Source organism: Rana temporaria, chromosome 7 (assembly GCF_905171775.1).
Source record: "Rana temporaria chromosome 7, aRanTem1.1, whole genome shotgun sequence".
Classification (NCBI taxonomy): domain Eukaryota; kingdom Metazoa; phylum Chordata; class Amphibia; order Anura; family Ranidae; genus Rana; species Rana temporaria.
The window spans coordinates 48,896,024-48,968,112 of NC_053495.1; the positions used below are offsets into that span (position 1 = coordinate 48,896,024).

Genomic DNA, 72,089 nt, shown 5'->3' on the forward strand with positions numbered 1-72,089 from the left:
TCTGTCAAGTTATTTGACAGAATATCAGATTGTAGAGTCAGTGTGATAAAGTACAAAAATAAAGAAATAACACACAACACTGGTAAACTTGTAAATATCTGAATAAGTACAATAAGGAGAGTATTCCATCTGTATACCACTAGGTGTCAGTGTTGATTAATGTTCATGTATATACAGTGTATTAGCATCACATCCAGTCAATAGGTGTTCCTGGGTAGGATGTGTCCATCAGTAATTTAGTATTTTTAGCAAACGGTTGTGGATTTCATGGCTGCCTCTTAATGTCTTTTTGTTGTGTCTTTTTATTAACATTATAAGGCTTCATGTACACAGGACGTTTGAAAACCTCTTCTGAACGCTGGAAACTTGACAGCTAGTAACCGATGGTTAAAACTAGGGTTGTCCCGATACTGATACTAGTATCGGTATCGGGACGGATACCAAGCATTTGCCCGAGTAATTGTACTCAGGCAAATGCTCCCTATGCTTCACCCGATACTTGTACTGTCGGCGGTAATCAGTGCGTGGGGAAGTTACAAGCACCGATCACCGATGTATAGATTTAAAAGTATTTTATCCGCTTCTCTCTACACCCCTCCCCCGCGCGGCTTTCAGCTGCTTTAAAATCAGCGGTGATCGGTGCTTGTAACTCCCCCACACACGATTACCGCTGACTGTCCCGTGTCCTCCTCCAGCCCCTCTCCGTTTTGCTGCAGTCTGTCTCCCTCCCTCCATGTCCCCCACCGTGTTTCTCTCTCTCTCCATGTCCCCCGTGTTTCTCTCTCCCTCCGTGTATCCCTCCGTGTATCCCGCTGTGTATCCCGCTGTGTATCCCTCCGTGTATCCCGCTGTGTATCCCTCCGTGTATCCCGCTTTGTATCCCGCCGTGTATCCCGCTGTGTATCCCTTCGTGTATCCCGCTGTGTATCCCTCCGTGTATCCCTTTGTGTATCCCTCTGTGTATCCCTCCGTGTATCCCTCTGTGTATCCCGCCGTGTATCCCGCTGTGTATCCCGCCGTGTATCTCTCCCCTTCCGTGCTCCTCCTCCACCCCCTGGAATTGTCAATGGTAAATCCAGGTCCTTACTGCTCTGAATGGTGATCACTGACTCTGTCCATTCACATAACTGAAACATCGTAAACTGTGTTTACAATGTTTCAGTTTATGAATGAAGAAAAGATGCTGTCTTCTCTCCTTTCATTTTCAGCGCAGCTGATGCTGCTGAGAAAGGGACTGGGGGACATGTGTCCCTAGTCCCTTTCCCTGTCTCAAAGGGGAGATGTCAGAGGTTTGTTACGACCCCTGATATCTCACCAAAGCCCCCCAACAGGGCTGAAAAAAAATAAAAAAAATAAAGAATAAAAAAACAAAAGAATAAAAAAAATTATCGTAGAAAATAAAAAAATAAAAAACACACTGACACGGTCCACTCCCCCCCCCCCCTTAAAAAAAAGAAAGCATTATAAATAAAAAAAAATGTAAAAAAAAATTGTAAAAAATTAAAAACAAATTGTTAAAGATAAAAAAAAAAACTACTGACACATGTGCCGCTGTCACATGAGATTAAAAAAAAGTATCGGTATTCGGTATCGGCGAGTACTTGAAAAAAAGTATCGTACTTGTACTCGGTTTAAAAAAAGTGGTATCGGGACAACCCTAGTTAAAACCGTCAGTTTTGACGCTTTTACATACTGCGTTTATGCACGTTTAGCGGTGGTTCTGAACGTTTGCCTTTAGAAGCATTTTTTACAGATAACCTCAGGAGACCCTCCCAAATGCCCACAATGCATGAAAAAAAAAGTAATAACTATTTCAGCCATTCTGTGAGAGAAGAGAGAGCAGCGTGCTTGTAGATAGCTTTTTGTTTTTATTTCTCTCTCTCCCTCCTAAAATCTTGTATATAGTCCCTTATCATCCCCTCCAAGAGCTTGCAGACTATTGATGTTAGGCTAACTGGTCTGTAGTTCCACAAGATATATCTTGGCCCTTTTTTAAAAATTGGTGCCACGTTGGCTTTTCTCCAATCAGCTGGTGCCATTCCAGTCAGTGAATTGTTTGTCTGTGATTCCTGGATTGGGTAACTATTTCCAATTCCTCAGGGGGATGGTAGATTTGAAGGAGTCTCTTGATCTGTCTCACCATCCTACTATGATTATGTATGAGTTATTTGCACAGTCATTTTGACATTTTGTTTATTTTGATATATTGCTCATTTTGCACAGTAGATATTTGCATATGATTTATTAGTCAGTTTAGCACATACATGTGATTTTTTTTATATTAAAGAGTTGCGCTGATCACTTTTTTCTTCATTGGGTGACAGGTGCAATGTTTGTGGTGCTAGGTGACAGGGGAGCCAGTGTAGGGGGTGCTTAAGCCCTGTACACATGATCGGATATCTGATGGAATCTAATCTGATGTATTTTTTCGTCAGATATCCGATGAAGCTGACTTTCATCAGTCTTGCCTACACACATCAGTCAATCCGACCGTGTCCAATCGCGGTGACGTAAAACACTACAACGTGCTGAGAAAAATGAAGTTCAATGCTTCCGAGCATGCGTCGACTTGATTCTGAGCATGCATGGATTTTTGACCGATGGACTTCCACACAGATGATCGTTTTTTTCTATCAGTTTTTTATCCATAGGAAAAATTTAAAACATGTTCTATTTTTTTTCACTGATGGAAAATAAACCGATGGGGCCCACAGTCCATTGGTCTGTTTTCATTGGACAAACCGATCGCGTGTACAGGGCTTAAGAGCTGCAGTGTCAGGAATGAATAAAGGTGAAGTGGGAAGGCTCCCAGGTGACCAGGAAGGGAGGGAAGTGGATTGGGGTGGCAGTGGTTGGGTGGCAGGGAGGTGAAATAATCAGGCGTGCAGGGAAAGTGCAGTATAAGGGGTGCAGTGGCAAGGCTTCTGAGTGACAAGGTGCAGTGTTTGGGGTTCAGTGGCAAGGGGGCTGTGTGGCAGCACGGTGCAAACCAGAAACATAAAAGATCTGGTAAACTTCTTTAAAAAACAAAAACAAATGGCCAGCACATAATCATAGTAGGATAGTGAAACAGATCAAGAGACTCCTCCAAATCCACCATCCCTCTGAGGAATTGGAAATAGTTACCCAATCCAGGAATCACAGACAAACAAATCACTGACTGGAATGGCACCAGCTGATTGGAGAAAAGCCAACGTGGCACCGATATTTAAAAAAGGGCCAAGATATATCTTGGGGAACTACAGATCAGTTAGCCTAACATCAATAGTCTGCAAGCTCTTGGAGGGGATGATAAGGGACTATATACCGTATTTAGCGGCGTATACTGCGCACATTTTTCCCCTTAAAATAAGGGGAAAATCGTGGGTGCGCGATATACGCCGATACCCGCTTCCCGCGCTCAGTTTGAAGCCTCCGCCGACATATACCGAGCGCAGTACAGTCGGGTACATACGGCCAGGCTCGGCTTCGCTCGTGGTCACGCTCTGTGACGTTAATGCGTGAGAAGCCGAGCGTGGCTGAACGTGCCCGAGTGTACTGCGCTCCGTATATGTCAGAGGAGGCAACAAACTGAGCGCTGGAAGCGGGGATTCGACTCGGAGACAGCGCGGGAGAAGCCGGGCGCACACCACCGAGGCCGCGGACGGACGCCGGACCGGACAAGGACGCCGGGCAAGACACCAAAACTGTAAGTAATTAAAAAATGTTTTACAGGTTGTCCAGTCAACATTAGGGGTGCGCGCTATACGCCGGAGCGCGCAATACCCCGATAAATACGGTACATGATTTTAGGGGGGAGGGAGAGAGCGGACAAGACAGGGAGGGAGGGAGAGAGAGAGAGAAATAAACGTCACTGCGTTCTAGACAGAGAAAAGTTCCGAGAACTTTTGTGTGTATGCAAACCAAGCTTGAGCGAAATTTAGTCTGAAAATCCGATCATGTGTACGTGGCATTATTGTCCGAATGTCCGCCGCAATAACGCAGTCCCGCTATAAGTTGCTGATCGTCGCCATTACTAGTAAAAAATATGTATGAACCAAAACCTTGTACCCTCCTCTCTATGTATGAATTAGCACCCTGTACCCTCCTCTCTATGTATGAACCAGCACCCTGTACCCTCCTCTCTATGTATGAACCAGCACCCTGTACCCTCCTCTCTATGTATGAACCAGCACCCTGTACCCTCCTCTCTATGTATGAACCAGCACCCTGTACCCTCCTCTCTATGTATGAACCAGAACCCTGTACCCTCCTCTCTATGTATGAACCAGCACCCTGTACCCTCCTCTCTATGTATGAACCAGCACCCTGTACCCTCCTCTCTATGTATGAACCAGAACCCTGTACCCTCCTCTCTATGAACCAGCACCATGTACCCTCCTCTCTATTTGTACACCGACAAGGGAAAGTCGAAACTTCCACCTAGATATTCTAAGGGGGCGGTGTCTACGTGTAAGTTCCGCCCTTCCCTTCACCTTCTTTGACGTGCATTGCGCAGTCCGACCAATGACACCGGTGTTGTAAAAAAAAAAGACCGGAAGCCAATAACTAAGGTCGTCAGACCTAACCTATCAAGCCATGCGTTCCACGGGACCCGGAAGTGGCATGTAGGTCAGAAAGAATATGCGGTGATGGTCGGTGAGGGGAATTAGCGGTGCTGTGTACACAGGCGGTGTGTGATGAATACACGGTGACAGGAGTCGGTGATGTGTGTGTTGTAGCAGGCTGTGTAATGAAGGATGGCACTGCCAGCCATACAGGGCACCGGCTACCAGCTCCGGAGGATGCTCACCTATTTCCCCCAGGATATCAGCCTCGCCTTCGCCTATGGATCGGCGGTGTTCAGACAGACGGGGGCCTCTCACAGCCTTACCAATGTAAGATGGGGAATGGCAGACAACTCTCAGGAGGACTTGGAGATGACATTGTTATTAGGAGAACTAAGGGCAAAACTTTTTTATTTGTATTTTGGATAGAGCAAGGGAGGGATAAAACATCTGTATATCTGAATAAATAATCTGTCCTATGGGGGAGATGTACCCTCACTTCCTGTCTCATAGCCCAAACAGGAAGTGAGAGGAAATCTCTCCAAACTGAGTGAATCCTGGGATATCACCAGAACCAGCATCCCCATTGGAAGATTTCTTCTCTATTTTTGTTCTGGTGTCAACCCAAAGTTTGTGATTTTCTTCTACTTTTGGTGATAAAAAGGACAAATAGAGGGATGACTCTCCCTAATGGGAGCTACCGACAGCAATATAAATCTGACAGGAGTGCTAATCCCTCTCCACTCTGTCCAAAACTTAAAAAAAAGTTTTGCCTTTAGTTACACTTTAACAAGTGAGTGTAAACAAAATGACATTTAATTTTTAGGTGGAGTCTGATCGCTATTTTTATATCTGTTCGGGAGTCAAATAATGAGATCTCTCCGTAGATCCTCCTATTCCCTTTTCACATTGGCGATGAGCTCAAGTGTCCTCCAATCTTCTCTCTATCTCGGCATCAATATCACAATGTTTATTTTCCTCCAATCAGAAGGTTGTTCCTCCTTCCCGCAACACACATAAACAAAGATGTGGGATGCTGATGACATCAGTGGCCTTCTTTGGACACCTGCTCATATTTAGCCAGTGACATTGGCATTCCCCACCCCATGTAAAAGGTTAGGAAATGATCCATCCTTGCTTTCCTTTATCTGGCAATTGGGGCACTTTTTTTCCCAATGAGAATACACTATTCCCTTCACTGACGCCAACAATAGGGTATCATGTTTGCACAACAAGGCCCTATCTCTCACATCGATACCAATAATTAGGCACTGTTCCTCCCGCTGACAGCCCAACGACGGGGCGCTGTTCCTCCCGCTGACAGCCCAACGACGGGGCGCTGTTCCTCCCGCTGACGGCCCAACGACGGGGCGCTGTTCCTCCCGCTGACGGCCCAACGACGGGGCGCTGTTCCTCCCGCTGACGGCCCAACGACGGGGCGCTGTTCCTCCCGCTGACGGCCCAACGACGGGGCGCTGTTCCTCCCGCTGACGGCCCAACGACGGGGCGCTGTTCCTCCCGCTGACGGCCCAACGACGGGGCGCTGTTCCTCCCGCTGACGGCCCAACGACGGGGCGCTGTTCCTCCCGCTGCCGGCCCAACGACGGGGCGCTGTTCCTCCCGCTGCCGGCCCAACGACGGGGCGCTGTTCCTCCCGCTGACGGCCCAACGACGGGGCGCTGTTCCTCCCGCTGACGGCCCAACGACGGGGCGCTGTTCCTCCCGCTGCCGGCCCAACGACGGGGCGCTGTTCCTCCCGCTGACGGCCCAACGACGGGGCGCTGTTCCTCCCGCTGCCGGCCCAACGACGGGGCGCTGTTCCTCCCGCTGCCGGCCCAACGATGGGGCGCTGTTCCTCCCGCTGCCGGCCCAACGATGGGGCGCTGTTCCTCCCGCTGCCGGCCCAACGATGGGGCGCTGTTCCTCCCGCTGCCGGCCCAACGATGGGGCGCTGTTCCTCCCGCTGCCGCCCCACCTGACACCCCCCGACACTCAGCGATGGGGCCCAGCAATGCGTGTCAGTGGAAAGAATTCCTCCCCCTAATGCCACTGATGTACTGTTTACTCCCACTATTGCCAAGACAATTTCTACTCCCAAGGGCCACAGTCTGGCACCTCTCCAGTCTGAAGTACAGTAAACTGGCCCTTTGTTTAGAAAGCTTGAAGACCCATGATAAAGTCACCCAGGAGGAAAAAGTGGGATCTAAGCATGCATTCATTTTGTGAAAATAGTGCAGCGCTGCGTATCTATAAATCTAATATAAACTAATATTTATACATTTCATAAAATTTATGAAAAAAGAAAATAAATAAATGATAAAAAAACAGTTCATGTTTAGGTTTCCAGAGTTGTCACCGCTGTGAAAAATCCTATTTAAATGGATCCGATATTCAGTGCACACCACCACCTGCTAAAATGCCTGCTCGCCTCAAGGATGAGTATACAACTCATAGACAGATCACTCCTTGTGTCCACCACGATCAATCCACTTTACCAATGGTAGTAATTCCTACAGTCTCCAAACACCACCTTCCTCCATTCGCTTTTTAATAATCAATTCCACTTATATATCCAGGGGTTAAAGGGTTTGTAAAGGATTTTTTTATCTTAATAGCTTCTTTTACCTTAATGCATTGCTGTTTTCATGTCCTCATTGTTCGTTTTTGCTTTCAAGTTGCTGTAATTCTTCTCTGATCTCCACACTTCCTGGTTGTCTGTTTCCCGATAACCACAGTACTGGGAGCTTTCTCTCTGTGGTCACTAATCAAGGAGGTGTGATTACTTGGGGCCAGATTCTCATCCAGCAGCATAATTTTGTGCGGGTGTAATGTATCCGCTTTACATTACGCCTCCGCAACTTAGACGGGCAAGTGCTGTATTCTCAAAGCACCGTAAGTTGCGGCGGCGTAGCGTAAATCGACCGGCGTAAGCCCGCCTAATTCAAATTTGGATCAGGGGGGCGTGTTTTATGTAAATGTACTGTGACCCGACGTGATTGACGTTTTTCCCGAATGACGCATGCGCCGTCCAAGGAAAATTCCCAGTGTGCATTGCGCCAAAGTACGCCGCAAGGACGTCATTGGTTTCGATGTGAACGTAAATGACGTCCAGCCCCATTCACGGACGACTTACGCAAACAACGTTACTTTTTCAAATTTCGATGCGGGAATGACGGCCATACTTAACATTGTTACGCCGCACTTATGCCACCATATAGCAGGGGCAACTATACGCCGGGAAAAGCCTAACGTAAACGGCGTAACTTTACTGCATCAGCCGGGCGTATGTTCGGGAATTTGCGTATCTAGCTCATTTGCATACTCAACGCAGAATTCGACGGAAGCGCCACCTAGCGGCCAGCGTAAAAATGCAGTTACGATCCGACGGCGTAAGACATATCTATGCGTAACTGATTCTAAGAATCAGGCGCATAGTTACGACGGCGCAACGCAGAGATACGACGGCATATCTGGAGATACGCCATCGTGTCTCTTCTGAGAATTTGGGCCTGTGTGTCTAAAACCCCACAGCACCAATCGGTTTAGTTTTCCAAACCATCACTGCTCTGTACATCACAGAAGCAGGAAACAACATGCAAAAACGAAACTAGAAACTGCAGGTACAATTATATGATTGATTTTTATCTATTTTTAATCATTTTTAAAAGGAATCAGTTAACTATTATGTCTCTATACCCTGTAAACAGTCATTTCAGCAAAAAACTTTTTTTTCCTTTACAACTCCTTTTTAAGGACATGAAACAAAAACACAAGTACCATAGTGTTCTCTGCTTTTGAATTTATTAAAAGAAGCCCCCCTAAAAAGTTACTTACAAGAAATAACAATAAAAACAGCATGTATCAAATCGCCAGCACATTAACCACAGATCTAGACTCGCGGTGCTTCGCCTGACATCAGATACGACTCCTCCCCTCTAAACGCGTGTCAGCCTCTCATTTGGCCTTCATCAGTATGACTCCAGATCTTTAATATTATATTTGTGTTGTGATGTTCAAAATATTGTTTGATTAAAAAATGTTTCTTCTTCTTTTCTGTTTACCCGATTACATTTTTGCCTTCCAGAACAACATGCTGGACTTTGTGTTTGCAGTTGATGACCCTGTCACATGGCATACCATGAATCTAATGCAGAACCGGAGTCACTACTCATTCCTGAAATATCTGGGGCCCAAACAAATCGCTAATGTCCAAAATAAGTATGGAGCCGGAGTTTATTATAACACGCTGGTTCCATGTGAAGGCAAGGTATGTCCATCCTCTGGGTACTGCACTCTATGATTATACAATAGAAGCTAAAGCAAAAAAAAACGTTTACGCTACCCATATATGAATCAGAATTCAACTGGCTGAATTTCAATCTATGTATGGTAGGGCCGAAACAACTAATCGATTATGAAATTAAACTATTACAATTTTCATAATCGATTAATCGGCGGCCAGTAACATAATGGGGTTAAAGGAACACTTTTAAATAACAGACATGTTATACTTGCCTCCACTGTGCAGCTTGTTTTGCACAGAGTGTCCCAAATCCGGTCTTCTGGGGTCCCTCGTCGGCTGTCTCGGCTCCTCCTTGCAAAAGCTTTCCACCTTCATGCGAGCAAGCTCGCATGGTGGAAAGCTTTTGCGGGCGCACTCCCGTGATACAGCGGCGGGCATAGCCGCCGACTGTATCACTCGGCCCCGCCCCCGGCACGCCGCATCATCGGATGTGATTGACAGCTATCAATCTGTCCAGCGTAGACAATCAATGGCCAGGCTGGGAACCGAAGAGGATCACGAGGACGCGCGTGGGACTGTCGAGGGGTGAGGTAAGTAAAACGGGGGTTCGGGGGGGGGGGGGCGGTACCGTCGAATGTTTTTTTCACCTAAATGCATAGGATGCATTAAGATGAAAAAACATTTACCTTTACAACCCCTTTAAAAAAAACTAAAATTAGCCCTTTATAGTACAAAAAGCAAATCGCTACAGTAAATATTACTTTCACTGTCCAACAGTAAAAAAAATGAACCCCTTACAGTTGCGATTATTTGCTCTTTTTGTACTTATTTTTGTTTTTTTAACCCCATTATGTTACTAAACATCTCCGGCCGGGGTCACACCTCTGTTTTTTTTTTTGGTGCTTTTTGCAAAAAGATGTGGTTTTTTTTGTTTTTTTTTGTTTTTTTTGCAGAAGTTCCATTTTTTGGTGGAACTTCGCTTTACCATAACAGGTTCTCTTTAAAGATAGTAAGCAAAACCATACAAATCATTTCTTTGTAACCCTGTGGCCAACTATTTATCCCCTACAGGCAGCATTTTATACTGTTATTAAACTTTGATACAGCAGTTTCAAGCACATTAGTCGTCATTAGCACGTGATATAGAAACCATTAGGTCTTGGCTTTGGGGAGTAACAAGATAGTACAGCTATTCAGATTAAAATGAGATGGGCCTAATGCTGTTTACACGCGATCAGAATTTCTGATAGAAGAAGTCAGACGGACTGTGTATGCCCCATCGGAGAAATTCCGATTAATTCCACCGGAGTTTAAATATAGAACATGTTCTATTTTACTCCAATGGAATTCCGTCGGAGTTCCGATGTGCTTTTGGCCGGGCAAAAGCCCGATCGTGTGTACGCGGCATAAGGGAACCAAAAGTCCCTTTTCTAAAATACTGTGACTTCTGCTAACCAAAAACAAGGAATAGGTCTTGTGTTTGAATGCTGTACTGATCGGAGTGTAAATCATATGCATCATACCTGTTTGAGCAGTACAGTGTTTTCATAGGTTCAGATGTGTTTTACAGCCGCTTTTTCCTCCATCTTGTAGCATTTTAATCGATTAATTTTGTATAAATAGAGAGAAGAGTTTGAATATCTACTGACTTTGTATTTGGAAAGTAGCAATTTCCAGATGAACTCGCACTGTATATATATGGGACTTCCTTGTATTAACTTCATGTCTTATTTTCCCCAGGTCATCAAATATGGGGTTGTCAGTACCGATACTCTTATTGAAGACTTACTTTACTGGAAGACTTTGTACATTGCTGGTCGTTTACATAAACCGGTAAGATGGGGAGTGTGAAAGCTGGAGAAGGGACCATGAAGGGAAAGGGTTTCTCTCATTGCAGATGCAAATCTAAAGGGCACATGTACATGGGCATTGTTTTCCTGCGCTTGACATATGTTTAAAACATGTCAGTCAAAGGTCAGCAAATTCCCTTTCACTTTAAAAAGGCAGTACACACGTCTGTGCAGAGAGTGCATTTTCATTGTGCTGTGTGTTCTTTTTTTTTTTTTTTTTGGACACTGCATGTTCTTTTCAGGTGAGTTTGAACTGCAGGCAAAGGCTTTTTTTGTCAAACACTGCTTTTTTTTTCTTTCAAACATGACTGCATTTGACAGCTATGTTTAAATCTAAGGACCCTTTCACACTGGGGCGGGAGCTGCAGTGGCGGTATAGCGGCGCTATACTGCCAGATTTGCTGCGGGAATTCGGCCGTTAGCGGTGCGGTATTAACCCCCGCTAGCGGCCGATAAAGGGTTAATACCGCCCACAATGCGCCTCTGCAGAGGCGTATTGCCGCGGTTTCCCATTGTTTTAAATGGGAAGGTGCGGTATACATACCGCTCCTCTCACCGCTCCCAAGATGCTGCTGACAGGAGATTTTTTTCTCTCCTGCCAGCGCATCGCCTCAGTGTGAAAGCCCTCCGGCTTTCACATTGAGGTTGCTGGGCAGGAGCTTTTCAGGTGGTATAGCAGCGCTATTTTTAGTGCTGTACCGCCTGAAAAACTCCTCAGTGTGAAAGGGGTCTAAATGTATTTTGAATAGGATCTAGTGTGCTGCCTGTTATTTCTAGAAAGGTAGACAGAGGCACAGAACTAGAAGGTCATGGGCACCTTGGTAACAAGTTTTTCTGGCCACTTCTACCCAAAAGCACTGCAACTGTCTGCACCATTTAGCCTGTCTGCCGGGTGCTGCTCAGACTGCAAGTTGTTGTATGGTTCTTGATGGAAAATAAGATATTTAGATAAATTTCATTGTCCAATCCTATTTTTAAACCTGAAGAACATGGCTAGATCAAGCACCCCTCTGAAGAACCTTTAAAACTCATTATTAAAATCTGTAGTGTGTGTTTTTTTTTTTTGTTTTTTTTTTTGTATTCGCGATCACCAGTAAGGAATTGCAAGCATTACTGTTCACACATTATGCCAGTTCTCTATACTGGTTACGGCTTGCTACTAAAACAGGAAAAAATGTTTTTAGATGTGTCTGCTGGCATTTAAAGGAAACATATGCTGATGAAATAAAAGGGCTGCCATTGCTGAATTTAAATTCTAATTCCCGGTATTGTGTCTAAATGCAGGTTATGATACCAGACGCAAAGTCTGAAATCCTAATCTGTAGACTTGTTTCAGGTCGGGGACTCAACATATTGAAGCTTTTGGTTTAACGTAACAAATAGTATTTCATAATGGTTGCTCTGTGTTTCCTCAGTACAGGTTTCCTTTAACCACTTGCTTACTGGGCACATATACGAGGCGAAATTTCATCTTTCAGCACTGTCACACTTTAAATGACAATTGCGCGGTTGTGCGACGTGGCTTCCAAACAAAATTTACGTCCTTTTTTTCCCCCACAAATAGAGCTTTCTTTTGGTGGTATTTGATCATCTCTGCGGTTTTAATTTTTTGTGCTATAAACAAAAAAAGAGTGACAATTTAGAAAAAACAAATTTTTAACTTTTTGCTATACTAAATATCCCAATTAAAAATAAATTATTTATTTATTTATATATATATATATATATATATATATATATATATATATATAAACTTTTTTTTTTTTTTTTTAGTTTAGGCCGATACGTAACCTTCTACATATTTTTGGTAAAAAAAAAATCGCAATAAGCGTATAGTGATTGGTTTGCCAAAGGTTATAGCACCTACAAAGTAGGGGATAGAACTATGACTTTTTTTTATTTAATTTTTTTACTAGTAATGGCGGTTATCTGCAATTTGTCAGAATTGCGATATTACGGCGGACCCATCGGACACATTTTTGGGACCATTCACGTTTATACAGCAAACAGTCCTATAAATATGCACTGATTACTGTATAAATGTGACTGTCAGGGAAGGGGTTAACACTAGGGGGCGATCAAGGGGTTAAATGTGTTCCCTGGGGTTGATTTTTACTGTGGGGGGGGGGGGGACCGACTTGGGGAGGTGACCGATGGTTGTCCCCATGTACAAGGGACACACCATCAGTCTCCTCTCTCTGACAGGACAGGATCTCTTTGTTTACACACAGAGCTCCACATCCATGGCTCTGTGACTGCCGATCGCGGGTGGCTGGCGGACATAGACGGCCTCCCATCATTGTAGAGCCACCTTGTGGCCGTCAAACTACAATGGCCCGCATACCAAGTGGTTAAAGCACCTTAGGCTCCTCATGTCAAGGACTAATGAGGCTGTGGGGTTGGTTTACTAAATGGGTTGTTCACTTTGCAAGGGAACTTGTACTTTGAGTAGGAATTTCCCCAAAGTTTTGTAAATTTGGTGAAATTTCACTTGGCAAAAAATATCCAAGTACGTGAAAGGAAAAAATATATATTTTTTTGCTTGCAGGTGATTGAACGATGGAAGTCGGCAGAACTTCAGTTCATTCGCTAAGTAAATTCCCTTTCAATGTACAACTTCCTATGCGCAGCTTGTTTTGCCTTTAGTAAACCAATCCATATTTACTGTGTACAGTATATAAAATGCTATGCAAATATTTTAGGCATGAAGAAATGCTGTAAAGGAAGAACGCTTAAAAAAAAAAAACATTTTAATTGTTTGTTTTATCACTAAATAAAATGAAAAGTGAGTGAACAGAAGAAAAGTTTAAATCAAATCAATATTAGGTGTGGCTACCCTTTGCCTTCAAAACAGCATTAAAGGGGTTGTAAAGGTTTGTTTTTTATTTTCTAAATAGGTTCCTTTAAGCTAGTGCATTGTTGGTTCACTTACCTTTTCCTTTCGATTTCCCTTCTAAATTTTTTTTTTTCTTTGTCTGAATTTCTCACTTCCTGATGCTGTTCTGGCTGACTAACCAGTCTAACTTAGGATGATGGTGGAAAGCTTACTGAGGAGAAACAGGAAGTGAGAAATTCAGACAAAGGAAAAAAAACATTTAGAAGGGAAATGGAAGGAAAAGGTAAGTGAACCAACAATGCACTAGCTTAAAGGAACCTATTTAGAAAAAAAAATGAACCTTTACAACCCCTTTAATCTTCTAGGTACACTTGCACACAGTTTTTGAAGGAACTTAGCAGGTTGATTTATCCAAACATCTAACCATAGATCTTATGTGGGTATAGGCTTCCTCAGATCCTTCTGTCTCTTCATATAATCACAGATAGACTCTATGGTGTTGAGATCAGGGCTTTGTGGGGGGCCAAACTATTACTTCTAGGGCTCCTTTTTCTTCTTTACTCTGAAGTTAGTGCTTAATGACATTGGCTGTATGTTTGGGGTCCATCAGGGAGGCATGTGATTGGCCCCAAATTTATTCTGCAGCAGGACAATGACCCCAAACATTTAGCCAAAGTCATTAAGAACTATGGGCCAGATTCACAGAATAGATACGACGGCGTATCTCCTGAAACGCCGTCGTATCTCTTGTCGTATCTATGCGGCTGATTCATAAAATCAGTTCCGCACAGATAGCCCTAAGATCCGACGGTGTAATTGACTTACACCGTCGGATCTTAGGATGCAGTACCTCGGCCGCCGCTGGGTGGAGTTTGTGTCGTTTTCCAGCGTCGGGTATGCAAATTAGCCGTTACGGCGATCCACGAAGGTTTTCGCATTCGTTACGTCGGCGCAAGTCTTTTTTTTCCCGTCGCAAAGTTAGGTGTGCTATTAACATGGTGTAAAATTACTCCACCATGTTAAAGTATGGACGTCGTTCCCGTGTCGATTTTGATTTTTATTTTTCGGCATAAGTACGTTACGCACGTCGCGATTCACAAACACGTTGCGCCGCCGTAATTTTGCGCAAAGCACGTCGGGAAAATTGCGACCGGAGCATGCGCAGAACGTCCGGCGCGGGAGTGCGCCTAATTTAAATGGTACACGCCCCATTTGAATTGGGCAGGCTTGCGCCGGACGTGTTTACGATACACCGCCGCAAGTTTACAGGTAAGTGCTTTGTGGATCAGGCACTTACACTGAAAACTTGCGGCGGTGTAACGTAAACGGGTTACGTTGCGCCACCGCAATTGTACCTGAATCTGGCCCTATATCCAGTGTAAAGAAGAACAAGGAGTCCTGGGAGTGATGGTTCAACATTGAGACTGTCTGGGATTACATGAAGAGACAGAAGGATTTGAGTCAGCCTACATCCACAGAAAATCTGAGGTTAGTTCTCCAAGATGTTTGGAGCAACCTACCTGCTGAGTTGTTTCAGAAACTGTATGCAAGTGTACCTAGAAGAACTGGTGCTGATTTGAAGGCAAAGGCGGTCACACCAAATATTGATTTCTCTTCTGTTCATTTACTTTCCATTTTGTTATTTTTATTTTTTTTTATCAATTAACACTTCTATTTCTGAAGTTGGTCTTCATTTACAGCGTTTTTTCACACCTGTCTAAAACTTTTGTAGAGTATTGTGTATTTAAAACTCGTCTCCTCCTTGCTTTTACCAGGCTGTACCTGAAATTGTATGGAACATTACTTTTTTATGCTTTGCTACAACACTGGAGAGCTCGGTCTCCATTTCAGTCTGGAATGGCTCTTCCCTGGATATATTTCACAAGACTATACAAACTCGTTTATTCAAGTCTATAGCTTTCTTTATCCATTGCCTTTACAACTGTCTCTTACTTTTTACGTGTTTGTGTTTTGTTTTTTTGTTTTTTTGTACAGTGTATTGATTTTTTAGGGTGTAAAGTGCTATAAAATATTGTTATCATCTTTGCCTTCGCCTAGCTACCTTGTGTGGCGTTTTAAGGATGATCACGTCAAGGCATTGGAGTCCATCCACATAGTTATTATTTATTGCAATAAAAAGTCAATCTAGAATTTACAGTCAACCCATTTCAAGAGTTATAAAAAGTCCCCCTTCATTAGAGCTACACTATAACACAAACAGGTTTCGTATGGTAGTTTAGTGTTTCTAACCAATAAAAACTGTTCATCGTAGAAAAATAAAAATACTTTGTTTAAAATCATGTAAACTTCTAAGATCATTCTTAAATGAATTGTATAACTATACGTATAATATGCTGTATGTCTATAAGATTTATTCTATTAACACCTAAATGGATATGTTTAATAGTTTATACATTTTATTTATACCTATTAGGTGTTCCTCCTATCAAATTCAACTCTCCTTAAGCCACACTAGGCTTTTATATAGGGACCCAAAATCCACCTCCTCGACAGAGGCAAGCCAAGGGCCACCTACTACTACTGTAGAGACACTGGGCCAGATTCAGGTACCGCTGCGCACTTCTTACGGAGGCTCAGCGTCCCGTTTTTGCCCTGCGCCCCCGCAAATTATCTGCGCTACGCTTCATTCACGAAACAGTAGCCACGTAATTTGCGTGGGCGCTCCTCAAAAATGCCCGGCGTAAGGGCGCGTAATGTAGGGGGGCGTGGATCATTTAAATTAGGCGCGTTCCTGCGCCGAACGTAGTGCGCATGCTCCGTCGGGAAACTTTCCCGACGTGCATTGCGGCAAATGACGTTGCAAGGACGTCATTTGCTTCAAAGTGAACGTAAATGGCGTCCAGCGCCATTCACGATTCACTTACGCAAACTACGTTAAATTTAAACTTTGCAACGCGGGAACGACGGGTATACGTAGCATTGGCTGCCCCTGCTAATGGCAGGAGCAGCCTTACACAAAACCCGACGAACGGAAACGACGTAAACTGCGTACGCAGGGCTCGCGTAGGGTAGTGAATCGGCGTTCGTATGCAATTTGCATACTATACCCTGACCACTACGGGAACGCCCCCTAGCGGCCATCGTAAGAATGCAGCCTACGATATGACTGGCATAAGAGCCTTATGCTAGTCATATATTAGGCTGCAGTCGGCATAACAAGGTTCTTGAATCGGGAGCATTCGAAACGCCGGCGCAAGTAAGCAATTGCGCTGCGTAACTATGGTTACGCAGACGCAATTGCTACCTGAATCTGGGCCACTGGGTTCTAATAAGCAACCTATTCAATTCATGCCCCTATAACTTAACCACTTCCGAACTGCCTTTTGCCCATTTACCGCGGCCTGGCTGCGCAAAACAACGTACCTGTACAACGATTTGTGCAGTAGCCTCTGGGGGCGCGCGCTGATTGGACATAGGGGGAGCCAATCGCGTCCACCAGCCACCAGCGATCGATTTACCCAGAGAGGCAGAACGGTGATCTGCCTGACAGAGGATCTCTGTGTTCTCCCAGTCAGAGCAATCCCAGCACAGTTAGTTAGCACCCCCTAACACCTATTGATTGCCCCTGGTGTCAACCCCTTCCCTTCCAGTTTCATTAGTACAGTAAAGCCGCGTAACACACGATGGACCGTTTTCATCGGACAAACCGATCGTGTGTGGGCCCCATCGGTTTTGTTTCCATCGGTATAAAAAAAATAGAACATGTTTTAAATCCGATCGTCTGTATGGAACTCCATCGGACAAAAATCCACGCATGCTCAGAATCAAGTCGACGCATGCTTGGAAGCATTGAACTTTGTTTTTTTTTCGGCTCGTCGTAGTGTTGTACGTCACCGTGTTTTGGACTGATGGTGTGTAGGCACGACTGATGAAAGTCAGCTTCATTGGATATCCGATGAAAAAATCCATCGGATCGGATTCCATCAGATATCCGATCGTGTGTACGAGGCTTAACCGTGCATATTTTTAGCACTGATCACTAAAAGTGTTAAAAGTGTCCGTTTTAAAAATCGCTGATTACTATGACTAGTAAAAAAAAAAAATCTATAAAAATATCCCATCATTTGTAGACTTATTAAGATTTTTTTTTTTTTTTAACCAAAAATATGTAGCAGAATACATATTGTCCTAAATTAATGAAAAAAACTTTATTAAAAAAACATATTAAAGCAGAAATTAAAAAAAATATATATATACATTTTTTTTTTATTTTTTTTTTAAACAATTGCCGCTCCTTTTTTTTTTTGTTTACTGCGCAAAAAATAAAAACCGCAGAGGTGAGTAAATACCACCAAAAGAAAGCTTTATTTGTGGGAAAAAAGTGACATCAACTTTATTTGGGTACAGCGCAGCACCACCGCGCAATTGTCGGTTAAATTAACACAGTGGTGTATTGGCCTGGTCGTGAAGGGGGCAATGATGGCAAACAGAATAATAGTAAAAGCAAACAAGATGGATTGGTATGAGAATGGTACGGAAATGTAACTGTTTGTTTTGTTTTTTGTTTTGTTTTTTTAACCTTTTAAAACAGTGGTTTTAGTTCGGCTTTATTTTTAAACCAATTTCCTTTTGTATAATAAGTTGCCTTTCTATTGAAATGGAAGGATCCCACAATAGCTGTAATATTTGTGCAATCGTTCAAATACCAATCATACACAAGTTTGAATTATTTATTGTTCTGAAATGCAATCCAGTGACCACTTTTATCAGTAATTCCCAAAACTTCCACTAGAGGGCAGCAAATGCTTTTGTTACGCTTCATTTATACTCCTAAGTGGCAAAGGCTAAAGTTTGCTACAGGGTTTACGTCTTTACTTTGCTAAATACTATAATGTTTAATAGACCATCTATTCCACCCACTCATGTTTTGTATGCCCCAGGGGACCATAATTTTAAAGTAAAACCTTTGCATGCAAGAGCTAATACTGTACAGCTGTATGTGAGAAACGTGTCTTAACTTCTCTGGTGTAAAGGGCTATTGGTAAATCCTATAATCGGAGCTCAGATCAGTTTTATATTTGTCAGATGTAACTTCTTTTCCCGGAATTACTGTCAGATTGCATCAGTTTATGAATTGGGTTGTATGATTGACAATGCTATGTCCGTCTTGTTCCTCTGTGCAGGTGAAGATCCTAGTACAGAAGGAGAATAATCAGCTGCGCACTGCGCTGAACGCCAACCTGAAGAGTGCGGTCATTGCCGCTTTCCTTATGTTACCCGAAAGTTTTTCTGAAGAGGAGCTCTACCTGCAGATCGCTGGCCTCTCTTATTCAGGTGAGCTTTAGTTTTAAGATCACCTATAATCATATGTAGGACTTAGAGCATGAGTCTTCAATCTACGGCCCTCCAGTTATTCAGGAACTACAATTCCCATCATGCCTAGTCATGTCTGTGTATGTCAGTGTGTTACAATGCCTCATGGGATGTGTAGTTCTACAACAGCTGGAGGGCCGTAGTTTGAGGATCCCTGACTTGGAGCTTTAATACTCTGTTTTGACAAGTGATGCAAAACAAGCCTCATTTGTGCTACTGTGACAGCTTAAGGATGCTGTTTTAAGTAACGCGCAAGCAGGGGCATGAGAATGTACAGTATTTCCTAACATGTCGCATCTGTGAGACCAAAGACCAATCGAGCTCTTTTTTTTATGGAAGAGGAAATAAGCACTTCACTGTATGTGCACAGGTACCGATGCACCGCCTACGCTAAAGCACAAGGTGGGGGGAGGGGGGGAAATTATCAGGATAATTAGCAGAACAATTGGTCTCAATTTAGGTTGCCGCTTCTTCAGAAAAGTCTGCAACTGGTTAACAGACCTGTGTGTTTAGGTAGGTGGTACATGTCAAAGTACAACCTCCATTCCAAAAAAGTTGGGATTCTGTTTAAAACCTACATAAAAACTGAATGCAATGATTTGCAAATCTCATAATCCCGTATTTTATTCACAATATGAAATAGAAAACATACCAAGCTGAGAAATTATACAATTTTAAGAAGGAAGAAAAAAGTAGTTTGAAATTTAATGGCAGCAACATGTCTCAAAAAAGTTGGGACAGGGCCATGTTTATTTACCATCTTCTTTTAACAACACTCTCCAATTGCTGTAGTTTTTGGGGAGAAATTTTGTCCCATTCTTGCCTGATAATAGGATTCTAATAGCTTAAAGTGGAGGTCCACCTTAAAAAAATTATATATATATATTAATGCCGGCAGCTACTAATAGTGCAGCTGCTGACTTTTAATAATTGGACACTTACCTGTCCAGGGTGCAAAAAAAGAGAGGATATGTGGCGCATGATCCAATAGAGCAAACACAATGGGCTGAGGTATATAAGAGTCTAATAAGAAAGTCCAAAAATAATGTCCATGAAAGTCCTGGATTAAAATAATATGACTGGCTGTAAGGGACACTTGGCGGCAGCACCTAAAGCAGAAGCGATGCTCTGAAAGATTCAAAGAGAAAGGGACAAGATGCGCCAATCTAAGTGCAATAAGCCCAAATTTAATGGAGAATACAAATAAAATAGGTATACATGTGCAATGCCTACTCACAAACAGAGGTAGATAGTAGGCACAGAACCGGAATGATTGTTCCGGTTCTGTGCCTACTATCTACCTCTGTTTGTGAGTAGGCATTGCACATGTATACCTATTTTATTTGTATTCTCCATTAAATTTGGGCTTATTGCACTTAGATTGGCGCATCTTGTCCCTTTCTTTTTTTACCTGTCCAGGGTGTCCGCGATATCAGCAGCCGAAGCCAAGCAATCGCTCGTCTCTCAGCTGCCCCCGCCACCATCCTCTGTGAGGGAATCGGGAAGTGAAGAGTTGCGGCTTCACTGCTCAGTTCCCTACTGCACATGCACGAGTCACGTGGCGCGTCCTCACTGGTCCCCACTGTGTTCTGGGACCAGTGTGTTTTCTAGAAGACAGCAGGGGGGGACGGGAAGGGGCGTGACTCCCGCAGAGTCTATTCCCGGAAGTGGGTGCAAATACCTGTATTTTACAAATAAAAAAAAAACACTATTTTAAACATGCTTTTACACAAAATTAGCATAAACACCATTTTACATTATAGCATACAGAAACTCTTAGGCCCCATACACACCATAGAATCTATCCGCAGATAAATCCCATCAAATGGGTTTCTGCGGATAGATCCTATGGTGTGTACACTCCGTCGGATATTTATCCGCGGATAAATCTCCCCTGGGATGGATTTCCAGCAGATGGATATTTGCTGACATGCTCAACAAATCCATCTGCTGGAATCCATTCCAACGGATGGATCCGCTCGTCTGTACAGACTCACCGGATCCATCCGTCCAAAGGGATTCCCCGCACGCGTCGTAATGATTTGACGCATGCGTGGAATTCCTTATATGACAGCGTCGCGCCCGTCGCCGCGTCATAATCGCGACGGCGCGACGCGTCATCGCCAGAGGATTTCCGCGGAATTTAATGCGATGGTGAGTACACGCCATCGCATAGAAATCTGCTGAAATCCTCGAGAGGATTTATCCGCGGATACGGTCCGCTGGACCGTATCCGCGGATAAATCCTCTCGTGTGTATGGGGCCTGACACTGGGATATTGAGCAGCAGCAATAAGAACCGGGGCTCTATACTTTTGCACAGGCATGTTTATAGGAGGGGGAAGGTCCTATACCAAACTATATTGGTTTACTACAATGGCAAAGATTCCTGGATCACAAGACTAGCTGAACAGAATTGCAAATCCTTTGGCAGGTAAAACAAATGTGCGTTTAACTGCATATTTTAAATGTTTAAAGGTGTTGTAAAATCAGAAGTCATTTTTTCTCTTCATGCATTCTATGCATGAAGATAAAAACCCTTCTGTGTGCAGCAGCCGCACCAGAACCCTCTAATACTTACCTGAGTCCCATCTCTGTCCAAAGATGTCCACAGCCATCTGAGACTCTCCCTCTTGATTGACTGAGACACGTTGGCGCCCGCTGCTGTCAATCAAAGTCCATCGGGGGAGAGAGGGGACGGGGCTGAACTGCAGTTCCGTGTCTGAATGGACACACAGAGCTGCAGCTCGGCTCGGGTGCCCCCATAGCAGGCTGCTTGCTGTGGGGGCAATCAACAGGAGGGGGGGGGATGGCAGAACACCGAAGAGGGACCCGAGAAGAGGAGGCTCTGGGCTGCTCTATGCAAAACCAACTGCACAGAGCAGGTACATTGTTTGTTATTTTTTGATGAAAAAAGACTTTACAATCATGTTCACTTTAAGCATCCAGTCTACACATTCATCCAGAACATTATATTTTATGGAGTTCTCCCTGTAATGTAGATGTTCATTCAGGCAGCTTATTATCTTTTGCATAAACTCCTTGGATTTCTATATTTGCTAATCAACTTTTTTTATAATTTTTTTTTTTATTGCTATTCTGTTATATTTTCCCCCTGTTTAGGTGACTTCCGCATGATAATTGGTGAAGATAGAAGCAAGGTGATGAATATCGTCAAACCAAACATTGGCCATTTCCAGAAGCTGTACAGTGGCATACTCCAGGAGTGTCCTCAGGCTGTTTATAAACCTACATTGGGTAAAGTAGAGGTAACCATCTATGTGAGGTTCATGATATTTGAAGACCTAGTATTGGGGTGCAGGGGCTTGTGCCCCAAGAGTACAAATGAATTCAGCATGAATAGAAAAACAAAAATCGCCAGCATTAGTTTCAAGCGGTATTAACCCAAAGGCGAAGGATTATTTTATTGTAGCTTACTAATTCTTAGGTGTGATGGCTGCATTCTTTTTTTCTTTTTAGGCTTTCTTTTCTTTCTGGTGATCTATCCAGTAAATCTATTGTTTTTCAAAACCTCAAGCTGTCCTGCAGAGGTAGCAGTTCGAGGGATGAGAGAAACCATTTAATACTGACAGTGGTGCTTACAATGATCAATTTGTTTTATTTTTATGTAAAACCTTTATTCCAAAAGGCATAAAATTGTTGCTGTAACTGCTTATAAAGTGTAAGCTGGAGTTCAGCTTCAATTTGTTTAGTGTATCTAAATCTTCTGGTGCATCTAACATTCCATTCCCCTCCCCCAGACTGACAATGCTGCTGTCCAAAGATGCCTCTGTGCTCCTTCGTCCTGAGTGGAGACCACTGTATTATAGGAGGTGTGTTCCTAGCCAGTTCATCAGGTGAAAACGGGGGCTAAAAAAGAAAATTAATGCAGCCACCACATTTTATGATTGCTAAGCTGTATATATTACATTTTGGGTTTAATGCGGCTTTAACTGCTTCAGATCCTGCCCATAGTAATATGACGATCACAGATAGGATCTCCCATCCTGGGTGGATATCATACAACGTCCTAGGCTTCCCGGTCGTCTAGGGGGCACGCACCCGTGGCATCGCTTGGGACCCGATGCGTGTGCCTGGCGGCCACGATGTCCGCTGGGCACCTGTGATTGCCTGCAATCGCGGCAGGACCGTGAATCTGTGTGTGTGTGTGTGTGTGTGTGTGTGTGTGTGTGTGTGTGTGTACGCACAGATCCATGTCCTGTTGTAGGTGAGGAGACCGATGTGTGTTCCCAGTACAGAGGAAAACGGATCGGTCTCCTCCCCTTGTGAGTCCCCACCCCCTACGGTTAGAATCACTCCCTAGGGAACATATTTAACCCCTTCAGTGCCCCTAGTGTTAACCCCTTCCCTGCCAGTCACATTTACACAGTAATCAGTGCATTTTTATAGCACTAATCGCTGTATAAATGTTAATGGTCCCAAAAATATGTCAAAAGTGTCCGATATGTCTGTCGCAATGTCACGGTCACAATAAAAATCGCAGATCGCGGCCATTACTAGTAAATAAAAAAATGCAATAAATCTATCCCCTATTTTGTAGACGCTATAACTTTTGCGCTAACCAATTAATAAACGCTTATTGTGATTTATTTATTTTTTACCAAAAATATTTAGAAGAATATATATCGACCTAAACTGAGGGGAAAAAAAATGTATTTAAAAAAAAAAAGTATTTATAAAAGTAAAATATATATATATATATATATATATATATATATATATATATATATATATATATATATATATATATATATATATATATATATATATATATATATATATATATATAATATTATTAAAAAAAAAAACTAAAAAACGCAGAGGTGATCAAATTCCACCAAAAAAAAGCTCTATTTGTGGGGGGGAAAAGGACATACATTTTGTGATACAGTGCTGTATCGCAAAAAGTGGTCAGGAAGGGGGTAAATTCTTCCATGTCTGAAGTGGTTAAAAAAATTAAAATATTTACTTCAGCTGCAACACTTTTCAAAACTCCAGCACTGTTCTTTGATGTATCCCTTGCTGTGAGCACAAGGCTTCACAAGTCCACCTTGGACTCTTTTATATTCAGGCTAAACCCCCCCCCCCCCCCCCCTGCTGAAGAAGAAAAGGACCTGTGATGTCACACAACCAGACCAACAACTCCCAGATACAGTAACTTTTTAGCCGATCATTGGTTTCTGTTCATTGTTTTGTGAGCTTGTCTTTGTTCAATAAAAATATTGTGAAAGAAAATATACCAATGTTTTCCAAGCTGTCGAGTAAAAAAAAAAAAAGAGTCTGCTCCTGGCATAACTCTTTCAAGGATTATTTACTAGCTTCATCAAATTGTAGAGTTTATCATAAACTTACATGTGGCAGGTACAGTGTATTCACAGCGCTTCACTTTTTCCACATTTTGTTATCGTATTCCAAAATGGATTAAATTCATTATTTTTCTCAAAATTCTACAACCAATACCCCATAATGACAACGTGAAAGAAATTTGTTTGAAATTTTTCAAAACAAAATTATTTAAAAAATCGCATGTATTTAACTATTCACAGCCTTTGCTCAATACTTTGTTGCACCAATTGCAGCCTCAAGTCCTTTTGAGTATGATGAAGTTTGGCACACCTATTTTTGGGCAGTTTCTCTTTGCAAGACCTCTCAAGCTCTATCAGGTAGGATTGGGAGCGTCGGTGTACTTTTTCAGGGTCATTTTCAGATCTCTCCAGAGATGTTCAAGTCTGGGCTCTGGCTGGGCCACTCAAAGACATGCACAGAGTTGTCCCGTAGCCATTCCTTTGTTATCTTGGCTGTGTACTTGGGGTCATTGTCCTTTTGGGAGATGAACCTTCGCCCCAGTCTGAGGTCCAGAGCTCTCTGGAGCAGGTTTTCATCAAAGATGTCCCCGTACATTGCTGCATTCATCTTTCCCTCGATCCTGACTAGTCTCCCAGTTTTTGCCACTGAAAAACATCACCACAGCATGATGATGCCACCACCATGCTTCACTGTAGAGATGGTAATGGCCAGGCGATGAGCGGTGCCTGGTTTCCTCCAGACATGACGTTTGCCATTCAGGCCAAAGAGTTTAATCTTTGTTTCATCAGACCAGAGAATTTTGTTTCTCATGGTCTGAGAGTCCTTGAGGTGCTTTTTGGCAAACTCCAGGCAGGCTAGCGTGTGCCTTTTACAGAGGAGTGGCTTCCATCTGACTACTCTACCATACAGGCCTGATTGGTGGAGTGCTGCAGAGATGGTGGTTCTTCTGCAAGGTCCTCTTCTCTCCACAGAGAAACACTGGAGCTCTGTCGGAGTGACCATCAGGTACTAGGTTGCCTCCCTAACTACCGTATTTATCGCGGTATACCGCGCACCCCTAAAGTGGCCCCCAATCCTGTGGAAAAAAAGTTTTTTTTTTTGTACTTACAGTTTTGGTGTCTTGCGCGGCGGCCTCGTCGGGTCCGGCGTCCTTCTGCGGGTTCGGGTGTCCTCTTCGGCGGGTCCGGCGTCCGTCTTCGGCGGGTCCGGCGTCCGTCTTCGGCGGGTCCGGCGTCCGTCTTCGGCGGGTCCGGCGTCCGTCTTCGGCGGGTCCGGCGTCCGTCTTCGGCGGGTCCGGCGTCCGTCTTCGGCGGGTCCGGCGTCCGTCTTCGGCGGGTCCGGTGTCCTCTTCGGCGGGTCCGGTGTCCTCTTCGGCGGGTCCGGCGTCCTTCTGCGGCGTCCTCGCGTCCTCCCCGCTCGTTTCCCGCCACGTGTTTGAATACTGCGCCGGCATATACCGAGCGCAGTACACTCGTGAATCTTCGGGCAGGCTCAGCAACTGTCGCGCTGACGTCCTGTACGCTCAGGACGTCAGTGCGAGAGGCGCCGAGACTGCCCGAAGATTCACGAGTGTACTGCGCTCGGTATATGCCGGCGCAGTATTCAAACTCGTGGCGGGAAAACAGGTATCGGCGTATATCGCGCACCCACGATTTTGCCCTGATTTTCAGGGCAAAATAGTGCGCGGTATACGCCGATAAATACGGTAAGTCCCCCCGATCGCTCGTTTGTGCTGGGCAGCCCACTCTAGGAATAGGCCTGGTTGTTTCAAACTTCTTCTATTTATGGATGATGGGACCACTGTACTCATTGGGACCTTCAATGCTGCAGAAATGTTTCTGTACCGTTCCCCAGATCTGTACTTCCATACAATCCTCGGAGGTCTACAGACAATTCCTTGGACTTCATGGCTTGGTTTGTGCTCTGACATGCACTGCTAACTGTGGGACCTTCTATAGATAGGTGTGTGCCTTTCCAAATCATGTCCAATCAACTGAATTTACCACAGGTGGACTCCAATCAAGTTGTAGAAACATCTCTTGGATGAGCAGTGGAACCAGGATGCACCTGAGCTCCATTTTGTGTGTCATGACAAAGGCTGCGAATACTTGCATACATGTGATATATTTTTATTTTATTTTTTTATAAATTTGCAAAGATTTCAAATAAGCTACTTTCATGTTGTTATGTTGTATTGTTTGTAGAATTTTAAGGAAAAAATGTAATCCATTTTGGAAAAAGGCTGTAACATAACGAAATGTGGAAAAAGCGAAGCGCTGTGAATACGTTCCAGATGCACTGTAATTATCATTGGAATGTTGCAGAAGCTGGCTGCAGTATCTGGCCGGATTCTGGTATAGTCATATCGGAGTAATTGATTGGGAAGTTGGCCAGTGCTAATATGGTGCACAGGTGTTTATGATTTGTGTGATATGCTTCATACCTGAATGTATTTTATTATCCTAGGTAGATAAAAGCCCAGAGGGCCAGTTTCTCCAACTAATGAATCTGCCAAAGACTTTACAGCAAAAAATAACGGCTTTTGTGGATCGGCCGGGTAGGAATCGAGACGTAGAAGAGGTTTTGTTACAAGTAGCTCTGGACCCCGACTGCGGCATTGTGGTGCAGCAAGGTAAAACCTTTTCAAATCGCAGCAGAATACCATTCTCTGTTAATAGCAATTTCAAATTTGCAGCATTCAGCTATGTAAAAACAGACGCACTGTCCCCTATACTCATATCAGATCTTAAAGTGATACTAAAGGTTCCCTTTGTTATTTAAAAAAATAAAATAAATGTCATACCTCCACTGTGCAGCTCGTTTTGCACAGTGTGGCCCCGAACATCCTCTTCTGGGGTCCCTCCGTGGCTCCCGCGGTTCCTCCCTGCGTTAGATAACCCGAAGTGGAGTCCCGAAGACAGAGCCAGCAGAGAGAGGTATGTGGGGGGGGGGGGGGAGAACAGACGGCAGCACACATTTTACAAGTGATTTCACTCGATCACTGCCAGTGGCTAAAGCTGTCAGCAGCGATCATTGTATTCTAACAGCGGGGGAAACCTCCTACTGTCAGAATACAATATCGCAGCGGGAGGGATTCCCCCATCAACACTGATCAGGGAGTCAAGCAATTGTCCTTCCTTTAACCCATGGTTAATGGAAAGAAAATTTCATAATCTATTTCTATCCTAACAGATCATGAGCTCTTCTTCAGTTTAAAGTGGTTGTAAAGGCAGAATTTTTTTTTTTTTTATCTTGATGCATTAAAATAAAATGCCTTCTGTGTGCAGCAGCCCCCCTCATACTTACCTGAGCCCCATCTTGATCCAGCAACGACTCTCCCTCCTGATTGGCTGAGACACAGCAGTGATGCCATTGGCTCCCACTGCTGTCAATCAAAGTCAGTTGGCCAATGATGAGAGAAAGGGGATGGGGCCAAACCGTGGCTGTGGGGGCAGGAGGGAGGGGCCAGAAGCACCAAAGAGGGACACAAGAAGGGGAAGATCTGGGCTGCTCTGTGCAAATCTCCTGCACAGAGAAGGTAAGTAGGATATGTTTATTGTTTTTAAAGAAAAAAAAAACAAGACTTTAGTATCACTTTGAGTATGCTCCTGCTTCTGATTTCAGAAATGTGTTTTTTTTTTTTTTATTTGTCTCATTCTGGAGAATGACTCTGTCGGAGCTGGGATATAGCAGAATAGAGAAGGCTTGACTGATCCTTCTGGTCACTTATATGTAACAATGAGCTCCTCCCAGAAACTTTCTGCCAGGTGTCCTAACTCGTTTCACTTGTAATGATCCTCGATGACAAGCATCAAAACACGGACTTCTGGCCGATGAAAACAAACATTTCAGTGGCTGAATAGGAGCAGCTGCACCACATAGATAACAATGTTTAGTTATTTAGACAATGTGCCTGTTGCTATTTCCATAGAATCGAGTCTTCTTTTTTTTTTTTTGTCATTTTATACTAAAGCACAGCGAGCTACATTTCCATCTGGTAGAGTCAAGACTAAAAATACAGCAAGTCCCCCTACATTGTGAACTTTCAAAAATGTGACAATGTGTTTGCATGTCCAATCGTACACACCATATTATTATTATTATTATTATTATTATTATTATTATTATTATTATTATTATTATTATTATTATTATTATTTATTTATTTTCATTCAACCCAGTGGGCTGAACTACTACTTCTGTAAAAAAAAAAAAAAAAAAAGATCACTGTACTCACACCAGCAATGTTGGTTCAGTGATCTCCCCCATTGTGCCTTTGTGTTCTGACAGGGGGAGCTCCCCCTACAGAACACATTGATCAGCGCTCACAGCCATTGTCTGCAAGCGCTGATCTTTGTTGGACTTATGAACGAGCTCCAGGAATGGAACTCATTTGTTAGTAGGGGGGTTTCCCAAGAGTGTAAGAATAAGAAAATTTAAAACCCCAAAAAACAAATAGTAAAGCATATACAATTGCGACCTAAAGTGGAGGTACACCATAAAAAAAAAAAAATGACACAAATTCTATAAAAAAAATGAAAAAAAAAAATGGAAAAAAAAATGTTTTACTTACCATAAATTGCGCTTGCCGTGCGGATCTTCTTAATCTGCCTCTTCCTTGTCCGCGGCTGGTCTTCATCCTCGTGTTGTCTTCTGGGGAATGGTGCGCCCTGCCTTCTGGGAACTGTGTGTATCCCAGAGAGCAGCGAGACTCGCACATGCGCAGTAGAAAACAGGCAGTGAAGCTGCAAGGCTCCACTGCCTGTTTCCCTCAGTGAGGATGGTGGCACTGGGGACCTGCAACGATCGAGGGAGGGGGCAACATCACGGGTGCCTAGGACAGGTAACTGTCCTTATTAAAAGTCAGCAGCTACAGTGTTTTGTAGCTGCTGATTTTAAAAAATAAATTAAAATAATCGCGGGTGGAACCCCGCTTTGTCATACTGTAATTGAACATTATTAAAAATGACTTTTTTCTTTTCAATTTGTAATGTTCTGTACAATGCCATATGGCTACACAGAGGTGTTCTGTTCTCCCCCCCCCCCCCCTCCCCCAGAAACATAATTTCCTGCTTGTTTTGATTGGCTCAATGAGTTTTGGCATCCCCCTCTCTTCAAGTTTTGTATTCTTAACTTATAAATAAAGATTATAAAACCAAGTTTGTATTCTCAACTCCTAAAAGTATACGTTCATTGTTCTCTGCCACCTCCAAATTTCTTTTTTATAACTGCTGTTATCAGACTTCCTGTTTAAAGGGTGACTACGTTCATTCTCCATGGTCCCGACGTATGTAGGAACATAGCCACCCTATCTTGCTCACTTATGACAGGCAGGAGCTATGGAGTATGGGATATAGTGGGCATACAGCAGTGCCCATGACTAAAACCAATGTGCACTGTGCGTTTCAAATAAACGGAAAAGCTAGTGTGAACGAACCCTTAGGTCTTACAGCCATTACAGCCTCTGAATCATTTCTTGCCTTGCCTGTATCGATGCTGGGAAATGCAGAAAGCTATCTCTCTTACAACTGCAGAAACATGACATGAATGACATTTCAATAGGATAGTGATAATGTAAAACCTCTAATTGCGTGTAACGCGGTTTACAAACGTTTACGCTTTTTTTTTTTTTTTTTTTTTTTTTTTTTAATCCTGACTCTATTTGCGAGCAAGTTTCAAGCCTCTGGGGTGTGCAGTATCACATGTGGCCAGAGGTGTCTCCAGCACCTATACCCCCACTCCCCCTCTGGCCACATGCGGTACTGCATACACTAGCAGTGACACTGGAACTTCCGCATTTATCGGCGTGTAACACGCACCCTAACTTCAAGAGGGAAGTTTCATGAAAAAAACTTTCCACAGCCCCCTGCGTATAACACGCAGGCACAGTTTACCATCTATTTTAAGGGTAAAAAAGTGAGTGTTATATGCCAATAAATACTGTAATTATCTGAGTTTTATTGATTCCTATGGGGAAACTCGCTTTGATATGAGTGCTTTGGGTTATAAGCATTCTTCTGGAACGGATTATGCTCGTAATCCAAGGTACTCCTAAATTGCCTAATTAATTTCAGCAGCAAGCGGGTGAAGCTGGGAACCCTGATCTGCAGATCTGAGGGTTCCAGAAGTATTTGATGCTTGTGGATGGCATAGTTCCTGAGCAGTTGCTCAAAATTACAATAAATGTTTGGAGTGGACCTAAATAGTCTTTAGATAAGGAAATGTGGTAATTTTAATTATTTTCCTTCTATTTGTGAAATGATTTTCAGATGTGGAGCAATTGTTAATAAAGTGTGAATGGAAATGAGTTGCCCTTTTAGTTTCATGCACAGTTTACAGTACTTGCCTGTGATGGGTAACATCTGTTTTCTGCCTCTTTTACAGCTATTTTTGGCATTGTGAAATCGTTCAGTTTGACTCAGAGCACCAAAGGGATATTTACTGCTGGTAAGAGCTCGGTTACTAATCTGCCTGGCTACTGTGTACCACCACTTGCTGTAAACGGGATCACTAATGATCTTTCCTGTCTCGTTTTTCCATTATAAAGTATTTTAGAATACCGCTACCGTTTATTTTGTGTTTGACTAAAGTGTAGCTAACTTTACAGTTCAAAGTCTGATGACAAGTCGCACCCCATTTGTGGCAAATCAAGGTTCAAAACGATTCCTGCACTATTTCAGTGCGACTTGCGTTGACATTTTGTTAAATTGAAGTCACACACGTCGGCAAGCTGCATGTACAATCGCACCAATAGTAGCTCAACTTCAAAACTGCACTAGTGTGAACCAGGGCTAAAAGAAAAGCTTTTTCTTTTTTTTTGTTTTGGATGGAACGGAGAGGGATTACAACACCTATTAGGTTTGTATTACTGTTTGTGCCCCAATTAGCGAGATTTGTCTTGTCTAGCAATATAAGTGGAAAAATCCCACATTTTTGGTCGTCCTCAGAAAAGTAATAGAAAACAGGATGGTCGACGCGTTTCGCACTTAGTTAGTGCTTAGTCATGACTAAGCACTAACTAAGTGCGAAACGCGTCGACCATCCTGTTTTCTGTTGGTTGCAGTGACTGTGTTTGTACAGTTGAAAAATAAAGACAACTTTTTTAAGTTATTTTGGAGTGCGGCTATCCAGTTTTCGTTTTTCTATTTGCTATCATCAGCATTGCCAGCACCTTGGTAGTTCAACAGCCCTTGATTGCTTACGGGGCTCACCTGGAGCGGTGAGAAATCTGTCAGAAAAGTAATAGAGTGTGCAAACCACATGCAATGTCTGTGCGGTGCAATTTGAGCCTTTCCGTTTGTATGGCTCAAATTGCACTGCATTCACCACAAAATGGTTGTTCACAATGCATTTTGCGAGCTGTCCGTGCATGAAAGACAGAGCGCCCACGTACTCTATGTGCGCTGGCTACCCGCGATCGCAGTACAGAGAGGCAGAACGGAGATCTGCTTATGTAGACAAGGTCGATCCCCGTTCTGACAAGGGACAACACTGAGATCTGCTGTTCCTAGAGATTAGGAACAGCGATCTCTGTGTTGTCTCAGTAAGCCCATCTCCCACAGAGTTGGAACACACCCAGGGAACACGGTTAACCCCTTGATCGCCTCCTAGTGTTAACCCCTTTCCTGTCAGTGTCATTTATACATTGATCAGTGCATTTTTGTAGCACTGATCAATGTAATAATGTCACTGGCCCCCAAAAAGTGTCACTTGGGGTCAGATTTGTGCGCCGCAATGTCGCAGTCCAGCTAAAAAAAATGCAGATAGCCACCATTACCAGTAAAAGCAATTAAAAAAATAAAGTCTATAAATCTAACCCAGTTTGTAGATGCTTATAACTTTTGCGCAAACCAATCAATATACGCTTATTGCAATTTTTTATTTATTTTTTGTAAAAAATATGTAGAATACATATTGGCCTAAACTGATGAATAAATTAGTGTATGTGTGTATGTGTAATATAATATATATATATATATATATATAATGTGTGTGTGTGTGTGTGTGTGTATGTGTGTGTGTATATATATATATATATGTGTATATGTATATGTGTGTGTGTGTGTGTGTGTGTGTGTGTGTGTATGTATGTGTGTATCTATCTATCAGTGTGTGTTGTTGTTTTTTGCACTATGAAAAAAAAAAAAATCAAACACCAACAATAGAATGCTCTATTTTTTGGGGAAAAAAAAGGACATCGATTTCGTTTGGGTACAACGTCGCACGTTAAGTGCGACTTTTAAAGAGACGCAGTGCTGTATTGCAAACAAAAATGGCCTGGTCGTTAAGGGGGTAAATCCTTCCGGGCCTAAAATGATTCATTTAACATTGACACCCGCAGCAGATCACATGAACGCTGTGCGACTTCAATGCAGTGCGGGAAACGCACAGGATTCACTGCATTTTTTGCATCGCGTATATCTAAGCCGAAGCTCAGTCCTGAGGAGTAAAGAATGAAGTCGCTGTGAAATTCAACTCTCCAGCATCTATCAACAACTGAAATTTCACTTTTAGCTGGACTTGCCCTTTAGAGGCTCCTGTTCCAAAATAAATAAATGTACGTTTTTTATTTCCTGCAGAAACATGTGCATTTATTTTTATTTTTTTATAAAGGTGAATCTAGCTTTTTAGCAACCCTTAGACCTTAGGAGATCGGATTTCGTCTTCTGTCCCTTAGGCACAATGATAATCCCATGGCTCATGACCTCCCCCGAAGCAATGTTTTGACATTGACATATAATATATATCTTCTTTTGTGAAAAAGATTTATGGTAATATTCGGTGTTGGTATCACCTCCTAAAAATGCTAAGTTATATTTTTCGGAGTATTTTTTTTTTCTGTAATATTGTAGTACTGCTGCTGATCCTTTTGAGAATCGTTCCGCCCAGTGATCATGTTTCAGTATTGTCCTCTGTGACCATTTTACTATTCTTCCTGCTTAGTCCAAACGGAACACAATGTATTTGATTTCACTATCATCATCTGTTCTTTATTTAACAGAAAAGCTGCAGTTAATTTTATTTTCACCAAACATTTAATCTCCGTTTTTTGTAAGGACATTTTATAGAAAGTATTTGCGTTCTATTTCAGATTGCGAAACTGTCACTTTATCTCATTAAAGTGACACTGAACTCTGGTTAAAAAAAATAAAAATATTACTTTAAAGTATGTATTCTTAAAGGATAAGTTCACCTTTATGGACATGTTGACCATATCTAGGGTGTAACATGTTCAACAACCTACCCCCCCCCCCCCTTTTACCCTGTGATAGTGGGTGGGGAATCCTCTCCCCACATCTGCTGTCATATTTAAAACCTCCACACCACGTCATTCATTTACAGGAATCTGTGGATGAAAAAACGGCTAGCCTTCACCACAGACAGACTTTTAGTTTAAATGGGACACTTTGCTGATCAGCATGCCCGTAGTCCATTCACACTTGCTCCAGCTTACAGGCTGGGACTGTACAGAGGTATAGGCTGCAATCTGGAGACAGGCAGTTCAGAAGCCTGAAATTGCACCTGCGATCTGGTTCACGTGACGAGACCAGAGCAGCCTGAGATACAGTTGGGTCCATATATATTTGAACACAGTGACAATTTTCATACTTTTAGCTCTGTATGCCATCAGAATAAAATTAAAAGGAAACAATCCAAATGAATTTGAAGTGCAGACATTTAGCTTTAATTCAAGGGGTAGAACATAAATATTGAGTACAAAGTTTTAGGAACTGCAACCATTTTTTATACACCGTCCCCCCATTTTTCAGGGGCTCAATTGGACAAATTAATAATTATAAAAAAAGTAATATTTTGGCGAGTCCTTTACTGGCAATAACTGCCTGAAGTCTGGAACCCATGGACATTACCAAAGATTGGGTTTTCTCCTTTATGGTGCTTTGCCAGGCTCTAACTGCAGCTGTCTTAATTTTTTCTTTGTTTTGTGGGTCTTTCTGCCTTTTAGTTTTTGCCTTCAGCAAGTGAAATGCATTCTCAATTGGGTTGAGATCAGGTGATTGACTCTGGCATTGCAGAATATTCCACTTCTTTTTCCTTCAAAAGCTCCTGGGTTGCCTTTGCAGTGTTTTTTGGATCATTGTCCATCTGTACTGAGAAGCGCTGTCCAAACAACGTTGCTGCATTCGGCTGAATCTGGGCTGACATTATATCTCTAAACACTGCAGAATTCTTCCGGCTGCTTCTGTCTTATCAATAAACACCAATGACCCAGTGCCACTGGAAGCCATGCATGCCCATGCCATCACACTGCCTCCACCAGGTTTTACAGATAATGTTGTGTGCTTTGAGTTGTTCCAAGCCTTCTCCACACTTTTGTTTGTTCCCGTCATTCTGGTATAGATTAATTTTAGTTTCATCCGTCCAAAGAATGCTTTTCCAGATCTGGTCTGACTTTTTTAGATTTTTTGGCAAAGTTTAAACTGGCTTTTCTATTCTTGAGGCTTCTAAATGGTTTTGCACCTTGTGGTAAACCCTCTTTCTTTGCTCTCGTTAAGTCTTCTCTTGATTGTGGACTTTGACATTGATACCTGGAGAGTGTCCTTCACTTGTCTGGATGTTGTGAATGGGTTTTTCTTTACCATAGAGAGGATCCTACGATCATCCACCACTGTTGTCTTCCGTGGACGTCCAGGCCTTTTTATGTTGCTGGGCTCAGCAACTGTTGATTTGGCCACTCCAAATGTTGCTGCTATCTCTCTGATGGATTTGTTCTATTTTTGAAGCCTTACAGTGGCCTGTTTTACTTGCATGTGCAGCTCCTTTTAAATACAAGATGTAGGTTCACAGCAATATATTCCAAATGCAAATACCACACTTGGGCCTCATGCCCACAGATGTTTTTTCAGCTGCTTTTAGGAGCGCTTTTCACAGCTTAAAAATGCCTCCATGTTGGCCTATGCCCACCAAGGCATTTAGGAGCTGTAAGCGGCATAGGCGTTTTTTAAGCTCCAAAAGAAAAACAGAACCAGTGCGTTTTGAGGCTCCAGCGCTAGAGCTGTAAAAATGTCAGACGCCGGCAAAAGGTGTTAAATGCAATTTAACGAGGCTTAACACTGTGTTAAGCCTCATCCGGCATTTCTGTCTCTATTCAAAATCAATGGTTCCCTATGGGAGTCATTGATTTGAATAGAAGTCACACCGGAAGTCGGATCAAGATGGAACCCATGTGTGCTGAGACTCTTGAAGGGGATTTCCCCCGACAAAATAAAAAAAATTGCGTGAGGACCGCCCCCCCCCCCCCCCCCCCAGGACGATACCAGACCCTTCGGTCTAGTATCGATCTTAAGGGGAACCCCCACACCAAAAAAATGGCATTGGGTTCCACCAAGATCCATACCAGACCCTTATCTGAGCAGGCAGCCCGTCCGGTCAGGAAAGGGGGAGCGAGCGTGCCCTCCCCCCCTCCTGGACCTTACCAGGCCTCGGACCTTCAACATGTGGCCCTGCGCCCCCACCCCAAAGCACTTTGTCCCCATGTTGATGAGGACAAGGGCCTCTTCCCGACAACCCTTGCCTGGTGGTTGTCGGGGTCTGCGGATGGGAACTTATCAGAATCTGGAAGCCCCCTTTAACAAGAGGGGGCCCCCAGATCCTGGCCCTCACCCTAGGTAAATGAGTATGGGTTACATACCCCTACCCATTCACCCAAAAAAAAACACGCTACGCAGGTTTTTTCAATATTTTATTAAGGCAGCTCCAGCTCTTCTCTCTTCTCTGGCGAAGTCTTCTCCCTCTGCCGGCCCTTCTTTCTCTGTTGTCTCCTCTCTCTCCACTGTCTTCTGCTCTTTTTCTGGGTCTTCTGCTCTTTCAGATAAGTCCCTGCCCACAGCTCCCTACAACCACCGGGCAAGGGTTGTCGGGAAGAGGCCCTTGTCCTCATCAACATGGGGACAAGGTTCTTTGGGGGTGGGGGTTCTCTCTGAGTTTACAGCCACTTTAATAACTATGCTGTGAGTTAGGTCATCTAATGTAGAACATTGGTAATTTCTACTAACTGTACACAATGTGCCTAGTGTGTGTGTATAGTTATGTCTTATATAATTTGCTCTTTAATGTCTATTACATGCTCTTTTGCTAGTGATAAGCAAGCATAGTTTTTAATTTAGGTCATGTAATTTGATATATTTCTTTAGCAGTGTTCCATATTACAGAAAAATATGGTACCAACATGCTCTATATTCAGTTGTTAATATTGGAGGTCAGCTTCAGACTAGGCACAGTGCTCAACCCCTTCCCACCTGCCATCTGTATATAAACATTCTCCCAGAAAATACCCAGTGCCAAGAGAACGTTTATATAAGTTTAAGGCTGGGCATAGATGGGTAGATTTTTTTTTTTTTTTTTTTTTTTTTTTTTTTGATCGCCAGTGGGCTGAATAGAATGAATAGATTCTCCCATCTACACAGGCGAGGTGGATGGAGGAATCCTCCCCGAAGTGCATGCTGACAGTGGGACTCCTATGTCAGAATACACTGACCAGCGCTGCATTGAACCTGGCAGAATATCGAACCACATCACTTTTTGTGATGTGGATTCAGCTGTTTTAGAAAACGGCACGCACTGCGCATGTACACTGCGTCATATGCGCAGTGCTTCACCGCTGACGTCGGGACACCGCATGTCAAATTCGTCGACTGATGGCCATTTTGCTACAACCGGTATTCAGCCTGCAGTCAGACGGCAGCAGCTGACATATTTTTGCACCCACCAAAGTCTTGCATTTCAGATGTATTTTTAACAGTGAACTCTGCTTATATAGTGCAAAACAGTATTTACAAGTCTGACACTGTTTTGATGTTGAATTTTAAAAGCAGTGGTGTTCTGTCATATTAGCAAACCTGTCAGATCTGCAGGTTTGCCGCTGTTTTTAAAATTCAACATTCAAAACCGTGTCACAGACTTGTAAATACAGTTTTTTTTGCACTATATAATCAGTTTACTGTTAAAAATACGTCTGAAATGCAGGACTTGGGTGGGTGTAAAAATATGTCCGCTGCCGCCTTCTGACAGCAGGCTTAGTATGGCCGAGTGCGGGGTGTAGCAAGATGGCCGTCGGTCAATGAATTTGACATGCAGTATCCTGACGTCAGCAACAACGCACTGCGCATGCACAGATGCTGCGGACAGCACTGGCTTTCCACTGCCCATGCCTGAGACTCGCTTCTCTTTGTGAATGGTCCTGCAGGCTCCTTGAACCTGTGATGTGTCCCAGAAGGCTGCTGGCAAAAAGGGGGGGCGGCTAGGTGATCCATGCAGAAATGGGAGCAGGTACCGATCAAAACTAGGTACCAGCTCACCCCCCAAAAAAATACATTTGAACAACGTTCCGATTTAAGATTATAGTAAAGATTTATATTCTATTACTATGATAACGAAGAATTGTTTTATAGTGCAATTTAACTTTTGTATTGTTTTTCCTTTTTTTCAGGAGTCAAAAAAACCATTTCATACAGTGCAAAGAAACTCTACAAAATGATAAAGAGTCTGCGACGACAATCCTCGTGATCATTTTTACTATTTTACGTCTATTTATGTTCGATTTTCATTCATTAATGTATACCAAAAGGCAAAACATTTAATTATTTTTTAGATTTGGATAGTGTAGATGGATTATAACCCCTGGCAGGTTTTAATTGCGATCTGTGTACCTGTTAGGGAGATTTCCCCTCTCTATTTGTCCTGTTTAAAATTAAAAAAGTAAATTCCAAATTTCAGGATGTCCCCAGAAATGTAATAGAAGGGAATTCTTAGAATGGGAACACTAATTCTGGTGACCTGGGGGGCCCAAGAATTTCTTTAAGTCCATGCATTAAGGTAAAAAACACTTTTCTGCTTCTGTCTTCCCTGTGTGAAAGGATTAGAGAGGGGAGAATAGATCTAGCGCTGTGCATGGCTGCATCTATTCTCCCCTCTCTTCCTCTTCACACAGAATTCGAGCAGCATCAGGAACCATTGGCTCCTGCTGCTGTCAATCAAATGCAGTGAGGAGGACGTTGGGGGCAGAGCTAAGCCCCTCTGTGTAAGTCTATGCAGCACGGCTCCATAGACACACAGCTCGGGAGCGCACATACACTGTATGCCTCCATAGCAAGCGGCTTGCTATGTGGACACATGAAACTAGAGGAGGAGCCAAGAATGCCTCTGGGGGACCCAAGAAAAGGAGGTTTTGGGCCACTCTGTGCAATACCACTACACAGAGCAGGTGAATATAACAGGTTTGTTATTTTAATTAGAAAAAATATATATATATATATATATATATATATATATATATATATATATATATATATATATATTTTAGTATCTCTTTAATTTTGTAGGGATTTCCTCTCGCTTCCTGTTTTGGCAATGAGACAGGAAGTGAAGGGAAATCTCCCTGATGGGAAACAAAAGAACTAACATGGGTTATAACACTAACTTACTGTATCCAAATAAAAAAATAAAAAAAATACTCTTGCCTGTAGTTCTACTTTAAATAAAATGTAATCATAAAGAAGTTGAATGCTACTTCAATGCTCAATTCAACCAATTTACATTATTTTTTTTATTGTGCGTTTTTGTATAATGGTAAATATATATGTAAATAATGTATAATACATTTATTATGATATTTACATTACATGCATGTAAAAGCACATCTGTATACCAGATTGTAGCACAAAGTTCCTCATTTCCTTTATGATCTCCCCAGTATTTTGATGAGCTCTTCCTGTCAACAAAATGTCATCCCCTTTTGGTCAGTTGGATGCCTGAAGAGCTCATAGTTTTGTCGGAGACTGGCAGAGTTTGCTTTGGCAGTTAACCAGGCTTAACGTAACCTGGGACTTCGCCCTGCATATGTCTTCATCACTGTATTTATCATATTTTGTTCTGTTCATCCATTTGAGTCTGTCATTATTGGTCTGTTCCAATGAATAATGTGCTTTCTAAAACACTGTCTTTCGCTGCCTTTTTGTTTGCTGAGTATCTTTATGAAGACCCACAAATAGAAGACTCATTGGTCAGATTAGGAAACCATTGTATGACCACTCACCTACCATGCATACACTTCTGGGCCAAACAATCGCAGGAAAAATGTACCTTAAAGGGTCACTAAAGGAAAAACATTTTTTTGCTGAAATGACTGTTTACAGGGCATAGAGACATAATAGTTAACTGATTCCTTTTAAAAATGATTAAAAATAGATAAAAAAACAATCATATAATGTGCCTGCAGTGTAGTTTCGTTTTTGCTGTTGTTTGCTGGTTCTCTGATGTACAGAGAGCCACTAGAGGGCAGTCAGCCAATAGAGAGCAGTGATACTTTGTCTAAAACTCCTCAGCACCAATCCAGTTTCGTTTTACTCACACCTCCTTGATTAGTGACCACCGTGAGAAATCTCCCAGTACTGTGGTCATCAGGAAACAGGCAACCAGGATGTGTCCAGAACAGAGAGGATTTACAGCAACATGAAAGCAAAAACGAACAATGAGGACATGAAACCAGGACTGCAGCAAGGTAAAGGAAGCTATTTAGCTAAAAAAAAAAATTCCTTTAGTGACCCTTTAAGGGCCAGTTCACACCACAAAACGATACGTTTTTGCTTATAGCTCACAACATACTTTGGTCCGGTGCATTTGTCAGAAAAATGCAAAATGTTCTACTTTGTTTTTCTGCACCGGTGTGAACTAGGGTCATTAAAATACATGGAAAACACTGTGTGTGCATTTTTGATGCAGGAAAAACACACTGGACTGCATCTGGTGTCCACTAGCGGTAAATGTGATAAGGCGCCAACTTTGTGTATTCAAAGTGCAGCTGCCCCTTTACGTGTGAGACACACTATAAAATGTGAATAGTGTAAATATAGGCACACTTTATCAATCAATATTTTATATTCAAAATATGCAAATCATATATGCACAATAATAATAACAGTGTTTAGATCTTCCAGCAAACATAGAAGTTCATAATCTTCTAATTCAACGCTAGTCCATATCATCCCAAACACTGTATTTTTAAATACTTTTTTTTCAATAAAATCTTATAAAAGTGCTCCACCACATGCAGAAGAAATGCGCACTTGCCAACCATACAGTATATGGCCCCTCAGGACCTCGCTCGCTTTTCAAATGGGTGTGGATAAATACGTGGAATGAATCCACCATCCCCAGGATGATCTCTCAGCCAAAATTGGGCCTGGAGTTCCTGGTGATGGTGGATTCATTCTACTTATATATCCACACCCAAAAGCGAGCGAGGTCCTGAGGGGCCATATACTCAGGGCTCATGTCCTGCGGGAACGCGTGGGAACGGAGTTCCTGCACTTTTTTCACAGCAGGAACTCGGTTCCCTTTGCAGGACTAGAGCAGCCGAGCCGCCCGAGCCAATCCTTCACTAAGCGGCGATGCCCAGCTCGAGTTATCGCGGGATTTATAAAGAACTTGCTTAAAGTTCTTTCTAAATCCCGCGATAACTCGCATCAGACCTCCGCAATGTCTCCTGGGAACAATGACAAAAGCTCCCAGGAGACATTGCGGCATCGAGGAAGTGATGGAATACCTGCACCCTACCCGCTGAATCCATATACAGGAAGCGGCCAGTAACATAAAGGATTACTAAGGTACAGCGGATCGAAAAAAAAAACAAAAAACATGCGGTTTAGTAATTATGCATATGAGCGTATCATTTTTTTTTCTTTGGTAGGGGAGTTGATCTTGGGTGGGAGTTCCCACACTTTTTTCCCCCAGGACTTGACCCCTGCATATACTGTATGGTTGGCAAGTGCGCATTTCTTCTGCACGTGGTGGAGCACTTTTATACGATTTCATCGCACAAGAGTATTTAAAGAATACAGTGTTTGGGATAATATGGACTAGAGTTGAATTAGAAGCTTATGCACTTCTATGTTTGCTGGAAGATCTAAACACTTTGTGCATATATGATTTATATATTTTGAATATAAAAATATTGATAAGATGGGAGGAAATTGGTAGCGCCTATCTTTACACTATTCACAGTCACAAGAAAAACGTTTGATCTGCCAGGATGGGTTTTCTCATCAGTCATCCAGTTAAAAAGGAGTTGTAAAGGATCCCCGATCCTCCTTTTTTTTTTCGGGGGGGCCCTATTGACACTCCTGGCTCCTTCCCTTCATTTGGGGCCCCTGCCGAGAGACACTTTCCATTGAAGGCACCTGTTTGGGTGCATTCCTGAGTCCCGCTGCTGCGTCCATTGACAGAGACCTCCTGCTTCCGTGTCACTGGAATTTGATGAACGCATCAATCTATCCGATGAGGACAGAGTTGGAGCCGCTGGGTTCGTCCATGTCATTGTAACGGACAGGCTCAGGTAAGGAAAATGGGGGGGGGGGGTTCTGGGGGCAGCTGGAGCACAGAAGGCATTAAGGTGAAAAGCCTTGAGACTTTACAACCCCTTTATGCTGAACTCCAAGCACACCATAAAAGTGGTTGTAAAGGCTAAAGTTTTTTGTTTTTGACTTTAAAGACAAAAAAAAGTAGTTGCCATATTTACTCGAGTATAAGCCGAGTTTTTCAGCCCTTTTTTAGGGCTGAAAATGCCCCCCCAGGCTTATACTCGAGTCAGTACCTGAATTCTTGCCAGGCGTTCATTTTTTTTTAAAAGTTGCGGCTACCTCCTGGTGTTTCGTGATAGGGGTTTGGCACTGTGTTCCGCCTATCGCGGAGGTCCTCTCATCCTCGGACAGTTTTCCAGCAGACACTGTGTTCGGCCAATCGCGGACGTCCTCTTGTTCAAAGATGAAAGAATGTCCATGATTGGCGGAACACTGAACACAGTGTCTGCTGGGAAACTGAGTCCGAGGATGAGCGGACCTCCGTGATAGGCGGGACACCATGGAACACCAAGAGGAAGCGACTTTTAAAAAATGGACGCCTGTCAAGATTGCAGGTACTCGGGCACAGTGAGACTGCAATGGGCACACTGAGGTGTGGCACAGTGAGGCATGCAAATGGGCATTGTTGACCCTCTTTTCCACTTACAGTAGCTGCTGCATTCTCACCCTCGAGTCAATACGTTTTCCCAGTTTATTGTGGTAAAATTTGGTCCTCTGCTTATACTTGGGGTCGGCTTATACTCGAGTCGAGTATATACGGTAAGTTTTGGATAGCATGGAGAGGTATTGGAACACCTGTCAGTTTTTATTGCTGTCTGTGCCCCCTTTAGGGAGAGTCACGCTCTATATTTTTCCTGTACTATTATGGAAAGTAAAAGAAAATCACAAATTTTGGGTTGTCCCCAGAAAAGTAATGGGGAGGAAATCTTCCAATGGGGACACTAGTTCTGGTGACCTGGGGGTCCCCAAAGAATTTCTTTGATTTGCAGGGATTTCCTCTCGCTTCCTGTTTTGGCTTTGGGATGGGAAGTGAAGGGAAATCTCTGCAATGGGGCACAGATTGTGGGGGAAAAAAAATAAATCTGACTGGGGTTATATCCATCCCTTCTATCCAAAATGCAAAAAAAAGTTTTATTTTAAGGTAAAAAAAACTTCCATGATCAGCTTCCCAGTCCCCTACATCTTTACCTGAGCCCGATCTCGATTCAGCACATTGTGAGTGATCCACTGTGTAGAAGTAGAAAAAAAAGACGTATACTGGATAACTGACCCACATTTGTGGGCAAACCATCACTTACTTGTATGAACAGTGATCCAGGTACCTATCTAGCTGATCATACACTGATGTTCAATGCATGTGTTTCAGTTCTAGCTCACAATGCCTGTTGAAAACCCAAATAATATTACGCCCCATGTATGTTTCTGCAAGGTGCACCACAGATCAGCATGGGAGGGGGCAATTATTTTTTCACATAGGGCCAGGGAGGTTTAAACAGCTTTTTTCCCTTAATAAATTAAATAATAATTTAAAAACTGCATCTTGGATTTACTCGGGTTATCTTTGTGTAATATTAAAATTTGTTTGATCTGAATCATTTAAGTGTGAGAAATATGCAAGAAAAAAAAAAAAAAATCAGGAAGGGGACACAGTTTTTCACACTACTGTGTATATATAGTTTTTTTTTTTTTTTTTAGTATACCTCTGCACACTACTTGATGCAATTTTATTCCTTTTTAGTATATGCATATAAAAATGCTTACTGCGTTTAGACCAAATCCAAATCACATCATTACCTCAGACATGCCACGGCTTCACTGGCATATATTCAGGCGCTGCAGTGTACATGCTATAGAAAAGCACCCTTGTTTATATATTCTGCTTATATTCGTTGTGCATGTGAGTTTGTTCCCTTTGCAGATGAATTAGAAGTCCCATAAATATAGGTTTTAATATCAATATTCGTATGCTTATATCCCACTATTAAGTCAGGCACAGATAATTATTAGAACCTTTCATGAGTAGTAGAATATTGATGCTGTAATTGATCCACTCTTAATGAATATTACATATTGTGGACCATACAGGAGGAAAGAAGGAACTCGATTATAGTGTAAAGCCACAGAACAGTATCACTTTATTAGGATTCAATGTTGCAACCATAGAGATAGATCCAGCATTAAAAGCAATAATACTGTGCTGCTCACTCGTGATGACGTCGGCTCCTAAGCTCCACAATACTGATTTTGTTATAAGGGGTAAATGTGTTTTATTGTATGTGGCTTGTTTAGGTTATAATCACTTAAGACCTGGTTCACACCACCGCAACCTGGAGCGGGGGGCGACTTGTGTCACCCCAAGTCGCGCGACATGAAAAATTACATGTAAGTGAATGAGAGCTGTCTTAATGTACACTACTGAAGTCGCTCCCACTTCAGAAAAGGTTCTTGTACTCCTTTAAGGCGGTTTCTAGGCGACTTGTACCCATTGATTTCAATGGAATTTGCCTCCAAGTCACATCCCCTGTCTTAACTGAAGCAACTTTCCAGGAAGTGAAAATAGTTTTCCCCAATAGGCAAACCCCTCCCACAGAGCATAATATTATGTGATTGGCCACTGGCAAAGTCGCCTGTCCTGGAGGCAACTTGAAGTCACGTTGTAAGTCGCTCCAAGTAGCGCTGAAGTCGCGCTCAAGTCGTCTCCAAGTTGCTTTGTAAAGTCGCGCTGGAAGTCGTGTTGCCGCAGTATGAACCGGCACTTAAGGGGTGGTGCAGCAATTTTTTTATTTATTTTTTGCTATATCAGATATCCTGTATTTAGATATCTTGTGAACAGCTATTTTTTTCATCGATTTTATATTTTTCTATACAGTACTAAGGGCGGAGTTGTCACAATTCATAGACGGTGCATTATAACAAACACAGTTAAAGTACTCTATACCTGCTCTGTGCTTGGTGGCTTACAAGGTACATAAGTGGACAAGTCACAGCTCGGCAGCGAGGATCAGAAAGGAACAAATGATAAATCTCAAGCCTCCAAGCCAAGGTTCATGTGCAGGCCTGCTCCACCTTGTCAGAATAAAGCTGCAGGCCTAGAATTGGGTAGATGGGTTTGGCTATGAGTAATAACTTCACAAGGTTATGGGCAATTTATTAAAAAAAAAAAAAATTTGTGTCATTAACATCAAGGAGAGAATGGTTGATTGGGGCCATTTACAGTCCAAGTTATCATTCCACAAATACATTGGAATTATCCCTAGTGAAAGGAAGTTTTAAGTAGAGTCATTAAAGATATTCAGATCATTAGATGTGTGCGTGTTCACTATAGAACAATAGAGCCTGACAGCAAATACAAAGAAGCCTTTATAATAAAAAAAATAATAGTATCTAATACTTGTTTAAGACATCGGTAAACAATAATATTATGGAGCAGAATTACAAATGCATGGTACGATGGTATCTCACACCTGATAGGATTCATACGAGCCCAGGAACTACAACGCACCTTTGTTGGAGAGGCTGCAATGAAATTGGTACATTGACCCACATTCGGTGGACTTGCCCCAAAATCAGAATATACTTGGTGGAAATAAGACAAAAAATTTGAGAAATTTCAAACCTAGATCTCCCAGATGACCCGTGGGTCTGTATTTTACACGGAGCCCAAATGCCAACCAAAGAATATCTGAGGACATTAATCCCACAGTTCTTGAATGCAGCCAAGAATCAAATATCTAGTAACTGGCAACAACTGGAGAGACCAACATTGGTAGGATGGTCCAAAAAAATAGACAAAATGTATAGTATGGAATATCTGAGATTCAGAGATGGAGGAAAGTGGGCGGAGTTTGAAGAGAAATGGAAAGAGTGGAAAGGGTTTAAGTCCACAATGGAATATGCAGAGATGATGGACGTTTAACATAATACAATATAAACGATAAGAGGTAGCACCCATAAGGGCTAGAGCAGGTGGTATCCGTCGACACAGAGATTAGAGAGAGACCAGGGGGTTGGATGGGGGGGGGGAGAGGGGGAACGGTATGGGAGAAGAGAGGGGGTTGGGAAGGGGTGGAGGGAAGGGAACTAGATTGCAAAAAGATACTGATGTACTAATAATCTATTTTGCTCTCCCTTTTCAGAGGTTAAAAAAAATTAAATAAAAATTAGGAAACAATAAGTAAAGAAATAAAAGGAATAAGAAATGAAAATAAAAGAACTATAAAGATAAATATAACAAGGAAAAGGGAGAGGGGGAAAAAAAACACATATGATGCGAAACCATGAAGGAGACATGGCGGGTAAATGAATGCCGGGAAAGTCTCGCTACCTTCTTTCTGTCTATGGTTAAGTCTGAAGTGGGAAGAAAAAATAAATAAAATAGTACTGGTTAAAAAAAATATACAGGCACAGCTGCTACAATGGAAACATAAATGGCGACAATAAGAAGCAGTCAGTCCAATGTTGAAGTCCGCAGGCTTTTTTAGCTATAAATGAGGGTGTGATCGGTAGAGTTGATACCAAAATTTTATTGTGACCCACTATGATTTAGGATGCCAGACTTAAATGTGAATTTCAGTGTTTTTTGTCTAATTTCGTTCTTGCATTTCTATTTCCAAAAATGCCATGTGACTTTAATAGGACCAATTAGAGATGCTGGAAAAGTTCCATCTCTTAAGCTGGCCATCGATGGATGCTTTTGATCAGCCAGCGTGCTGATTGTTAAAAAAAAAAAGGATTCCCCCATCCACACAAGTAAGATGGCCGGAGGAGTCGTCCCAACTGTGTTATTGTATTCTGAGAGCAGGATCGTCTCTGCTGTCAGAACACACTAATCAGTGCTGCAGGTGCTGATCAAACAAAAAATAAGCAACTGATCTAATGGTCGACTTCTCTTAAACAGAACTAACGCTTAAGAATGGGAACGGCCAGCGATGGATTGAAATTAGACTGGTTCTTGCTGAACCATGTAGCGGAAGCTGTAGTCATGATCCCAGTATTAGTGTTTTCAGCTGGCCGTGCCGAATAAAGCAAAAGCAATCCAGAGGCTTAATAGCCCCTGGGTTGCTTGTACATGTGGCAGAAAGGGTCTCCTGCACGCATTCCAGTGACTTACCGGCAGTTCAGATGGCATACCATAGAGAGGTCTGGAACTTCCCTGATCATTTTTAATTGTCTAATTAACCGGAAGCAATAAAGGAATTTGTCATTTCTGGTTTTGCTCAGATGTAAAAAAAAAACTCTTACTGGCTGGTGAGATCATAGGATCAAACCAATCTTGGAGGAGAATCTTGGATGATGGCAATATAAGCACCCCCCCCCCCCCCCCATATGCTTGTGTGCCATGGCAAACGCATACTGTATGTAAACAGTGATCGCACCAACACGTAAAGGTATATCCGCAAATATGTATGGCAAGAGTAGAAATTCTAGTACTAGACCTCCCGTGTAACTATAAACTGTAAAGGCTTTTAAAGTGTTGCTGCCTATGGAGGTTTTTAAGTACCGTAGAGTCTCACCATTTCACGGGTGTATGCAATTTTAAAGTGTGACATGTTGGGTATCTATTTAGTTGGTGTAACATCATTGTTTCTTTTTTTTCCAAACAGTTGGGATATTTTTTGTGGTTTAGTGCATTAACGCTTCTCAAATACCATGTGACATAAAAAGTGCTACACCCAACATTTTCTTCTCTAGAGCCTCTTTTTGAGTGTATATACACAGTATCTCACAAAAGTAAGTACACCACTCACATTTTTGTAAATATTTTATTATATCTTTTCATGTAACAACACTGAAGAAATGACACTTTGCTACAATGTAAAGTAGTGAGTATACAGCTTGTATAACAGTGTAAATGTTCTGTCCCCTCATTCATGTCTAAACTGCTGGCAACAAAAGTGAGTACACCCCTAAGTGAAAATTTCCAAATTGGGCCCAAAAAGTATGGATAATAAACGTGTTTTCACTCTTTATACACAAGTGCAACTCCTCTACCAGACAAAATGCCTGTTCACATCAATACACTAAATAACTCGATCATCACACTCCCAACCAAATAAATCTTGTCTTCCCCTTTCTTCCCAACATGCCAGCCTGCTGCCTGAGGGAATGCCCCAGTTCAGCTCACATACAGTATCATATAAAGCAAAGGTGCATAGACAAGGTGTATTCTGTTTGACTTCTTTATTAAAATACCCCACTATAAAAATACACTTACAAAATCATAAAAATCAATAGCGCTTATAAGAAATCACCCCAGCCAGCTCACCACCTCGTGCGGTGTGATCTCGGCGCGACGTCACAGACTCTGCTCCTCCCTAGACGCGTTGCACCTGATAATTGGGCTTCTGAAAGTAGGGCTACTGAAAAAAAAAAAGTATGTGAATAAGAAATGTTTAGAAAAAGTGACGTACAAAGTGATAACACACCTGTATCTGAATTCACTATTTATTATTTAATGTACAAGTGTTGTGATTGCACTGTCTAGCGGCTCTATATCCAGAGATTTTTAGTTTGTAACACTGTTATTTTGTTTAAAAAAAAAAATTATTTTGTGGTAGTTTGTTTAACATATTAATAGCAGAGGATTATTTTTATGAATATATATTTTTTTTAAAGCACAAGTTAACTGCTTGCCGACCGCCGCACCAGATATACATCTGCAGCATGGCATGGACAGACAAAAGGACGTATATATACATCCCCTTTAAGAAGCAGCATTGTGGACACGTTGCCGTCGGCGCTTCCCGGGAGCTTTGTGACTCCGACCTCGGGTCCCGCGGACTCGCTCGCGATCGTGTCATGCTGAGGAAGAAGGGGGAAATGCTGATGTTAACAAGCATTTCCCCAGTCTTCTAGTGACAGAACAGTGATCACAGCTTCCTGTAATTGGAAGCTGTGATCACTGTCGTGTCACGCACAGCCCATCCCCCCTACAGTTAGAAGCACTCCCTAGGGCACACTTAACCCCTTCAGCGACACCTAGTGGTTAACCCCTTCACTGCCCGTGTCATTTTCACAGTAATCAGTGCATTTTTATAGCACTGATTGCTGTAAAAATGACAATGGTTCCAAAAGTGTCCGATGTGTCCGCCATAATGTCGCAGTCACAATAAAAATCGCAGATCGCCGCCATTACTAGTAAAAAAATTTAATAATAAAAATGCCAGAATTCTATCCCCTATTTTATAGACACTATAACTTTTGCGCAAACCAATCAATACACGCTTATTGCGATTTTTTTTTTTTTTTTATCAAAAATATGTAGAAGAATATGCATCGGCCTAAACTGAGGGGAAAACAATTATATATATTTTTGGGCATATTTATTATAGCAAAAAGTAAAAAATATAGAATTTTTTTCAAAATTGTCTCTCTATTTTTGTTTATAAGTCCATGCACTTATTATGCAAACACATTCCAAGAAGTATGGAAATTAATACCAAATTCCCAGTTTCCTAAGACTTTTTCTATAGATTATCTGCAGATTTTCTATGGTCAGATGGAAAAAGTGGGAGATTCCTCCATACATAGAGAAATCTGTTGCACTTTTTCCATCTAACCATAGAAAATCTGCAGATAATCTATAGGTGTATGGCCAGCTTAAATCAGCGTTTTCCAAGGACTTTTCCTGTTATGTGGTTCTAAGAAGGAAACGGCTGATCTGAAGAATCGGACAAACACAGGGCATTTCATCAGATATAATCCTCACTTGCAACATTTGCCTACGAGAATAGATCAATACAGTACACAAATTATATTATATTATATAATATTGGTGAGAATAAAAGTCACATTTATTCCAGGAAATTGAAGAAAACGTGCAGAACACAAAACTTTATCTGCCGGCGAGTTAGGCTCCATTCACATCTATGCGACAAAACGCCCGACGCCGGACGCTTCTGCCGCTAGAGGGGAGAATTCCCATTGCTGTCTATGGAGATGGTTCACATCTCATAGACGCCGAACGCCTGTCGCCTGAAAAAAAGTCCCGGACCCTTTTTTTCAGGCGACATTGGCGTTCGCCCATTGACAGCAATGGGAATGCTTTGTCAAAAAAAAAAAAAAAGTTTCACACTCGCGGCAAAATACGCTGCGTACGCCGTTGTCGCATAGATGTGAATGGAGCCTTAATGTTGCTAAGTGAAGCAGGTTCAGCTGTGTTATGGATGGCTCCGGAAAATAAAAATCAATGGGCAAAAATTATTGATAGTGTGGCAAGATAAAGGCAAGAAACTGAAGACACTGCTAGCGGAAAACAGTCAGATGTACTGTGCAGAAAACATAAGAAAGCAATATTTGCAGTGCTACTTTATTACATACAATTAGTGAAAGTAAAAATTGAAAGTCCAATAATAGGTGTAATCATAAGGGTAGTGAGGTTTCCAAATCTTGACATCCAGGGGTCACCATGTGCAGCGAAACACAATCATATTGGGAATCCAAATTCACCAAAAATTCTAATTCAAGTGATCTACCCCCCCCCCCCCCCCTAGTTTGAATGCAGGGATGCCTGCAGGGCGGCGGACTCATTCGTTTGTATGAGTTCTATTTTTTTCAAGCCACATCAGGGCTCAAGTCCTGCGGGAACGCGTGGGAACGGAGTTCCTGCACTTTTTTCACAGCAGGAACTCAGTTCCCTTTGCAGGACTAGAGCAGCCGAGCCGCCGGAGCGAATCCTTCACTAAGCGGCGATGCCCAGCTCGAGTCACTGTCTGGGGCAGGCGAACCTTAGTAATCCTTTATGTTACTGGCCGCATCCTGTATATGGATTCATCACTTCCTCGATGCCGCAAAGTCTCCTGGGAGCTGTTGTCATTGTTCCCAGGAGACATTGCGGAGGTCTGCCGCGAGTTATCGCAGGATTTAGAAAGAACTTGCTTCTTTCTAAATCCTGCAATAACTCGCGGCAGACCTCCGCAATACATTTGAGTATTCTGAACTTTATTGGATCAATAAATATCTTTATGTTTTTACACTATGTGAATTTTCCCTTCTTTTACTTACACAGTGACATCTTGTCCCATCACGCCTGTCTGAGATGTTCCTGTGATTCTCTGAGGGTTTGAGTCCATCTTATCTTTGGTGGTAGATCACTTAGTGAATTTGGATTTCCCTTAATGTCAGGATTTGGAATCATCACTACCCTAATGCCCCGTACACACGAGCAGTTTTCCGTCTGAAAAAAAACGATGTTTTTTCAGACGAAATTTCGATCAAGCTCGCGGTGACGTACAACACTACAACGAGGCGAGAAAAATTAAGTTCAATGCTTCCAGGCATGTGTCGACTTAATTCTGAGCATGCACGTTTTCTGTTGAAATTGCATACAGGCGAACGGTTTTCCCACTAGGATTTTTTCCTGACGGGAAAAAAGAGATCCTGCTCCCTTTTTTTTTTTGTCCCGGCAGTTTTCCTGTTGGAAAAATTCCGATGGAGTATACACACGGTCGGGATTCCCGGCCAAAAGCTCTCATCAGACTTTTTCCGACAGGAAAACTTGTCGTGTGTACGGGGCATTATGGTTGTACACATTATTAGACTTTCAGGGCCAGATTCACAGAAAAAGTACGCCGGAGTATCTGCTGATACTCCGGCGTACTTTCAAATTTGCCGCGTCGTACCTTTAGTTTGAATCCTCAAACCAAGATACGACGGCTTCTGGCTTCGATCCGACAGGCATACGCCTTCGGATCGTAGGTGTAATATTTCTGTGCCCGCTGGGTGGAGTTTGCGTCGTTTTCCGCATCGGGTATGCTAATTAGCTGTTTACGGCGATCCACGAAGGTACGCGCGTTCGTCGCATTCTCTTACGTCGTCGCTAGTCGGCTTTTCCCGGCGTATACTGTAATTACGGCTGCTATTTCTTGGCTTATATTTAGACTTGCCATGTTAAAGTATGGCCGTCGTTCCCGCGTCGAATTTTAAATTTTTTTTTGCGTAAGTCGTCCGGGAATAGGAAAGGACGTAACGCACGTCGCCGTTCAAAAAATTACGTCGGTGCGACGTCATTTCGCGCAAAGCACGGCGGGAAATTACAAAACGGAGCATGCGCAGTACGTTCGGCGCGGGAATGTGCCTAATTTAAATGATACACGCCCCATTTGAATTAGGCGGGCTTGCTTGCGCCGGATTTACGCTACGCCGCCGCAAGTTTACAGGCAAGTGCTTTGTGAATCAAGCACTTGCCCGTAAAACTTGCGGCGGTGTAACATAAATGCGATACATTACGTCGCCGCAATTCTATATGAATCTGGCCCGCAGTTTTTACTTTCACTAATTGTATGTAAAAGTTATTGATAATCTGCGTCATGTAGTCGATTGATTGTGTCCATAATTCCAATATTTCCTATTTTCTATGGTTTGACTTTTGTTTAATAAGGACACACTCTGAACTACACAACAGGCTTCATTCACAGAGCAATCACACCAGGATAAGGGGATTGCAAGTTTCCACATCACATAATGGAGTATTTGTTCTTCAGTTATGGGTGGAGTTGGAAAAATTATCCCCATAGAAACGCTGTAATCCCCGTTCTAATTAGTAACCGCTTTGAAAAACACATTTGTGGTTGAATTCCAATTAATCTGTGACTGCAGAGATGCACTTATTTATATTAAAGGTATGCTTTTCAGTAATGGGTAGAACCAATGGAATTAAAATGTTTGCACATAACTGTATGGAGCATTTTCCTTCAGTTACGGGTGGGGTCGAAAGGATTATCACCATAGAAACACTGTATTCCCTGTTCTAGATAATAACCGCTTTGAAAATCACATTTGTGGTTGAATTCCAATTATCTATGACAGCGAAGCTGCACTTAACTCATGCTGTTCATTTATGGGTGGGAGGATAAATATTGTTTCAGCCTCGGTTCATACTAATGCGGTACACGGTGCAAATTTGTATTGCAATTGTTTTTACATCACAATGCAAATTCAGCTTAGCATGTGCAATTTCCAAGTGTAAATTTGTGAGGGGAGTGGTCACACCTGCGATTTTATTTTCTTATTTTCAGATGAACTTGCGTGATTTCAAAGCCATTTTCAGTGTGAGTGAGGGCTTAGTAACACTTTTTTGGGAACCAGTGACACCAATACATTGATCAGTGCTAAAAAATATACACTATCACTGTACTAATGACACTGGCTGGAAGGGGGTTAACATCAGGGGCGATCAAAGGGTTAAATGTGTGCCTAGGGAGTGCTTGGTTACTGTGTGGGAGGTGCTTGTACTATGGGAAGGCACATATCTGTGTTCCTTCTTTTCAGAAACTCAGGATCACTATCTTTCCTACTGACAGAACGGCAGTCTGCCTTGTTTACATAAGCAGAATACCGTTCTGCTTGTGTCCTGAAAAATTGGAGGGTCCCGACGGACATCAAGTCCGGAAGTGGTTAAAGAGGCCCTGTCACCAAAATGTGCATGTTAGTGTTAAAGCCAGGGCCATCTTTAAGGCAGTGCAAAAGGGGCAGCTGCCCTGGGCCCTGTCATTGTTGTGGGGCCCAAAGAAGCTACCTCATACTTGCTAACAATCCCAGTTTAAATTCCCTTGTCCCATGAAGTTTTAGTTCTGTGCTGTTTCCCGATATCTCAGTGTGAAGTACTGCCACTAATGCTGCCTAGCTCTGTCCTATTGTTGGTGGTTGTTACTGTGAATGCTTTTATTACATTAGTGGTCAGTGAAAATCCCCTTTACGTTGTTGGTCATTGTAAATCTTCTGATTACATTGGGGCTTGGGGTACAATCCTCGTATTCACAATAGTGGCCAGTGTGAAGCTCCCCCTCCTTACATTGGTGGTTACTGTGAATGCTTCTATTACATTAGTGGTCAGTATAAACCCCTGTTACATTCAGGGCCGATCCGCCCTATAGGCTCACTATGCAAGCCGCTTATGGCCCCGCAAAGCTGCGGAGGGCCCCCCAAAGTACTAGAGGCCCCGCCTGATGAGAAGTCATTTTCAGCCCCTCGCCCACCTCTCAACTCACTGGCTGCATGGGAGAAGAGGTAAGAAGCCAGCACCCCCGCTTCTCACTTTAATGTAAGATGTAATTTCCAACAGCAGAAACCCCCTCCCCCCCCCGCTTCTCAACTTTAATGTGACATGTCACTGTTGGCAGGGCCCCCCCCCCCCCCCCCGGCTTCTTTTTTGCTTAGGGCCCCAGGGAGGTCAGGATCCGCATTGGTTACATTGGTGACCAGTGTTGAAACTCCTCTTTATTTTGGTAGACTGTAAAAAAAATCAGCATTGCCATTTATCACACCTTCCCCCTCCCCCCAGCACTGCCACTGAACTCATGAGTTCTAGGATCCCTGGGAGTTTTCTGTCCATTGATGGGTCCCCTCACCACCCCAGTCCATGGTGTGCAGACAGGTAGAGAGCGAAATTGCATGGAGGGGGGGCCCAAGAAATTTTTCCCAGGGCCTAATCGATATTAAAGACGTCCCTGGTTAAAGCTGAACTCTAGGCAGAAATTAACTAGGGAAATTAGCCCATAGTTATGATTAGTGCATGCTGATGCTGCTAAATTTGTTCTGATTGTTTTGGTCATAAAGCATACCTCCCAACTTTTTGAGATGGGAATGAGGGACACCTATCGGCAAAAGTATGCAGTCATAGGACACACCCCCTTGCCATGCCACCTTAACCCCTTCAATACAGGGCTTTTATACCCACCTCCATACCGGGCCTATTCTGGCACTTCTCTCCTACATGTACAAATCATCATTCTTTTGCTAGAAAATTATTCAGACTCCCCAAAGATTATATATGTTTTTTTAGCAGATACCCTAGGGAATAAAATGGCAGTCATTGCAACTTTTCATCTTGCACGGTATTTGCGCAATAATTTTCCAAACGCCTTCTTTTTGGAAAAAAATGGTTTCATGAATTAAAAAATAACAAAATAGTAAAGTTAGCCCAATTTTTTTGTAAAATTTGAAAGATGATGTTACGCCGAGTAAACAGATACCCAACATGTCACGCTTTAAAATAGCGCACACTCATGGAATGGCGCCAAACTTCCTTACTTAAAAATCTCCATAGGCGACGCTTTGAAACATTTTACAGGTTACCAGTTTAGAGTTACATAGGAGGTCTAGTGCTAGAATTGTTGCACACGCTCTGGCGCATGCGGCGACACCTCACATATGTGGTTTGAACGGTGTTTACATACGTGGGCGGGACTTACGTGTGCGTTCGCTTCTGAGCGCAAGCTACCAGGGACAGGGGCGTTTAAAAAAGATATATATATATATATTATTTATTTATTTATTTTACTTATTTATTTTTTACACTTTTTTTTTTTTGATCACTTTTATTCCTATTACAAGGAATGTAAACATCCCTTGTAATAGGAATAGTGTGTGACAGGTCCTCTTTATGGAGAGATGCGGGGTCAATAAGACCCCACATCTCTCCTCCAGGCTGGAAAGCATGAGATTGTGAAATAAAATTCACCGATTTCATGCTTACTATCCGCAATCGTGGCTGTTTACTTCCAGGTACCCGGGCGTGACGTCATCACATCGCACCCGGGCCTCCGACAGTTATAGAGACCAGTGATCTCTATGCTTCCTATCCGGCGCTCGTGATTCTTTCTCCGGGCCCCCGATCGCACGGGAGAGCCCAGAGAAGCACCGAGATGGCAGCGGGAGGGGGGCGATGTCCCCTCCTGCCGCCTATAAGAACGATCAAGCGGCGGAACCGTCGCTATGATCAGTCTTATGGTGCGCAGGATCGCCGCCGGCAAACGATGATATCTGAATGATGCCTCTAGCTGCAGGCATCATTCAGATATCACCGCACAAAGTCCAGGACGTCATATGGCGTCCACCCGGGATGGGAGATCCCCTCTGTGGACGTCATATGACTATGTGCAGTACTGAAGTGGTTAAAGTAGAATTGTACAAAAAAACAAGATTGGTTAAACCCACAAGTGCTTTCTTACCACTACTATTCCTTTATATTGGCCTTTGGAATTTACAAATGCAGCAATTTAGAAATCAGATGAAAGGTTTAGGGCTGGAAAACACTTTTTGATAGATAAAAAGTGCATTTTATATACATCTATTTAGATCAGACCAAAATGAGGGATAAATCAGGGGGAATGAGGGACATTGCTCCAAATCAGGGACAGTTGGAAACTATGCTATGCTTAAAGGCATACCTCCCAACTTTTCGAGATGGGAATGAGGGACACCTATCAGCAAAAGTATGCAGGCATAGGACACACCCCATTGCCACGCCCCTTTAAAGGAGAATTGTACAAAAAACAAGATTGGTTAAACTCATAAGTGCTTTTTTTTTTACCACCATTATTCCTTTTCATTGGCTTTTGGAATTTACAAATGCAGCAATTAAGAAATCGGATGAAAGGTTTAGGGCTGGAAAACACTTTTTGATAGATAAAAAGTGCATTTTATATACAACTATATAGATCAGACCAAAATGAGGGACACATGAGGAGAATGAGGGACAGAGGGACATTGCTCCAAATCAGGGACAGTCCCTTCAAATCAGGGACAGTTGGGAGCTATGTTTAAAGGAGTTAAGCGTTCATTGCAGTTTCCTCTCAAAGGAATAGCAGAAGCATCTCCCCACCTACAACCATTACCAGTTTTGGCCTAGATTCAACCCGACTCAGGTTTCACTAAAACAAAGGTGTCAGTGAATGCGATATGTGACTGTTGGTAGATTTGCATAGACCGTCTCAGGTTCAGAAATCTGTTTATTGTAAAACCTTGTCATAAAATCTGTACGCACCTGTTCCGTGCTGTGAAAACCGATTGTTCCATACGATCTGAATTGTGAATTACCCCCATACAAGCATAACACGCTGATGCAGTCGTCACATCTGTAGGGTGAAGTTTAGGTTGGAAGCGCATGGATAGTTTTTATTTGTGCATCCTATTGAAACACATGAGAGAGAATAGAAAAAAGATCATGTGAGATTTTAGTTGTACAATTGACAGATCAATTAAAAGTCCCTAAGGTCTCTTTCACACGGGCGGACCGTATGCGGGTGTCAGCGGATGAACATCCGCTGACACCTGATCTCGCCCGGTTACGCAATCCTCCGATTCTGCAGACGAAGGAAAACCCTATTTTTCCATCCGTCTGCGGATCGGATCGGATGAACACGGACAGACCATCCCCCCCATCCAATCCCCCCATAGGGGAGAGCGGAGATCTGATAGGGCGGTCCCTGCACAGTGTGCGTGGACTGCCCTGTCATCCGGCGGCTCATCGGGGATCAACGGAGCGATCCCCGCTGAGCAAGCGGAGGTTCACGGGGCGGATCATCACGGATCCGTCCTGTGTGAAAGAGGCCTAAAGCTGGTCATAGAAGGATCTGCCAACTGGAGGACTCCTCAGCTGCAAGCGATGATCAAGTGAAATATACCAACATTAGATCAACTCTCGAAACCAGAAACACCATAAATGGATCAATATTTGTCTAAATACTGCTGAACTAGCCAGATTTTGATCCATGTATGGCCAGCTTTTTACATCTTTGAAATCAGTCATCTTATTAGTTCATTCTGCAATTTTTTAAACTCATTGGACCGGATTCAGATAAATTGGAGTATCTATCGGCGGGGCGTAACGTATCTCAGATACGTTACGCCGCCGTAAATTAGGGCGCAAGTTCCGTATTCAGAAAGAACTTGCGCCCTAAGTTACGGCGGCGTAACGTATGAGGTCCGGAGTAAGCCCGACTAATTCAAATCTGGATGATGTGGGCGTGTTTTATTTAAATTTCATGTGACCCCGCATGTTTTACGTTTTTTACGAACGGCGCATGCGCCGTTCGTGAAAGAATCCCAGTGCGCATGCTCGAAATTACGCTGCAAATCATCATTGCTTTAGACGAGAACGTAACCTACGTACAGCCCTATTCGCGAATGACTTACGCAAACTACGTAAAATTTTCAAAATTTGACGCGGGAACGACGTCCATACTTAACATAGGATACCCCTCATATAGCAGGGGTAACTTTACGTCGGAAAAAGCCTAACGTAAACGACGTAAAAAAATGCGTCGGGCGGACGTACGTTTCTAAATCGGCGTATCTACCTAATTTGCATATTCAACACGGAAATCTACGGAAGCGCCACCTAGCAGCCAGCGTAAATATGCAGCCTAAGATACGACGGTGTAAGAGCCTTACGACGGCCGTATCTTAGTAAAATTCTGTCGTATCTTGCTTTCTGAATACAGTAAGAACATACGCCGGCGCTTCGTAGCACTTACGCGGCGTATCAATAGATACGCCGGCGTAAAGGCTATCTGAATCCGGGCCATTGATTCAGGACAGAGGTCTGCAGACTACAGCCAGTGGGCCACATCTGATCAGCTACAGGATTTTTTCTGGCCCACAGCTAGGTTCAGTGGCATATCCTCAATGTGCACTATTTGAGGATTCAGGTCACCCGGGAGGTTTATGGTCTCTGCTTCTGTCTGCTGGTGTCCTCGCAACCAATGACATTCTTGCCCCAGCATTCACAGAAGAATGGAGCGTCCACTCCCCAGACCTGCTCCACCTCCACCTCCTGCCCTGCTGCTACAGCCACTATGTAAACCTTATGCCCCGTACACACATGCGGGATTTCTGATGGGAGAAGTTCCCGTCAGAAATCCTGAGGGGAAAGCCGAGAACCTGCTCAGTCAGTCATTCCCCCTACACACGGCCGGTTTTCCCGACAGGAAATTTCCATAGGAAAACCGCTGGGGAAAAGTCAGCCGGTTTTCTCGACGGGAAAAAGAGACCTGGTTTTCTTTTTTTGTCTGGTAGTTTTTGTGCAGTTTTTCCATCGGAAAAACTGCAAGGAGCATACACACGCCCAGGATTCCCAGCTCTCCTTGCAGTTTTCCCGTCGGGAAAACTGATCGTGTGTATGAGGCATTACAGTTGATTTCTGTGAGTCAGTGACAGGGCCTCTTTAACCGCTTGCCGACCGAATACTGTACATATACTGTGGCAAGGCGGCTTTTTCTGCAGAGGATCAGGTACCTAGTACCTGATCCTGCACTTCCGGGGCTGGGGCACAAACGCACACTGCTGGTGACCTGCTCCCACTGTGATTGGATACAGCAGGAGCCAATCAGCAGGTCTCGTGGACTCTAAGGCAGCCAGGACTCTCCAATGTAAGGGGAGACTGTGATAGGGACCCTGATGTAATTGGAGGCTCTGATGAGGATTTTGATGTAAGAGGGGACTCTGATGAAGATACTGATATAAAAGGGAGGGGGAGACCCTGGTGTAAAGGTGGGTTCTGATGGTAAACCTGGTGTAAAGGGGGAATTTTAATGGAGACCCTGAAGTAAGGGGGGGCTCTGATGGAGACCCTGATGTAAGGGGAGGGACACTTTGATGTGGATACTGATGTAAGGGGGGACCCTGGTATAAAGTGGGGGGCTCTGATGGGGTCTCTAATGTAAGGAGTGGACTCTGATGGAGGTACAGGGGGGACCCTGGTGTAAAAAGGGTACTCAGATGAAAGCAGGCAGACTCTGATGGGGAACCTGATGTAGGGAGGGACTCTGAAAGAGACCCATATGTAAGGGGGAGACCCTGATGGGGACCCTGTTGTAAAGGGTGGGGACTGATTGTGGATCCTGATGTAAAAGGGGGACTCTGGGGTCATGCTAATTACAATAGGATTCAAGTAATAGTATCTATTCATTTAAAAAAGTTTTTTTTTTTGGCGCGGAAATATTTGTAAAATATGTGACCTGGCCCTTGTACTGAAATGTATAAAGACCCCTGTTTTAGGAGGACACAGTTATAAGCACAATCAAGTTCCTCCTGATGAAGCCGCCCATGGTGAAACTTGTTGAGTTTACCATTGCAAGCTGTCAGCTAAGATATCCAGATACAACCCACATTGTAGCAAATTTGGATGTGCTGTCCATGTTTTTAATTGGTTTTAATTAATTTTGGTGCAATAACATCTTTTTGATATTGGTTGGCACCTTTAAAACCTGCTTTACCTTTTTTTCTGTATAGATGAGTAGAGGATAATGAACCGTTCATAGGTTTACTATAAATTCCAATGTAGCAGCTTCTGAAAACTGTGATAAAAAATACGCACATGATGTAATCTAATTATTATAATGGTAATTCCTCCTCTTAAGTGGAAAAGTTGAATTTATATATGGTTTGTATTTCCTGTCACACACTCCGTATGCAGGGTCCAGTTTCAATGAGGATGCTAACAATGCGTTTTTGACATCCTCTCATGGTAGCCCTGATGAGATTTATTAAAGCAATTGATCCAAGGTAATTTTCAGGCCGTGAGGAGCCAAGTGGGAATATATCGAATTTACCATTTACCAAAACTCACTCACTCTTCCTACAGCTAATGATCCTGCTGTGTGGATCAGAGTGTGAGAAGACAAACCTGCAAACACTGTGCCGTAACAATCACATGCAAACTTGTTTTATATTTCAACCGCCAATAAAGCCGCTTGCTTAAAGTGACTGTCAGCACTTCCATTAGAAACTGTGTTCAACATTTTCCAAACTGGAGCTGAATGGTATTTAAAAGCTTCAACAAAGCTTGCTGAAAGCTCTGCAAATGTAAAAGCTTGCTGTTCAGACTACTCTTCGTTTTAACCACTTCAGCCCTGGACCATTTTGTTGCTAAATGACCGGGCCACTTTTTGCGATTCGGCACTGCGTTGTTTTAACTGACAATTGCGCGGTCGTACGGCGTGGCTCCCAAACAAAATTGAAGTCCTTTTTTTCCCCACAAATAGAGCTTTATTTTGGTGGTCTTTGATCACCTCTGCGGTTTACATTTTTTGCGCTATAAACAAAAATAGAGCGCCAATTTTGAAAATAATGAAATATTTTTTACCTTTTGCTATAATAAATATCCCCCAAAAATATATAAAAAAAAACATTTTTTTCTTCTCAGTTTAGGCCGATACGTATTCTTCTACATATTTTTGGTAAAAAAAATCGCAATAATCGTTTATTGATCGGTAAATAATAAGATATAACATATCAGCTTTCCCATAAATATGTTTATGTGAGCTACAATTCTTAAAAATATTATATTTTGCTGATCCTCTTGATTGAGGCTCCTTCACATCAGTGCATCTGCACAGTCGCATTTCCAGTGTGACTTTGAAGCGTGACTTTGATGCAACTTTTGGTGCGATAATGATTCGGCTTTACATTCTATGGATCAAAGTCGCACCAAAGTAGTGTAGGCAGCCTTTTCAAAGTCACATTACAGACCACACAAGTGTGAATGGACTCTTAAAGCTGATGTTTAGCTTAAAAAAAACATTTTGTTTTCTCTACAGCCTTAGTTACATTACTTACCAGTAATGAATTATGTCCCATCATGTGCAGCAGACTGCTGGATTCTGTACAAAATCTTCACTGAAGGGCTGCCCCGTCCTCTTCTTGCTTTTGAACGTCCTGAGCTGTGGGGATCAAAAGCTTTGGCTGTCAGGGCTCAGCTGCACTAAAGATGATATGTCAAGGACATACCCCCTCCTGCCCTATCCTCCTAATTGCACTGCCTGTAACATGATCTGTAAATGGGGGAGAGAATCATGTGACTGCTCAGACTCCCCCCAACAAATCATGTTATAGGCTGTGTAATCAGTGACAAAAATTTCAAATTTTGCGCGTCGTATCTTTGTTTTGGTATCCACAAAACAAGATACGACGGCATCTGGGTTAGATCTTAGATGCAATTTTCCGGCGGCCGCTAGGTGGCGTTTCCGTCGTATTCCGCGTCGAGTATGCAAATTAGCTATTTCCGACGATGCACGAATGTACGAGCGGCCGTCGCATTTTTTTACGTCGTTTCCGTTTGGCTTTTTCCGGCGTATAGTTAAAGCTGCTATATGGTGGCGTACTCAATGTTAAGTATGGCCGTCGTTCCCGCGTATAATTTTGAAAATTTTACGTTGTTTGCGTAAGTCGCCTGTGAATGGTCCTGGACGCCATTTACGTTCACGTCGAAAACAATGACGTCCTTGTGACGTCATTTGGAGCAATGCACCCTGGGAGTTTTTACAGACGGTGCATGCGCAGTTCGTTCGGCGCGGGGACGCGCTTCATTTAAATGAAACACGCCCCCTACTCGCCGAATTTGAATTCCGCGCCCTTACGCCGCTAGAGATACACTACGCCGCCGTAACTTACGGCGCAAATTCGTTGAGGATTCAAACAAATGCAAAGTAAGTTACAGCGGCGTAGCGTATCTTACATACGCTGTGCCCTGCGCCAATGTATGTGGATCTGCCCCAAAATGTATTGAAGCCAGAGAATCAGCACAATAAAAAAAATTCAGCTCACATATTTTTTTTTTGACAGGTTTCCTCTAACCCGAAAGAAAGTTCTATCTGCATATTAGCTGAGGTAAGTTAACTATTTATATAGAACAGATGTCTCCCAGCTGTGTCTTTTTTTTCCAGTGGTCTGGATTAAGGAATTGCAGGTGTTCCATTATAACATCGCTGACCTGAAACATGAGAAGATATTATACATCCTGGAGGACTTTAGTGATCATCTTCCTCTTACTGCTGAGAGCCGTCTCTGTGTATAGCAAAAGAAAAGATTTTCTGCCAGAAAAAGTGTATGGTATGCCCACCATTAGAAACTTCCGTCACACATCTACCCACTCTTCTAATGTTGGGCATACATGTAATGTTCTTTTTTCCGTTAGCCCGTGTATAACCCTTCGATCGATGTGGATGAAGAAATCTCTGCCAGAATAAAAAAAAAAAGCACATGCAGAAGCATAGGAACTACCGCCCCCTGACCACTCTATGCTCTTAATACTTGGGCATACATGTTCTTTTTTTTTTAAACTGCAGTTACAAATCTCCTCCTGCAGCGCTACAGGCATTGACGTATGTATACTGAGAGCAGCACCCTGCTGCTCTCAGAATACACAGATCAGTGTTTCAGCTGATTGGCATTCTTGCAAAGCAAAAAATTGTTAACAATAACACAGTAACAAAATAACACTAACTATTTCTTTTTTCCTTTACTTTTATTGTAACAACTTTTTAGAACCATTACATTTTCAGCCTTTGATTTTGGTGTCTTTCAAAATGTCTTTTGAGACCCTACAAGTAGATGCTTCAGGCCTTGTACACACGAGCGAACATGTCCGCTGAAACTGGTCCGCGGACCAGTTTCCGCGGACATGTCCGACCGTGTGTAGGGCCTAGTGGACAGTTTTCCGGCCTAGCGGACAGGTTTCCAGCGGACAAAAGTTTCTTAGCATGCTAAGAAACTTGTCCGCTGGAACCATGTCCGTCGGACATGTCCGATGGTAAGTACAACTAATCGGACATGTCCGCTGGTTATGACGTATAACCAGTGGCCCGAAATCCCGCGCATGCGTCAAATTGATTCGACGCATGCGTGGAAGCATTGAACTCACGTGTTAGAGAACGTCGGTGTCTTATACGTCACCGCGTTCTCTGTCCGCGGGGATTTTGGTCTGATGGTGTGTACACACATCAGACCAAAAGCTCCCAGCAGACATGTCCGATGAAAACGGTCCGCGGACCGTTTTCATCGGACATGTCTGCTCGTGTGTACAAGGCCTCAGAGTTTCAAACAAATTCCAGGCCTACTGAGGAAGCCCAATCAAATGGCACAATGTGTCTAGGAGGGAGGGACCAAGCCCCTGCCGTCACATAGCCACCGCTGTACGAGTGTAGTGGTGAGCTGGCTGCTCATATTATAAAGCATTATATTTTAAAGGATATTGTACAGTTTTTCTTGTAAGTGTTTTTTTTTAGTGGGGGGGGGGGGGTGTAAGAGACCTTTTTTTTTAAATGAGAGCACTATGTTGTTGCCCTTTTGTCTCAAATAACATGTGTTGGATGTCATACGAGTTGGTTTAAAATCGGGAGAAGCTTCCATCCAGTGTTGGAGCGAGAGGAGAGAGTGAATGTCTGTCGATTTTGGGATGAATACCTATTGGAGGATACAGATAAGCGTGCTTTTAGTGTGTTGCTTTGTTTTGGGGTGCAGGACCTATTGGTATTTGTTCACTACTTTCAATTTTTGCATATTACTGCATGGATTATATTCTTTGTATGGACTATATTTGATATAATTTTGTACACATAATTTGTTAGTTTATCACAGTGTTGCGCTTCACTTAATTTGACTATATAATTTGTGGTAGAAGGTGGGGTGGTAGCACCTTAAAGTCTAATAGCTAGCAACACAAGTTGTTTTCGTATTTATAAAGTTTGGCTGTGTTGATTGAGAAAGATTGTTCAACTTCTTAACGAGTTCAGGAATATTTTTGTGAATATGACCTCATTATAACTGATCAACAGCAAATACTGGATTCTGCTCTGATTGCGTCTTTAATTATGGTGGGAGGAAGAACAGAATGGGCAGCCTGAATATGTATGGGATTCCAGCCAATCTCTAAGGAGGCGTGTCCAGTTGGTGGTGAGAGAGACCATAAATAGTCTGAGACCTGAGCAGTAAGGTGCAGAGTTCCTTGGTCCAGTCATGCTGAAGAGGATCCCTGTGCTTTGCAACTGGGGCAAAGTTTTAGAAGAAGCCATTAGATTCATAGAAGAAACCAGCTAGGCTTAGTTGGGGGCTTATTCACAAGCTTGGGTCCAGGGATGAAGTCGCGTCTGGAGAAGCTCCCTGGAGAGAGCCAGGAAGACGTTGTTGGAAAAAAGCCCAGCTGTCTTATGGTGGTGTAAGTCTATTTCTCCCTCATTAGGAAGAGCCTGGTGGATATCGTCAGGAGTCAACTGATGATCCATGTGAGTAAGCGACCCCAGTGCTGAAAAGTTGCTACCAGGTAGCAAATTGAAATTTCGTGGCTTGTCGCTGGTAAGCTGGCCACACAGTGCCAATCAATGCTTGGGAATGTCTGGGCGGAGTTAGAATGCATTATGCACTTAAAGCTCCTTTATATCAAGTAAAAAATTCATTAATATATATTAAAAAAAAAAAATACTCCCACGCCAGGCACTGCCTCTGCAGAAGTGCAGGAGGGAGCTTAGGTGACCGGTCCCTCTGCGATGGAGAGAATAGAGAAGTGACTTGGATTTAGGCACATATGAGGAAAAATAATATACTACATTCACATACCTGAGAACTTTTGTATATCAGCAGTCCTGAGAAAAGTGGGGGCAAGGTAGGGGGTGAGGTAATAGCAGTGCGCCATGCCGAAACTCATTTAATGATTGCTACATTCACTAAAATAGTGTAGAGGATTGAAGAGTTTAATAGTGGTGCAAAATATGCAAAATATGAGACTAACAGTGGGAAAGGAAGAAATGCCCTAGCATCAGTATGAGGAAAATATATCCCTGTGTCAGTCGTGTCACTGGAAGGAAAATACATCCCTGGGTCAACGTCCATCTCAGGGGAAAATGCCATGGTGTGGGTGTCAGTGGGGTACTGGGGTGGGGAAGCACTGACAACATTTCTGCCCTGAATGTCCTTCCTACTGGACCCTCTACCCAAATGCCTGACACAATTTCTGGGGGCAACAGTTTGGCCCCTGTCTTTAACCTGTTGCCCAGGTATCTCATCAGTAGCACACAGGGCAGAAGTCAGGGACCTGTCCTGCTCTTATCTCCTGGAATCTCCTACTTGACTGCTCAGTCTTACACTGAGGACATCGAAAGCGCTCTGCTGTCATCTTGGCAACTCCAGTTACTTCACTCCTTCCTGGGTGCTGTCACTGCTTCAGCTCAATGTCAGTTTGCCTCTAACCCCCACTCTGGTCTATGGTCCACGAGTCTGCAGGGCTCTGGGGTGCAGAAAGTGGTAACATCAGTGGGAGGAGGACTAGCGGGGGTGAGGAGGGTGATGAAGAGGGCAGCCAGTCCTGTCACATGACATCATGTTTACAAACATTGCTTCCCAGAGCTTGATAATTTCACTGAAAAGTCAGCATTGCAAGGAGAGATCTGGCAAGTTCCCAGGTATACAGATGTAGCACCCTCAAGTCTAGGCAGGGTTGCTCCTAAATTTACCTTCCAGGTATAGTTGCCTTGGCCAATTGTTAGGGATCAATTTATTTCATTCTAAGTCTGGAATTGCTGCACTTCTCTCTTCTGTCGCTGGGTGGTCGGGTACCTGGTGACATAAAATAAACCAAGGATGATGCAAGGACAGATTAGGAGTATATGGGGTGTCTCAGCCAATGTGCAGGGGTTTTCTTGGGCCCCTTAGCCTGCTAGGAGAACCTGTATATTTGGGTGGAGTCATGTGATCAGCGTTCTGTGCCACCTGGACAGCCGTCTGGTTGGACATGTGTTGTGTTGCTTGGGCTGCTAGGCTGGAGTTTGGGCCTATCCCGGGAACATCTGGCTGCTAGGCTGTCTAAGGAGCTTTCCAAAAGCAAGGGAGCAGCATAGGGTTGGGATTGCGGCTTGCAGTCCACCAGAAGTGACGGTTCTGCTGGCCGGAGAACCTGTCATGGTCGGAGGTAGAGGTGAAGCTGCCGCCACTAAGGGACCATCCACCTTGTTACCAGGGACCACAGTGAGTAGCTGAAGCAAGTACCGGAGCAGTATTCTCACCAACCAGGGACAGTGAAGAAACGGTAAACTTCACCAGGTGCCAAGCCAGGGACCCAGCCAGTGGGGTGACGTTAGAGGAGTATCTGGAGTGCTAAGCTAGGGACCCAGCAGGGAAGCAGGGGTGACGCTCGAGGAAGATTGTAAAGTAAGAAGATTAGAAGAGCTCACAGGATTCAGTGGCAGTGAATCAGCAAGTCTAGTGAGAGAGACTGGGAGCTCAGTGGGCTGAGAATCCACAAGAAGTGATTGTATAAGGGTAAAGGAGTTCATTACAATTTGTGTTAGGAACTGTTCTAAGACTGTTGCAATAGGAGACAGCTCTCCTACACATGCAGATGTGGTGCCTTGCTGGGTGCCTTTCCCTGCATGGCTGTCTACCTGTAGAAGTCTCTGAGTCTGCCAATTGACATTGCAACTACTTAAGGGTGTCCTAGCCCTAAACCCTCTCTCCCACAGTTCTGTTCAAGAGAAAATAAATCTCTTTGCATTCAAGAAGTGTCTGACGCCCATGAATCTACCTTACATCACACCCACTATGCCTTGCAACCCACTCTATACAGAAGGATGTCATCTGTTCCTGGCTCTGGAGGTTCTCATTAGACTAAAGTAGGCCTGGGACCTTCCTACACACATACAGGTTAGACCAAACCTGTACTTTGTACTGCAAACTAGTGTGTATATAGTTAAATTCAACGTTAAGGAGACTAGGAACGTACAAGGGATGTGGCAATTATAACTGAATACAATTGTAGCACTACCCCCGAAGGAGCTGCTGGTTTAGATTTGGGCCTGCCATTACCTCACTGTTCCATACGCTCGTTTCAGGGGTTCACCTTGAAGAGTTGTCCACAAAAATGTCTGCACCAAACACGAAGTCTCTTTCAATATTTTTATTGAACAAAGTTCTCCAACAGAGGGGTAGCGGAATGGGGAAAGGTACCTTTTGCTTTGCGGATCACGAGTACAACTTAGATCCAGAGGATTAATTCAGTTTTACACTGGATTTCAGCCACCACCAGATAGGCCTACTCTCATTGGGCTAGCAGCTGGTGCGAAGCTCGTCAAAATCTCTGCCACAGACTTGATAAGTGTTGTCAGGCCGTCTCACAATCTTCTGCCACAAGATCGTGTAACCACTCGCACACTTTGTATAGTTCCAATAAAGTACACAACTCACTGTGCCAAGAATCTTTCAGCCAGGCCGGCAGCACAGTGAGGTAAATTTGCCAGGATACGTCCTTCAATTGAATCCCACTGGTTCAGCTTCCTCCCATAGGTAAGGTAACGAAGGACCCGACCATCCCTGGATCAGTAGGCCTCAGAAACTCCTGGGCCTACTCTCAGTTGCGAGGCCTCGGTCCAGCCGGCCCCGAGGCTACGAAACAGCTCACACATCCCTGAGGCCAGGAGGGCCATCAGGTCAGGATCGGAAGACCCTGCCAAAACGGCGTCCGTTCCTTAAGTACCCCTCCCCAGAATGCACAGCGGGTTGACCACGCCCCCTGAGCTGCTTCTGGGAAAGAGATACCCAGTGCATCCAGCCTGCTGCCTTTCCAACCTTGACCTGCGGTAACAGCGACACCCACCGTCAAGGGGAAAATTGTGCATCCCAGCTGAACTGAAACAGAACCAACAATTTAGCGTAATCCTTCTGAGCTAAACTACAGCTCAGGCAACTAAAATGTAACACATAGCGCCTACTAAATGGGAGCATGGCACTACACAATATAAGGACATTGAACCCTGCAGAAATATTGACCAATTATCGAAAATAACAAAAAATTGTCTTCTCATCTTCCAGAAAAGTCGGAGATATATACAGTACGTTGTAGAAGAGTATCAATTCTGAAGGATCACATTGTAAAAAGTGTAAAAGTAATAAGAGAAGGAAGAGATATTCATATTTAATTTTTATTTGTGGATGATACACTGGATTTTTCCCCTGGAGGTCCTGTTTACAATCACATCACATGCTTTTACTCTTGAGCCTGCTTGTACAATGACTTTGGAACACATGGTCCACTTCATGGGGCTTTTACTGTTGTGAATTACACACATGGGCACACAAGCAACTCTACAGGGCACTTATTATTCCAAAAGGAAATAGTGGGTTAACCCCAAGCCTTGACTATTTCTCCTACTCTTCATTCATTTACAGGCTAATAGTTCTTAATGAAATCTGGAGTTTTAAACAGCTTGGGTGAAATTTATGTTTTCTTGGCAAACCGTATATTGTTTGTAGGGTGCCCAAAAAAATCTTTTAAAAGTCCTCGGGTCTTGGGTTTGTTTGTAGACACTGGAACCAGTCCAGAAGTGATTACTATGATTCATATTATAAACACATTTTTGCCCAAAGCTACTCATTACATAGCAGGGATTGCATGCGGGATACACTTTCACATAGGTGTGTGTGTATGTTTTTTTTTTTCTATTACGTGTCCCAAGTTCATGTTTACTGGATGACTATATGTAAAATGGTCCTCATATCTGATTACATAATAAACTAATTTTACAGTAGATAAAACACTGAGAAACTTGCAGTTTTTCTAACTTTATTCCTCAACACATCTCACAGGATAAAAAAAATAAACCCTCCCAACAGCTGTTATTTGTATTTCTTACGCCAAACCATGGGGTATATTTATAACATTTTCATTGGACGAATGTCACACACATTCATGCAGGCTGGATAAACGTTCCCTGTGTTTTCCATAATAGATTCATTTCTATAGTCATCAGTACCATTCAATGGCTAAAATGTGATTTCATTTTCTAAACTGTAAGTGAGAAAATATACTAGATGAAGCTGACGATCATAGGAATCAAGCTATTACAAAAATTATGGGGAATGTTCATTAAGCTTGCATAAATGTATGTGACATCCGTCCAAACAATGTTTTATAACAAGACCCCCTATGTTTTGTTCAAGTAGCTTGCGTTGTGTCCGGAAGTCTTGGAAGGAGAATAGTGTTTTATTAACAAATTCAAGCTTCCATAAAACAGCCTTCTGAGTATTTCATAACAGGAAGAGTAGCTGGAACTAATGTGTACAGAGTATAGAAAGCATAGGCGTGCACATGGGGTGTACCAGGTGTCCCTGTGGGGAGCAGATTACCCCTGCTGATATTTCACCAAAGCCCCCAACGGGGCTCCTAAAAAAATTGTAAAAAGTAATATGAAAATAAAATAATAAAAATGAAAAATGACTGACACAGACCACTGCCCTACTGACACCACCCTCTGCCCTACTAACACTGTCCATGTTTAATACATTTTAAACAGTTTTTTGTAAGAGTGTGTGTGTGTGTGTGTGTGTGTGTGTGTGTGTGTGTGTGTATATATATATATAGATTGATTGATTTAATGGATTTATAATGCGCCAAATACTGACCCGTCAGGGCAGTGTCTAAGATATATATGTAGCAGCCTGCTACTTTTATAGCTGATCCGTGGAAAAAATAAATGATCCTGGACTGCCGCACTCTCATAGGCGTTTTATTGAAACAAAAATGAACAAAGGATAAAATTCAAAGCTGTATGACATCCAAAAATTCATGCAACACTGCAATCAATGGTAGAAAGTGGACACAGGGGACAAAAAGCTGACATGTTTCACATCATAGATAGATGCTTACCTGAGCTATGAGTAAGCATCTATCTATGAGTTGGGATGGCTTGCTGTCATCCGGGGGCCTATATAGGAAAAGTCTACTGGGAGGATTCGCTCTCTTTATTCACCTAAGTCCTTTATTGAAATTGGCCTGTGGCAGAGGCCCTAGAGCCGGGTCTGTGAGAGAGACCTGTTCCTCCCAGTCAGTTCAGAGTGACACTTCGGCTGCCAGGCCTATTATAGTGGTCTGTCCGGGGGCGCCAAGTAGAGTGGCGGCGAGTTACAAAATTGGTACTATACAGAGCAGTACTGACTGCTCCATTTAATATCCAGGCCTGATACCGCAATGTTCTCTTTCCTTCATCAACCTTGACCTTCCCAATTCATGTTGATGTTGGCCGTGTTTGGCCTGGACAATAAAGCATTGAAAACCATTTATTGGCTGTCTGGACCTTCGCTCACTACCGCTGTTCTCACAACTACACCCCTAGACACCGCCAGGGTAACTTAGTAGGCTGATCCCAAAATCAACCAGCGGCTCCTTCGGGGGTGAGCGCTACACATATACATATAGGCTAATTGCAGGCTTCAAATAACCGCAGCTTGTGCGACAGGCATATGCAGAATATTAAAGGAACATTGGAATGCACAGGTCGGCACAAGCAGCTTGGATACATACAGCTTGGAGACTTATGCAGAGTAAAGTAGCAAAGTTCACTTAATCTTAAATTAGTCCCCACCTTAGTTCTTAGTGTGTTTGGCAGGAGCAGGACAGAAGCAAAGAGAAGTTACTGGAAGCTTCACCACGCAGACTCACTGGGCTAGATTCACATAGAGATACGACGGTGTATCTCTGAGATAGGCCGGTCGTATCTATGCGACTGATTCATAGAATCAGTTACGCATAGATATGCCTAAGATCCGACAGGTGTAACTGTGTTACACCGTCGGATCTTAACTGCAATTTAAAAATGGCCGCTGGGGGCGTTCTCGCTGATTTACGCAGAGAATATGTAAATCAGCGAGATACGCCAATTCACTAACGTACGCGGGCCTGACGCAGTCACTTTACGCCGTTTATGTAAGCGTTTTCCCAGCGTATACTTACCCCTGCTTCTATGAGGCGCAGCCAATGTTAAGTATGGCTGTCGTTCCCGCGTCAATTTTTTTTTTTTTTTACGTGTTTGCGTACGTCGATTCACAAAACCGCTCGTCGCAAGTTACGCTCACGCTGAAACCACTGACGTCCTAGCGACGTCATTGGGAGCAATGCATGCCGGGAAACTTCGTGGACGGCGCATGCACATTTAAATTGGCGCGGGGACGCGCCTGATTTAAATAGTACACTCCCCCTAGCCGCGGAATTTGAATTTACGATCCGCCGCCGCAAGTTTGGAGGCAAGTGTTTTGTGAATTACCCACTTGCCTCTCAAACTTGCGGCGGCGGATCTTAAATCACATAGGTTACGCGGATCTAAAGATCCGCTGATCTATGTGAATCTAGCCCACTGTTTCCAACAGCATGTCAAACAAGTCCTCTGCTCTTTCCACCCGCGGCGCTGCACAATGATAATGCTCATCTTCCAGCTGATCATGCTGACAAGCTGTTGCTCGGTGTGTTGACAACCCTCCTCCTCGCACACACCGTTTTTGCTTTCTACCTCTCAAAACTTTCCAGCTGCCTCCTACTCAGCTGTACAGCTCTAGATATCTGTCGCTGAGCTTTCCACTGTCACGTGTCTGGCTTCCTCCATACAAATCACTGGCAGCTGCTTTGAGCCCGATAGCAATGAAAGGGCCCAGGGCAGATTCCCCCTTTGCCCTGCGTTAAAGACAGCCCTGGCCAGCATCACTTATTGAGTGGCAAGAATCTGACAGGAAGGTTGTGGATTGATTTCTGAACAACCACCCTGCCCATACATCGATCAAATTCAGCTGGGCCCTGCTGAACCAGCCGAATTTCGATCCATGTGTTGCCTGATTTACAATTCCTTGTTGACTCTCATGCAGGTTGATTAATAAGCTCTTTTAAGGTCTCTCTGATGCTAAGCCACTACAGCCACTAAGGACAGTTCATGTCTAACCCGGTAGTAAGGTTGTAGAACAAGGCTCAGCTTATTTTTTAAGTTTGGCCATCTGCTTTGTAGAATGTCCTGTAATTGTACTTGTACTGGGCATGCAAATCAAGCACATGCTAGTAATGTCTGACACATGTCAGTAATGTCTGACCCCCCCTGGAGAGTTGCCCAGCAACACTAGCTGCCGTTGTCTTTTATGGGGTCCCTCTCTGTGTCTCCTGTCCAGATCCTCTTTTGTTACTCAGAAGGCCTGCCCCCTGCTAATCCTAGTTGAGGATTGGTCAAGGTTCCCTGAGACACCTCGGACAACTCCACCTCTCTTCCCCTCCAGAGGG

General features: G+C 43.2%; 1 protein-coding gene across 1 annotated transcript; it reads left to right on the forward strand.

Moving 5' to 3' along the window:
• The first annotated feature begins 4,533 nt into the window (after positions 1-4,533).
• TAMM41 (TAM41 mitochondrial translocator assembly and maintenance homolog) lies at positions 4,534-37,732 on the forward strand. The gene is made up of 8 exons (XM_040359327.1): positions 4,534-4,877; positions 8,632-8,814; positions 10,531-10,623; positions 18,621-18,771; positions 21,933-22,078; positions 26,604-26,769; positions 30,522-30,584; positions 37,585-37,732. The coding sequence occupies exons 1-8, from the start codon at positions 4,740-4,742 to the stop codon at positions 37,659-37,661; spliced, it is 1,017 nt and encodes a 338-aa protein (XP_040215261.1). The 5' UTR covers positions 4,534-4,739; the 3' UTR covers positions 37,662-37,732.
• Positions 37,733-72,089: the final 34,357 nt, after the last annotated feature.

Coding starts and splice junctions, on each gene's coding strand:
- TAMM41 (XM_040359327.1), top strand. CDS start 4,740: ATGGCACTGCCAGCCATACAGGGCACCGGCTACCAGCTCCGGAGGATG. Junction 10,624..18,620: donor CTGGTCGTTTACATAAACCG/GTAAGATGGGGA, acceptor TCCTCTGTGCAG/GTGAAGATCCTAGTACAGAA. Junction 18,772..21,932: donor CGCTGGCCTCTCTTATTCAG/GTGAGCTTTAGT, acceptor CCCCCTGTTTAG/GTGACTTCCGCATGATAATT.